The sequence below is a fragment of the Balaenoptera ricei genome, chromosome 18 (genome assembly GCF_028023285.1).
Source record: "Balaenoptera ricei isolate mBalRic1 chromosome 18, mBalRic1.hap2, whole genome shotgun sequence".
In the NCBI taxonomy this organism is placed as follows: domain Eukaryota; kingdom Metazoa; phylum Chordata; class Mammalia; order Artiodactyla; family Balaenopteridae; genus Balaenoptera; species Balaenoptera ricei.
The window spans coordinates 6,082,184-6,154,272 of NC_082656.1; the positions used below are offsets into that span (position 1 = coordinate 6,082,184).

At 40.0% G+C, this 72,089-nt stretch overlaps 2 protein-coding genes and 1 long non-coding RNA gene across 4 annotated transcripts in view; 1 reads left to right on the top strand and 2 right to left on the bottom strand.

Annotated features, from left to right (window-relative positions):
* Nucleotides 1-5,732: 5,732 nt before the first annotated feature.
* LOC132352491 (uncharacterized) lies at nt 5,733-37,922 on the bottom strand. The gene is made up of 3 exons (XR_009498742.1): nt 37,836-37,922; nt 37,245-37,387; nt 5,733-5,813 (listed from the first exon to the last, which is right to left on the bottom strand). It is a non-coding gene; the product is annotated as an uncharacterized LOC132352491 (long non-coding RNA).
* Nucleotides 37,923-37,939: 17 nt separating this feature from the next.
* POMP (proteasome maturation protein) lies at nt 37,940-50,621 on the top strand. Its single transcript, XM_059902980.1, has 6 exons — nt 37,940-38,048; nt 40,644-40,741; nt 42,468-42,528; nt 44,347-44,448; nt 46,153-46,246; nt 50,452-50,621. The coding sequence occupies exons 1-6, from the start codon at nt 38,046-38,048 to the stop codon at nt 50,517-50,519; spliced, it is 426 nt and encodes a 141-aa protein (XP_059758963.1). The 5' UTR covers nt 37,940-38,045; the 3' UTR covers nt 50,520-50,621.
* Nucleotides 50,622-68,135: 17,514 nt separating this feature from the next.
* Nucleotides 68,136-72,089, bottom strand: part of SLC46A3 (solute carrier family 46 member 3) — a 16,821-nt gene continuing 12,867 nt past the window's right edge. For both annotated transcript variants that reach the window (XM_059903045.1, XM_059903046.1), the window contains 2 exons: nt 71,402-71,558; nt 68,136-69,396 (listed from right to left, as the gene is read on the bottom strand). In XM_059903045.1, the coding sequence (XP_059759028.1) occupies nt 69,312-69,396; nt 71,402-71,558 (242 nt within the window). In that variant the 3' untranslated portion in view covers nt 68,136-69,311. The remainder of the gene's footprint in view (nt 69,397-71,401; nt 71,559-72,089) is intronic.

Below are 72,089 nucleotides of genomic sequence, written 5' to 3' on the forward strand. Positions count from 1 at the left end.
CATTGGGCACAACCCAAAATGAAGGGCCCGGTCAGCCTTCTTCTAAAGAGGGAGAAGGAACTGGTGAGGGGAGAGTGTGTGTAAAGAGAGGAGAGACGAACTTTTCGTGACTATTAGAGGCTGTTTATCAGGTAGTTGGAGTGCGTGGGGGGATGGGAGTGTCCAGGAATGAAAGTCTTCATCAGAGAAAGAGCTCAAGGCCTCAGGGCCAGTTCCGGGATTAGAAAGGATGAAGCAAGAATCAGAATCAGGGGAAATGAGAGGGCAACATGGGTGGGGGAAGAGGGGGGCAGCAGCCCTTACCCTTCAGCTACACCATCTCTCTTTTCTCCATCAACTTGAGGTAGCTTCTAGAAAATTCTACTCCATGGAGGAGGAATTCTGAGGCTCCAAAAAATTAAGTAATAGGATCAGCTCACACAGTCATTAAAGGAGGTAGAGATGGGATCTCACCTCACTGCGGCCTTGATGCCAAGGCCCCTTGCTCCATCCCCTCCACCATGCTGTCACTCAAGGCGGGGACAAGCCACGGAATATCTTAAAAAATAAAACAAAACGAAACAGCCTGAGAAAGTTGAGAGCAATAGGAAAGTATCGAATCAGTCTGACTGACCCTCTCAAGGGCTCTGACATCTTAAGATGCATGGCCTACGTGACATAGTGCCTGAGTAGGAGAGTTTACTATTTTGCCATATTGTTTTTCTGGGTGTGGTGCGCTATTGTTACAGGCTGCACACCCAGACAACATTGTGTGAGGGTTGCTGCTTACCTGGAAACTCCAGGCACCGGGATTTTAACTGCAAGAGTCAGAAGGGGTCCACCCTTTGCAGGTATCTTGCTGTAATAACAGCTGGCAGCTCTCTGTGACCCAGGACTTTATGAAGATGACAGAAGGAAGTATCGAGAATGCTTGAACCCGCACTACGAAATAAGATCAATGCAGGTATTTCTAGATAACTTACAATTTGATGCAACAAACTGTACATGATATAGAAAGGAGTTTTGGCATAAACTCCCAAATTCTTCTCCCTGAAGGGTAAGAAAAACTCTCTAGCCAGGGGTGGCTCAGAGAACGTTCTGGTCTGAAGTCCTCTACATCTTGGGTTTTCATGTTCTGGTGTTCTCCTAAGCTTATTCCACGTTGGTCTCATGTCTCTACATGGGACTTGCTCAAATTTCACTTTATGCAGTAAATACTCAGTAATAATATTCCTAAGGAGATTTGTTCTCTGCCATGGGCTCACCCAAATGCCTGCTACTCCTGACTGTTGCTTTGCAAAGGGTTTCTCTACCAGAAAGTCTGAAAACCCATGGTTCTGGCCAGTGGTATTTGGATTCTGCCCAGTTTGTGTCAGAAGAGATTGTATTCAGCTTCTTCTGATGGGAAGAGTGACCTCTTTATTTGGGACCCTCCTCTGACCAAGCACAGGGATGCTGGGACACTTGGTGTGTAGTGTATAACAAATCTTTAGGAATAACAGTTCAGGGGGCTTCCTATTAACTATTTCATCCTCAGTATTGTGGAGGCTGCACTACGATATGCTGCTAAAGGCCCCAGTAGGTCTAGGTCCTTAAAAGAGAACCATCCAGGTTTTGATAGTAGAGGAACTAATTTAATTTAAATGAAACGTGAACACCTTTGATGTGCTAGGTGCTATGTTCGGAGCTTCACATACATGCTTTTATTTAGTTCTAGAATGTCTTTATGAGGTGGGTGTTCTATGCCCATCTTACAGATGAGGAAACCAAGACTCTAAGAAATTAGCTGGCTTGTACAAGGTCAAGGTCACACAGCCACTAGGAGACCAGAAGATCTAGGATTTCAAAAATTTTATGGTGGTGGTGCTAAAAACACATAACATAAAATTTATCATCTTAACTATTTTTAAGGTATAGTCCAGTAGTGTTAACTCTGTTCATATACTGTGCAAAAGATTTCTGGAATTTTTTCACCTTGCAAAACTGAAACTCTAAATCCATTGAACAATAACTCCCCATCCCCCCCTCCCTGTAGCCCCTGGCAACCGTGAGTCTACTTTCTGTTTCTATGAGTTTGACTACTCTGGATACCTCTTATAAGTGGAATCATACCTAGTATTTTTCTTTCTGTGACTGGCTAGTTTCACTTAGCATAATGTCCTCAAGATCCATCCATGTTGTAGCATGAGTCAGAATTTCCTTTCTTCTTAAGGCTCCGCAATATTCCATTGTATGCATACACCACATTTTCTTTACAGAGCTAGGATTTTAATCCAAGTTGGGGAGGCTCCAGACGCTATGCTCCTCTCTTGTGCGTAAACCACGTTCCCTGGTCAGTGCTTTAAAGAGAATTGTAAATTTCACGTTATACATTAAATGCAAGAGAAGTGAGACAGCGGTGTCCCGGCTCCGCTCTCAGCATCGCAAGCCCAGAAGTGGAGTGGCAGAGGGTTGCCTGACTTACACGCTTCCAGGGGAAGCACCCCGGCCTTCTCCTCATGCAGAGCCCAGCTCGCCACTCCTCCCATCACTGCCTCCTGACACACGCCTGCTCCAGCACACGCCCGGGCCTCTCCTCTCCTGTATGTCACGTACCAAGGTCTCCAGGACGTCTCCGGCTGAATATAAATAGCCCCGAGACCTCAAACTCCCCACCCGTCCTCACCCAGCCTTCCCTGTTGCCCAACTTCCCCGTCCTGTGGGCTGTGCCAGTGTCCTGCTGCTTCTGCAAGTCTGCAGCCTGGTAATCTTTGCCGCCTCTCCGGTTTTCATCACTCACCAGCCACTGCCAAGGACACCAGCTTCCTCCTCAGCAGCCCGAATCTTTCCCTTCCCCAGAATCCCATCCAAATCCCCCGACCAGGCCCAGATGGCTTTGCACCTGCGACGTGGTTCTCCCTATTCGCCCCCAACACTCCCACCCTCCCCTCCCCCACCCCCGAAGGCTGGTCTTGAATTACCTGTAACCGTTTCTCCACAATCATCTAATCAAGTCAAACTCAGCACCGTCCTGCTCAGATCTTTCCCCCGGCTGCTCCTCGTCGTCTTCCATCTTCACCTGACCCTCCTCGGTCAGCTTTGTTCTGCTCACGGGTATTTTCTGGGCCCACCCCACCCCCAAGCCGTGCACCTGACCTTCACCTCCACCTCCAGCCTGTGGACAGGCACCTAAGCCACCTCGGTCCTGGGTCTCCTCTCCCGTGCACTGCCAAGCGTCCCCACCCTCCTCTTCTCCCTCCTTCTCCTTGGATTGCAGTTTGTGACCCAGATTCATTCCACCCCACTGTCTCGTCTGTCATTTCTGACCTTTCTCAGGTTTTGAGATAAGTAACCTGTGTCTTTATAAATATTTTAATCAACTGTATATGGCTTTATCTTTCTTTCCGCCTAAGTTCCCTTGAGCATGAACTTGGACGGCTCTTCATATTCCCAAGTGGCTCCCTCGTCCTCCCAGCATGTATTATACCATAAATAAATGACACCATAAATAAATCAGGGGCGAGGAGAGTCAGGATAACAACAGAACTGTTTTTCCAGCCAAGATGAGTTCAGTGGGGTCAGGGACGGGAAGGAGACTCAGAGGCAGTGGAGCTGGGGTCCAGATGCTGACGAGCTCCTGAGACGAGGGCAGCATCTTCTAGCAAAACAAGCCCTGATGGAGATCCCTGAGCAGTTTAGGGGGTGCCTCTGTTCAGGCCTGGCACCTAGGCATGAGGGAGGGCTCCCCGGGCCCTCAGCTAGAGCATGATCCCGAGGGAGACCGCCAGCTATGCCCGCCCCCCGGCACGGGATGCACAGAAGGGCCGAAGGAAAGGGGAGCCACATGCTGGACACCACAACCGGGGAGGGGGCTGGGGAGGAGGCTCGCCTTCGGCAGGGGCCGAGGGCACCGCTCTGGACCAGGGGGCGGGTCCCAGCTCATTGGAGGCCAAAGACAACCATGGACCAGACACACCTGCTCTTGTTCTCCACCCTGTCACGGACGTAACAAAACCTTAAATAAGCCTCCCTTAATCCCAATTTAATCCTGAGAGAAGGAAAGGGAAAGAGAGAAGTGGGAGGATCCTGACCTGACTGACGGTTTACCCCAAAGCAGCAGAGTTTAAACCAGAAGTGACCCAGTTACTCGAATTGGCAAGAGCCAGGCTCTGCCCCCAGGAGGAAACGGGGCTGCAGAGCTGAGCTGGCTTCATGACGGCCTGTGGAATTCCTCTCCCCTGTACAAATGATGTGCCCCGCACACAGCCTGCAGAAACGGACGACTTGTGAACTAGGCCCTCTGGGACGGCAGGGGCTTTGGAGGTGACCTAGGTGGAGCCTGTCACTTCAGTGACAAGGACCCAGGACTTGAGAAGGAGCAGGGATGTGGCCAGCAGGTGGGGACCCAGCACCGGCGCCTGCTCCCCCGGTTCCCCGGCCAGGCTTTCCATCACCTGCCGCTGCTGCCCGGCTCTGTCCTCCTCTGAAAGCAGGAGACGCCACACTGAGGGTTACAAGGACAGGCAAACTGAGTTAACATGACAGCACTGGTTTAAATGAAAGGACTCAGTAATGCCCAATATCCCATTGCCTGTATGTACATTAAGAATGTGAAATTGGGGCTTCCCTGGTGGCGCAGTGGTTGAGCGTCTGCCTGCCAATGCAGGGCTACACGGGTTCGAGCCCTGGTCTGGAAAGATCCCATATGCCGCGGGGCAACTGGGCCCGTGAGCCACAACTGCTGAGCCTGCGCGTCTGGAGCCTGTGCTCTGCAAAAAGAGAGGCCGTGATAGTAGGAGGCCCGCGCACCGCGATGAAGAGTGGCCCCCGCTTGCCGCAACTAGAGAAAAGCCCTCGCACAGAAACGAAGACCCAATACAGCCATAAATAAATTAATTAATTAATTAATTTTTTTTTAAATTTTTTTTTTAATTTTTTTATTTTTTTAATGCTATTCTTGTCTGCTTACATTCTTTTTATGTATGTATGTATGTATGTATGGCTGTGTTGGGTCTTCGTTTCTGTGCGAGGGCTTTCTCTAGTTGTGGCAAGCGGGGGCCACTCTTCATCGCGGTGCGGGGGCCACTCTTCATCGCGGTGCGCGGGCCTCTCACTGTCGCGGCCTCTCGTTGCCGAGCACAGGCTCCAGACGCGCAGGCTCAGGAATTGTGGCTCACGGGCCCAGTTGCTCCGCGGCATGTGGGATCTTCCCAGACCAGGGCTCGAACCCGCATCCCCTGCATTGGCAGGCAGATTCTCGACCACTGCGCCACCAGGGAAGCCCCTAAATAAATTAATTTTTTTAAAAAAAATCTTAAAAAAAAAAAAGAATGTGAAATTGATGTGGGAGCGGGGGCGTGCCGAGTGGGAAGAAGCTTTTTAACATCAAAATCTAGGTGGGGCAGAGGGGTTGGGGGAGTGGGCAGGTAGAGGTAGCTCCCTGCCAGGCCCCAGGCTGGGCGACTCGGGGTAAGAGATCGGGCACCTGGAGCCCCCATCCTGCCGGGTGTGAAGGGGGAGGGCCCTGGCTGGGTATCCCTGCAGCTAGAGGGTTAAACTTCAATCATTCCTCACTTGAAGAACATTTACTGTACCTTTTATAGGAAGGGTGCTTCCCCCCCGCCAAATTATACCCATTCTCACAATTATCTAACGCTTTTTCACAATTACGGAGAAGAAGCAAACCCAACTTATTCTTACCTTTTTCTGAGTACAGTCCTGTCCCAAATCCCCCTACACTTCTAAGCCAAGGGTAGAATCTCTTCGTGTTGAATGAGGGAGTCACAGATCATCATTCTGCTGTGATTAAGGATTCATCTTCCCCATGTGAATGCTTCATTTCCCCCACAGAAGAACTATGTGTAGCACAGAAGCAGAGAAACGTATTTAAAAGCTTATTATGAGTAATCTCATAAGCTTATTATGAGTACCTTTATTCCAAGTGATAAGTGAAAGCGAATACCTCTTTATACAGTGTCTAGATGAGCACGCCTGATGTTTAAGAAGCACTTGTTGAATGAAAAGTGTCTCAGCAATTATAGCTAAATGTCTCCTTCCATTTTGTTGGCTGGAATAAGCTGCAGCTAACTATGTTAATCACACCTGTCATTTATATCCAGAGTATTGCTGATCTTACATTAGAAGGCAACAATTTTCAAGTTTGTGAAGCAAGGTTACCCCGTCAAATTGTTTCTTGCTGGCTTTTAGGGGTGGGGAGAGAGAAGGGAAGGTGATAGAGAGACTCCTGGGGTCTTTGGCTCTGGGGTGATCATATGTTTGTGCTTATGTGCAAATAAACAGCCACAAATGAATCTTGAGTCACTGGGCCCAGGGAGCTAGGAAGGGGCGTGTGCTCAGTGTTGCTGTGGACTCAAGCATGAGGCTGAGGACTGGGAGCAAGTTGGAGGCCTGTAGTACTTTCTGCTTACAAACCCCCAGGTGATGTGACGTTTACACAGGTGAGGGTACCCGGCACCCCTTCCTTACACTGCATGTTAAAGGACAGCTAAGTTCTCTCAGGTTATTTTGTGCAAGGGAGTCAAAGGTGACAGTACTAATCATGACCATGTGACTAAGTACCATAGGAGGAAGGCATGGTGGACCCTGATGCTTGTGATCACCCCTGCAAATCCATATGTTGAAACCTAATCCCCAAGGTGATGGTATTAGGAGGTGGGGCCTTTGGGAGGTGATTAGGTCATGAGGGTGGAGCCCTTGTAAATGGGATTCGTGCCCTTATAAAAGAGACCCCAGAAAGCTCCCTTGCCTTCCACCATGTGAGGACACAGCAAGAAGGCACCAGCTATGAACCACAAAGTGGCCTCTCACCAGACACTGAATCTGCTGGTGACTTGATCTTGGACTTCTCAGCCTCCAGAACTGGGAGAAATAAATGTCTGTTGTTTATAAGCCACCCAGCCGATGGTAGTTGCTATAGCAGCCCAAATGGGTAAGACAACCCCATTTGTGTGTGGTGGGTAAAAATGGAAGTGGGCAGCTGAACCCATCAGTACATACCCTTGCTTTGTTTTATTTATAATACTAACATAATATTCACAGTGTGCTGGGCACTTTCCCTAAATGCCTGACTCAGGTTCACGTTCACTCATGACAACCCTGAGCCTGGTCGCTCTTCCAGGGAGGTGGAGCTGGGCTGGGGACACTTCGCGGCTGGTGCCAGTCTGTGCCCCCTGCACCGCGCTGTCCTGACCTTCCCTGAGGGTCAGCAGTGCCAGGTCACAGCGTGCGCCTCTCCCTCTGGCCCTAATCACCTCGGTAACCACCTAATTATTTGTTCACTCCTTCAGCCCCGTGTACTCTGCAATGGCAGAGACTAGACATGTGACACTCACCAGTGTCTCCAGGACCCAACTCAATACCTGGCACATCGTGTAGGCCCTCGAAAACGAATGGCTTGATTCAAGCATCGGTTCTATTCATCTGTAATATATGTAGAACTGAGCTGACGACAAGAACAGTCTTAGAATTAATCTTGTTTGGTTGAAATTGATACATTCCAAGTATATGAGACATTTCCAAAGTCTGAAATCGTCTAAAAACTATGGTTTTACAAAATAGCAATTTGAGATATCATCTATTAAAAATGTACTCTTTTCTAGGCAGTTATATTAAGCATGTGACATGCATTTTCTCATTTAATTTTTATCACAACTCTATAAAGTAGATACTACTTTGTCTACTTCTTTTCTTTCTTTCTTTCTTTCTTTTTGCAATTTCAGATGCACTAGCACAACATTGGTTAATTGTAACTGGTTAATTGGTTAAGGAACACTGTCGTTCCAGGCATGGCCCTCTCCTGCTTGTCTTTTATTCATTTATTCATATTTTAATTAACAAAATGAACTTGCCAATGAACTTGCCGCCCAACCCAAGAACCAGAGCATGAACAGTAACTTGCATCCATCTCTGTGCTCCTCCCAACCCATTCTCTTGCTCACCCCACACACAACCACTATCCAGAATTTTGCATTTCCTTGTTTTTTTCTATTGCATACCCAAATACTTGATTGCTTAGTTTTAGTTAGATTTGGACTTGATGAAACGGGTGGCAGGCCTTTGTTCACTGGGCATCACATTCCTTAGGTTCATCCATGCTTTTCACAAGGGGCTGGAGTTCATTCATTTTCTCAGCTGTGTAATTTTTCCATACATTCTTCTGTTGATGGGCATTTCTGTTGCTTTCTATTCTTTGTTATTATGAAGGGCTGTTTCTCTTGGGTATAATGTCGATTTTACAGAGGAAGAAATGGAGGCACAGAGAAGTTAAATAACTTACCCAAGATCTCCCAGCCAGTAAGTGGCTGAACTAGGATTTGAACCTAGGTCTCTCTAGCTCTGAAGCATGTCATCTTTCACCACTTTATTCTACAGCCTCTATCAGCCTTCCCATAAGAAAAAGATAACAGGAGGTAAAGAACACATTTTCCTTCCTCATTTTACTGGTAGAAAGTTACCCCACCCTCGCTTTGTCTATAGGAGAAGAAAAACTTGTGCGTTGAGTTAATTAGCCTTTCAAATAAAACCACTAACTCTTTTGAATGAAGCAGCTATCCACTCCTCCCCATTTCAAAAAGTGACATTGTTGGGTACAGTATTTATCTCAGAGACTACACGTCCAAATAGTTCGGCTTTACACCTACAATCTGTTTAGCTCCTGGTTTGGAGCCTAAATTCCCTTTACAATAGAGTCAATTGCAGGTGCCTGTGTATATTTCTTTTTTAATCAAAAGTTTTAAAGTAGAAAATGATGGGAAAATAAAGTAAAATGTTCATTTCTACAGCCTTCTATAATGTTCCTAGAAGCAAGATAACTAAATTCAACTCTTTGGGTTAAAAATAGGTTTTACATGGAAAACAGCTCAGTAAAATAAAAGAAGCTCTCATCTATAAACTGTAGATCACAATTTTAAAACAGAAATGATTTTACTTACTTGTGAGGAAACTTTCCAAAGAAAATGCTTAGTTATTTGGAATTTAGAAAAAATAGGAATGAATGCAATATGTGTTTGTGTTTATACAGTTTGCTCTTTGAAAAAATAGACATTGCTGTACTTTGGGCACTAAACAGTGTAAACCTTGAATTTGTGTAGATGTTTGATGTGGACCAGATTGAGGTCTGGTTTCTACAAGGTCACGTTCTGGCTCCAGAAACCTCAGTGACCCGGTGCTGTCCTAAAACAGACCATTCTGTGGGCAACCCATTTCTTTAACAGCTATTTCTCACTTCTATTTCCAACCTTTCTGTGTATGTGGATTTGAGGCACACAGATGTTTTTACTGTTGCTTAAAAATATAAAACAGAAAAAGTTTATACTCATATAACAACTTTACAGAAAGTTTAGAAAATAGAAGGAAAAAAAATCTAACATACTCTCACCATCCTCATTCAAACTCCTGCCATTGCTGTGTTTTTCCTTTTCATCCTGGCCTGTGTGTATACACATCCTCTATAGGGCCAAACAGGGATGTGTCTACATTTCCCTATGCTGCATGTCTTTGCTTGGATTTTCCCAGCATCAGACCCTGAGATGAGGTATTCACACAAAGGTAGTTTATTCGGGAAGTGCAGGCAACACCACGGGCGGCATGGGTATCAACACAGGGAAGGGAGAGCAGCTGATAAAGAGCACCCTTATCAAGTGATAGAAGCTTAACCCCATAGGAAATTTGGGGACACAGTGCAAAACACGCAGCTCAAAGGGGTACTGAAGCTGGGGAACTTATACATCGACTCCCCACAGCCATTGCTTAAGGACTGCCCCGGGGGTGGAGAAGGGGAGCCAATTCCTAATTAGCTAATTCCTAATTTCTGTGTGTGTGTCCATAATTGAGCGTGCTTGGGAAAGACCCCCCCCCCCCATTCAGAGATGCTCAATCTGGCTGCTGGAACTTGGTTAGAACAACTGAGAACACTTGGTGGCATGGCTGGACCCAGAGTGTCTGCTCTACTGCTTTGTTCACTTTACACTCATTACGATACCTACCTACATGTCCTTGTTGTTACACAGTCTTTACCCTTATGAGATTATTTTCTGCACAATATTTCATAATGGAATCATAATCTAACTATCCCTCTAATACTGGATATTTACATTGCTTCAAAATGGAACAAGTGAGTTGGCAACAAATAGCTAACTCATTTCTGTCCAAGCTCTAAAAGCTGGAGCTGTATACCGGGGGATGGAAACATGTGTTCTTAAAGATATTGGAAGTTCTCTAGTCAAACAAGCCAAGCAGAACCCCTCAGATGAAGACAACCAAGAGAAGCATGACCAAGTAGCCCAGCAACATGTGCTCTGAATCGGATGTACTGTTATTTAGAGTGACACTTGAATTGTTGGTGTGTGTTCACGTGATAGCTGTACTTTGTTCTTCAAAATGTCTAAAGGTCTACAAATTTTGTATATCAACACTTTGTACCCGGGCCATGATAGTTAGGAAGCACAAAGCTATCAAATCATTTGGTACCAGAAAGTAACATTGAAACAGAGACCTAGATTTGGCTGTGGTTGGCTGCCATCTTGGGGCGGCCACGTGCATCTCTGTGTTTCACCTGGAAATCAAGGTGTGCAGCAGACACAGTCTGCAGCTCCTCCTACAGCCATACCACCCTCCCCCTTCTTCCTTGCTAACACTACTCTGATTTTATGTAAATGCCAGGTGGAGAGTCCCTCTCCTCGGGGAAATCAGTCCTGACACAACCCCAGGGGAAAGTCATATTTGGTTTGAGTCACTTGCAGTAATTCCTTTCTCCTTAGCCACATACTCACTTTCCCAGCTTCCTCTGAGGTTAGGAAAGGCCAAGTTAAAATAATAATTCATACATGATACAACATTTTCCACGTGCCTTTAGGTACTTTGTGTATATTTAAACTCATTTACTTCTCAAAACAACCCTAGGGGCTAAGCATAGTATTACCATCCTATTTTACCAAGGAGGAAACTGTGCAACAGAGAAGCTAAGTAAATTTCCTAGGGTCACATGGCTAGCGAGTGTTGGAGCAAAGACTCTCACTCAGGCGTGTTTCCAAGATCAATGCTCCTTTGTCATATGGGGAATACCCAGGCTTGTCTTTATGTAACAAGGAGTCCATCCGAGTATATGCCTGAAGGAGCAAAGGTTGTCCTGTGGAGACATTGCCTTTCCTGTACCGCCTTCCTCATCACCAGTGATTCCCACAGGAGTTACCTCCTGGCTTTGAATGATCAAAATTCAGAGTTTCTCTTAAAGGCCTCACAATTAATCATAAACATTAGTCAGAATCACCTTACTGAAAGGTAGCAGGTAAGAACGCTTAATTCCCTCTTTTTCCCACCCTTTTGAGGTTAGGTTGTGTAGATTAGACTGCTTGCAGAATTGCTTTCCCTCCAGTTCCTCCCTGTGTCTCACACGAGTGAATGCGTGCGTGCACACACACACACACACACACACAGCACCCATATTGGTGGTACTTCAGGACAGGCTCTCCTTCTCTTCCTGCTCTTTCAACTTCCTGTTTAGAGAAACTTTTCCTCACACCTCATCCCAACCTGCTCTCAGCTTTTTAGGTCACTGACTTGTATTTTTTCTTTAGTTTTTCTGTTGACTCTCACTTGTTGGCCCAAGGCACACCATAATCTTTCAGGAGAGAAGGATGGGCTCTTTTCACAGAGTCCTTATGTTCTGTCTTAGCAATCAGCCAACACTGCTCCCAACTCCACAGGGCCTTTGGGTCCCACCTACCTTGACCCCAACCTCCAAAGTAGCAACTTGGGCTGGAGCATCAAAGACTCAGGCAGTAACTTTGTAATTGTCAGTTGTCAGTGACACTGGGCCCTCCAGCAAGCAACACGCATCCTTCCTCTAGGTCCAGGTTAATGGGAATACAGTCCTGGGAAAAAAATGACTTGAGGTTTTACTTGAAGAACCATTCTGAGTTCTCTTTGAGAAATCACATAGAATGATAGAGTGGCCAGAACATTGGTTATAGGAAAACATTGTCTCAGTGTTCAAATGGGAGAAGGCTGTATCACAGAAACTCTAACCCTATAGCTTAATCCATCCTGGACATGACCTAGAGCATTCTGAGAAGTCCAGGGAGAAGCCCCAAGAATCATCACGAATTCACGAAGAACAAACCAGGCCAGGTTGACCTTGCCTTCCCTTTCGAGAGGGCTGGTAAATGAGAAAAGCAAATCTTAACCTCAGCTCTCAAAACAACCAGTGCAAGGAGGGTGGAGTTATAACTTGCCCTCCAGGGATTAGACATATATTCAGTCTATATTACTCTGTTTCTGGCTCTTAAAATATAAAAGAGGAAGCTTTAAACCGGGCAGTTGTTACTCTTAAATACTCAGAGGGCTGTTGTGTGGTAAAGGATTAGACATCAGAGGGCAGAACCAGGATAAGTGTGCACAAAACACAGGGAGGTTGCTCTGCACTCCGTATAGGGAAAAAGTTTCTCACACTTAGAACGGGGTTTCTTAAACCTGACTCCTGTACAGACTCCCTCATAGAGCAAAAATATTCTTGCAAATCCCCAGGGTTTACAAATATTTTTCTATAATTTTTTTTTTAATTATAGTTGATTTACAATATTATATTAGTTTCAGGTGTACAACACAGTGATTCAATATTTTTATAGATTATACTCCATTTAAAGTTATTACAAAACAATGGCTATATTTCTCGGTGCTGTACTATGTATCCCTCGTTGCATATCTATCTTATACAGAGTAGTTTGTATCTCTCAATTCCCTACCCCTATCTTGCCTGCCGCACCCTCCCCACTGGTAACGACTAGTTCATTCTCTATATCTGTGAGTCTGTTTCTGTTTTGTTATATACATTCGTTCGTTTTATTTTTTAGATTCCACATATAAGTGATAACATAGAGCATTTTTCTTTCTCTGTTGGACTTACTTCACTAAACATAATACTCTCTAGGTCCATCCACATTGTTGCAAATGGCAGAATTTCATTCTTTTTTTTTTTTTTTTTTAAATTAATTTATTTATTTTTGGCTGTGTTGGGTCTTCGTTTCTGTGCAAGAGCTTTCTCCAGTTGCGGCCAGCGGGGGCCACTCCTCATCGCGGTGCGCGGGCCTCTCACTGTCGTGGCGTCTCCCGTTGCGGAGCACAGGCTCCAGACGCGCAGGCTCAGTAGTTGTGGCCCACGGGCCCAGCCGCTCCGCGGCATGTGGGATCTTCCCGGACCGGGGCACGAACCCATGTCCCCTGCATTGGCAGGCGGATTCCCAACCACTGCACCACCAGGGAAGCCCCATTCTTTTTTTTTTTTAAAGGCTGAGTAACATTCCATTATATATGCATACATACCACATCTTCATTCGTCTGTTGAGGGACACTTAGGTGGCTTCCATATCTTGGCTATTGTAAATAACGCTACTGTGAACAATGGGGTGCACATATCTTTTCAGATTAGTGTTTTTATCTTCTTTGAACATATATCCAGGAGTGAAATTGCTGGATCATATAGTAGTTCTGTTTTTAGTTTTTTGAGGACCCTCCATACTATTTTCCATAGTGGCTGCTGCAATTTACATTCCCACCACAATGTACAAGTGTTTCCTTTTCTCCGCATAGTTGCCAACGTTTTTTATTTGTGTTTTTTTGATGATAGCCATTCTGACAGGTGTGAGGTGGTACCTCGTGGTGGTTTTGATTTGCATTTCTTTGATGATTAGCGATATTGAGCACCTTTTCATGTGGTTGTTGGTCATCTGTATGTCTTCTTTGGAAAAATGTTTATACAGTTCTTCTGCCCACCTTTTAATTGGGTTGTTTGTTTTTTTTGGATATTGAGTTGTATGTATGAGCTGTATATATATTTTGGATATTAACCTTTTATTAGTCATATCATTTGCAAGTATTTTCTCTATAGCATTTCTTAATTATGGGGCATACAACTAGGTATAAGCCCTTATGCTTACAGTTATACAAATTTAGAAATTAAATTAACAAACTACATTTACAAATGTATAAATTAAATGCAAACAAACTACAATGTCAACAATATTGAAATAGCCTTATTTTAATGTGAGAGATTATATCGTTTGCCGAAACAAAATCACCCTTCAGGACACGAATATGGTACCAATGATGGCTTTTGTCTTGGGGAGGTGTAGACCACTGCATAATTTGTGGTAACTCAAACCAAATACATTTCTTTTTCTGAACCACAGACAAACCTTCATTTATGAGGCATACTATGATGTCACTTCCCTTCACTAAAATTAACATCATTTGTTGCCTGTTCAGTCCAACTCTGTTCTTTACTTATTCGTCCCAAACAATTAAAGTAGAACTAGTCCCATAACACATAAACAAAAGTAAGATTGAAAATATCTCTGGTGGTCCTCAGATAAAAAGTGGTCATTGCATTTGTCAAAACCCCTAGTGGTAAGGGAGGGATGGATTAGGAGTTTGGGATTAGCAGATGCAAACTATTATATGTAGAATGGATAAACAACAAGGTCTTACTGTATAGCACAGGGAACTATATTCAATATCCTATGATAAGCCATAATGGAAAAGAATATGAAAAAGAATGTATATATATAACTGAATCACTTTACTGTACAGCGGAAGTTAACACAACATTGTAAATCAACTATACTTCAATAAAATAAATTTAAAAAGTAAAATCCCTAGAATGTACAACACAAAAAATGAACCCTAGCAGTAAAGTATGGACTTTAATTAATAATAATGTATTGATACTGGCTCATCAACTGTAACAAACATGCTACACTAATGTAAGATATTAATCATAGGGAAATTGGAGGTGGAGGGGTTAGGGGGTATGAGGTATGTCTAAACTTTTCACTCAATTTCTCTGTAAACCTAAAGCAGCTCATAAACAGAAAGTTTACTAATGAGAAAAAAGTGGTCATGGTGGCATGTTTACATATTAATTCTCTTTCAATTGTTGTCCAAATAAAACAACAAAAATTTGCAGATCTTGTTTAGAACAGTTAGACCTCCAAAAATATGTCTGTGCGTTCTAGGTTCCTCACCATGGTTCAAGAAGTGCTGAAATCGGGGGTTCAGGAATGGAATGGGGTATTCTGAAAAGTTGCTAGAGCTCTTTCTTCAAAGTGTTCAAGAAAATGCCTAGAAGGTCACCTTTCAAAGACGTTCTTCTGGGGATATTTGCTTTGGGAGAGAGGTCAGAACACATGATCTCTAATTCCAAGATTATATAATTCCAGTTTTTATGAAGATTTAACCCTGAATTAATTTACTTTTAGCTCTGCTTTTCACAGACTGCAGTGACCCAATGCCAGAGCAATAATATGCTTGAACCTGCAGCTTTCTAAGTCTTTCTCTTAATTCCCACAACCCAGTCCAAATAGCAACAATTTCATTTAGGCCATCCAGTTGTCAATTTTTGGTCCTGGGAAAGAAAAACTAATAAACCCCACTTCATTCCAGCAAACGCAGATCACATTCCTTTCCGATGGCCTACCGCATTCCACTCCGAGCTAAGTACCATAGTTCTAGCTCTGCTTGACAACTTCGGGCAATTCATTTCCTAACTGTTCTCTTTGAGAAACCCTAGAAAACCTTTTTATTTCATGATTCCCTAAGGAAAATATTTCCTTCCATGAATCTGAGGCTAGGATAGATCTGTAAAGGACTTCTGTAATTCTAAACTTTAAAAAAAATCCACTTTTTATACTTTATTGAATTCACATGTGTACATCTTTGTTTAGTTTTAGCAAACGGCATTGACATATTAGAAGTTGTAACATCATGTGCACTGAGTAAGTAAAAACCCTTCTGCAAAGTGTTCATTGGGTCTGAATATTTAATTTCACTTGGGGTAGAGTAGTTTTCCATTTGAAAGTAAGGAAGCTGGATCCTAGTCATAAAAGTGGGTGTCTAAGGGAGGAGTAGACACCCAGGTTTTCTGGTTCCCATCTGTCTCTCTCTCCCCTGCCCCATGACATCAGACTTCTCACACTTCTGATTTGGGACTGCCAGAGAGGATGGCTGGCTGAGAGGCATGGCTTTTCATCGCCACCTACCGTCTACTCCAAGAACTGCATTAATATTTCAGACATCCCAGTCCCAAATCCATGAGTGGAGACAACTCTCCCAACCGCAGAAAGAAGAAATGTATTGGAATAGAAAGAAAGAATAAAATGGAAGAGCAAGTGAACAAAGATTCTGGGGAATAAGGCTGAAAAATGAGGCACCAAGGAAAACCTGCCTCTATCTCTACTTTGATATTTCCAAAAGGGAACCCTTATTTATCAAAGGTTACAATCAAACTCGAATAGGTTGGAATAAGGTGATGTTTCCAGTGCAATAAGATCTAGTAATTATTCTCAAATTGAATTAAAAGCAGTTATTTGATAACATACTTATTGAGTGATGTAAACACCCGTTTTTATAATTGCTATCCCTGTGTGTTCCTTGTCCGAAAGCTATTACAAGGTTAGCATCAAGATATTTTTGAACACAGTAACAATCTAAAAAAAGACAAAACATGCCTCCCTGATGTGTTGAGATTCTTCTTTTTTCACTTCAGTGGTAATTTTTTTTTCATACTTTCACCAGTTTCAGGAAAGGGTGGGTTAGAGTCAGGGGCTTCCTGAAACTTTTTAGAACAAGAATTCTAATTCAGTGTGTTTAGAGGGGCCCCCTGAGAATCGTGTTTTGGAACATACCAACCCCATGTGGTATTATCTTTGCCAATTTTGCAGTTTCGTGTGAGATTTATTTTTAATCTTTAACAAAGCATGCCCGTGTTTATCTTAAGTTATGAAAAAGTGTAATCGTTTAAAACAAAACTTTTAAAAATAATTAAATATACAATGAATGCTGAAACATAAAAGTCAGACAGAATGTTACCTTAACAAGAAAGAGCTTCCTAAAGATCAAAGGATTGTTGTTTGTTCTATTTGCTAAAGACAAGTAACAAGTACTTTCACTTTAAGGGATTCGGTGGCTATTTGAAAGAGGCTAGGAGAAGTCTCCATTGCCCGACCCCAACAAGATAAACGCTTCCCACCCCTCACATTCACAGAGCTGGAAAATTTACTTATTGACGCTAAAAATATGTACTTCGTGTTTAGAATGGAATGCTGAGATTTGATTGAAGGCAGTACATGAATCAAGCCAATGGCATTTCGGGGGCACGTCTTTCAATCTTATTTAAAATTATGGGGGAGAGACAATACTTTGGACTTTCCTTTATTTTGTGTATGGGCAATATGTAATCAGTGCAGCACTGAGTAGGAATTAATTGAATGGGCTTATGTACCCATCATGGAATGCAGCTGCTTCCAAGTTCAATGCACCTCTCATGTTGTGCTGATTTGATGCTACCTTTAATAAAGAAGGGAAGAAATGGGCTTTTAGAGCATGAAACCTACAGATCTGGGTTTTCTTTAAGTCAGTAATACTAGTTAAGTCACTTATGGACTGACATGTCAGAATAGGATAAGATGGAAATACACTCTCAGTTCAATTGGTGGTGGCCGGTAAGAGATGAGTTTGTATAATGGTGGTCCCTACTTTTATGAGGCCATTGTAATCAGCCGAAGCAACTTTAGATGGTGCAAATATCAGGCTGTTTCCAATCTGCAGCTATCAGGTGAGCCCTACCAAATGCTGCAAAAATACTACTCAAAGAGAAACGACAGTTCTTTTCATTTATCTCCTATGTGTCCTCTCCAAAGAGCTTCAAAATATGCTTGCTATTTTTTATGAAAGCTTTCAACTAATATTTATTTTGCATGTGGCTAGATTGTGATTTCTGTTTTTTTATGGCATTGTGGCTGGATTTTCTACCCAGGAAGTATAGCAAAATGCTAAGAGCTTGAGCTCTAGAGCCTGACAAACTGATTCTGTCACTGGCTTACGAGATATGGGCAATGAAGTTTTCTAAGCCATAATTTGCTCATTTGCAAAATGGCAAATGTTAATAGGAATTAACTTGAAAGGTTTGAACATAGGTCGGGGGCGCAGCACAGGGCCTGGCATTCTGTGGTAACTGTTGTTATAATACTGTTGTTATAATCACTTGTAAGTGATTTAGGGTCATGTCCAAGACCCTAAATCACTTACAAGAAGCCTAAAAGATGTGAGGCAGTAGTTGAGGGAAATCCCACACCACCTCTCTTTTCACCTCGGTTCCTCTCTGCTCTAGTCTCACTGAACGATCTGGAAGTTTTTAGTAGAGTGATCCTCAGGGGGCAGTCCACAGCCTCATGCTGCGAGGGGTGAAAGAAGGAAGAAGGTCCTGCAGCAAAGAGAGTGACCCCGACAAATGCAGATATGACAGAACATTCATACTGAAGAGGGTTTTGCTGGTCCAATCATTCTTCAGAACCCTACCTGGGACTGAACTTAACTGCAGTGTGTGATAAATATCCCATGACGTTGGGAAATCTTACAGAAAACAAACAAAAAAACCCTCTCGTGGTTGGGAGCGCAGTAATGCAAATACTCCAAACACCAGATACTCCCCAAATCATGGTTTAGGAATGCAATGAATCAGCAAATTACTTTGTTTTGCTTAGTTTACTTTAATGGGCAGCATTATGGCAGAATGATGAAGTCAGGAAGCTCGGTTGTTATTGTTGTTTTAAAAATTATTTCATGGTATTGTTATTAGTAATTGTTTGTGATTGCTGATTGACATTTTGTAATTACAAACCCATCAGAACAGCTGGAAAGGTAGTTCATATCTATGAGAGATAATAAAAGTAAGTTTTAAAAGTATTGAAGACAGGGCATGGGACTAGTTATTTTAAAAGAGAGGAAATAGGATAAATTATTTGGGGTACACTAATTCTGTTATATCAGGTTTCCAAGAGAGTTGTTTTTGGTTTGCAGAAAGACTTGAGTTTGGATCCTATCTATTAAATATGTTTCATACATAGGTTTCTATTTAGTTTCCAACTGACTGAATAAGTGATTTTTTAAAACCCTTCCTTTCATCCACAGCATGATTAACATTAATATTTGGACTAAGTCTACAATGCTTTTCCTAATATTGATTTCATAGTTCCTTTGCAATTCTGGATTTGGAGAAACTTTGGCCTGAGTATGGCTGACTCAATGAAGTTAGACTGTGCTATGAGATGGCCCTGCCGTATCTTTATTGGAATGTTTTTTATAGTCACATCCTGATCTGCAAAACTATTGGTGAGTAGACACCAATTGTAGCCCCAATTCCATAACTCTAACACAAAAATAGAATTTCAGACTCTGTCAATATGAACATTATCTAGATAAAACTATATCTAGGTCTTCCCTGACAAGTTTTATGATTCAGTGCTTTGTTTCTATATACTAAAGTTAGAAACTCAGAGTGACTCACTTTTCTTTTTTGCATGCATCTAAGTGAACAAGGAAGTTAGACTGCTTCTGGTGTTGCTTTCTTTAAAAGAAAAAAAAAAAAGACATGCTCCTTCTCAAGTGTCCTTTTTAGGTCAGCAATTTTGAAGTGCAAGACTTATTGGTATCCAAGCGGAAAGGGCTGATGCTCTGATTTATCACAACTCCCTCCGAGTGGAGTTCTTCCATGGCTGGAGAAAGGAAGACATTTGCTGTACTAATACTGAATCTGCTTCCTGTGTAAAATAACCTTTAACTCTGCGGAGATCCCCCATTTTAATGACCAGGACATAGTGGAAATAGAAGGAAATCCAAACACCCCACTGGCAGCCATTCTCTTCCCCAGCAGGTCAAGCTGCAACCCTCCTCAGGACAGAAATGGTTGCTTGGGGAGTGTTCGGCTGGGCTGCTGTTTTTCCTATTTTAAGATATGACCATTTGGATTGTTTAAAGATGTGTATGACACTCTGACCCATTAAGAAGCCTGGGCTATGTCAATCAGGGATCATGAGGTGGGTGGGCCTGGAGAATCCGGGAGGGAATCTTGTCAACTACAGAACCAGCTCTCAAACCCCAAGCCGGACTGCAGCTTCATATCTTCATTACAGAAACACGACTGAGTCTACAGTGACTGCCATGACCATCGGAACTTCTCTTTCTGTGTAGAACCTGAAGTGGGATTCCCTACACTGAATGAGGTGAAAACCGGGCAGTGTTCGACTAGAGAAACAAGCTTTTCAAGTATATTTGAATTTTTGCAGTAAAGTAGCCCAGCTCTTTAGATTCTGGGAGAGTATGTCTGCGTGATGGGGAGAGGAGGTTAACACATGCTTTCAGAGCTTCCCTGGAGCGCGGGCACTACGTGTCCTACTGCAGTACACAATCACGTTCTGTCTCAGGAAACCACACCTGAATAATGCAGTCGGTATTCCCAGAATGCAGTGAGCAGTGGATGAACAGGAGAGCTTTCCACAGGTCAATCAATGGCATCTCTGCTTCCAGCTCACTTGCAGATTGCTCCTTCTCAAAAGACACATCTACTTTCTAAAAGACAGCTGAGCTGATTGGGAGAGAGAAGAAGAGTAAAGGGGACCAGATGTTTTGATCTCTCTCTCATTCTCTATTCTCACTCTCTCCTTCCTCCTCATCCCCACTTATACCTGCAACTCCCTCAAGCCAGATATTCTGATTAATCTGGATTTTCATCTGTTTTGCCTCCTCCTCCCTAAGAATGAATGATTTGTCTCAATGAGCACAGACCAAACCTAATGACACAAGAGTCATGTATTTCACATGTCTTAGACTGCATTTCTGGTTCCTAAAACTCCAGCTAAGTCTGACAAGCTATGGTGTAGTAGAAGAAACACTGACTGGTACTTTAGCAGGTATTTGATATTAGTTTGTCTTTTTTTTAAATTGATCTGTAGGTCAGCTATAGGTTTTTGATGAAAAATTCTTAAATATAATCAAATTTATCAATATTTTCAGAAATTTTCAAAGACAAAACACAGATTTCTCCATGTACATGATCCAAAATGATCAGTAGTCATTTGAAAAATGTTACTGAGCACTTACTCTGTTACAATGTTTGTTGCACTTCACAGGAGAAATAAAGGATCATGTTTTAAGATTAAATTTGAATGTAACAGAATACCTGACTAAAGAGTATACATTAAGTAAAAAGGCAATTATTTTCCTACTATAGCATGAAGCCTAGAGGTAGGCAATTCAGTGCTCATTGAGGTTATCAAGGACATGGATTCTTTCTCTTCAATTTCTCCATTCTTGTGTTTGTAACCTCATGATTTGAAGATGATTCTCACAGCTCCAGATCTCATAACTGTGTTCAAAGGAGGTGGTGGCAGTGGGGGGAAGGATAGGCAAGGGTAAATGTGACTTTTTTTGAGTGTCTCCCCTGTTTTAGCATAGAAATATGCCTAACAAATTTCAGGCAGGATATATAAAAAGGCATTCACACCAAGACACATTGTGGTCAAATGCAGACAAAGGGAAAATCTTAAAAGCAGTTAGGGAGAGAAATACAGACTATTCACAGAGGAATAACAGACTTTGGGCATACTTATCAAAAGCAACATGGATTCCAGAAAGCAGTGGAATAATATCTTCAAAATGCAGAGTGAAAATAACTGACAACCTAAATTTCTATACCCAGCAAAACTATCTTTCAAGAATGAGGGCAAAATAAAAACATTTTTTTACAAACTATAAAATGAGAGTTTACTGTCACTCACCAGAGAAATTTCTATAGGATGTACGTCAGGATGAAGAAAACTCATCCCAGAAAGAAGGTCAGAGATCCAAAATAGCAAAGAAAATGATGAATACATGGGTAAATCTGAACAATCACTGGCTGTGTTAAATAACAATAATAATGTCTTAATTATGGGGTTAAGAAATAATATAGAATCAAAATGCTCATAAAAAATGGCATATAAGTAGGAAGGAGATAATAGAAATAAGGCATTCAAACGGCTGTACTTTGCTCAAGAGGGTAAAACACTGACTAACTTAAGACATTAAATTACACATTTGATTAGTTATACACTTTACTAAATTACACATACACATTTGTATATTAAAAAGTCTAGGACATCCCATAAAATATAAAAAAACCAAAGGTATAAGTGCTAAACAAATAAAGGGAAAAAACAGATTAAGAGAAAACAGATAAGAGAAAAATAAAACATGAAACTTAATCCAAAAAAAAAAAAAATTCAAGGAGATAAAAAAAGAATATAGAAAAAGTAGAACAGAATTCATAAAATATGCTAGAAATTGAATCCAAAAATATTAAAATAAGAATAAGGGTAAGTGGACCAAATTTTTTATCAGATTGGATAAAAAGCAAAATCTTGCTACATGTTGTTTATGAGAGAGACATAAAATAAATAAGTTCATAAATGAGTTGAAAGTAAAAAGATAGAAAGACATTTAATAAATACCAAAAGAAAAATTGTGTGAATATATTATCAGATAAGTAAAAAATACCTTAAGGTAAAAAGCAATACTAGAGATAGAGGTTCATTACCTATTGAGGAAGGTCCAATTCATTAGGGAGATGGAAACAATTCTACACTTGCATACTTCTAATAGCATAGCTTCAAAAAATATCTAGCAAAAAATGACAAAACAAGAAAAAGAAACAGACAAATACACCATTACTGAGGTAGAATTTAACAAGTCTTTGTCAGACGTTGACAAGATAAAAATATCAGTAAGAATATGAATGATTTGACTATCACAATAAACAAACCAGGTCTAATGAACATATGCAGATGCCTGTACCCAGTAACTAGAGAATACACTTCTGTTCACAGGAACAATTATAAAAACTGACAATGTACTAGCCCACAGAGAAAATTTCAACAAATGTCAAAGAATCACTATCTCATAGACCACAGTCTCTGACCATTACACAATTAATAACAAAAACAAAAAGACTTGGAAATTTAAAAGCATAAATCTAAATTGTTCATGGGACAAAAGAGAAAGCAAAGGGAAATTAGAAAATACTTAGAACCAACAATAATGATTATATAGGAAAGCTTGTGAGATACAGCTCAAGTGGTAGATGGAGGAGGTGAATAGCTTTATAATACTTACATTAATAAAAAAGTTGAAATTATGAAAAGAACCCCCCCAAATCTAAATAGAATTGAATACAGGAAATAATTAAAAATAAGAGCAAAAATTAACAAAACAGAAAACACATTCAATAGAAAGGATCAACAAAGCAAAATGTCGGCTCATTGAAAAAATTTTAATAAAACTGACAAACCTTTAGCAAATTAATGAAGAAAGAGAAAAAGCAGGTAAAAATTTAAGAACGGAAAAGGAAGTAAAAAATACAACAAAGTATACAGATAAAACATTACAAGCAATTTAGCAATAAATCTTAAAACTTGGGCTTCCCTGGTGGTGCAGTGGTTGAGAATCTGCCTGCCAATGCAGGGGACACGGGTTCGAGCCCTGGTCTGGGAAGATCCCACATGCCGCGGAGCAGCTGGGCCGGTGAGCCACAATTACTGAGCCTGCGCGTCTGGAGCGTGTGCTCCGCAACAAGAGAGGCCGCGATAGTGAGAGGCCCGCGCACCGCGATGAAGGGTGGCCCCCACTTGCCGCAACTAGAGAAAGCCCTCGCACAGAAACGAAGACCCAACACAGCCATAAATAAAAAAAACCAAAAAACAAAAAAAAACTTAAGTAAAATGGAGAAATTCCTGGCAACATAAATTTACAAAACTGACTTAAGAAGAAATTGTAAATCTGAAATTTAAAATATAAGGGCTGTTACTTAGCTTATATGCAACTGTATCATCATACAGTTTGCTTAGGGCCAGGGTCATTTCTGATTGATTAGTGCGACCATCCTAATTGGTTAAGTAATTTGATTACCACCTAACCTATAATAATTCACAAAATTTTATCAGTAGTTAAAATTTTTCCCACAGAGAAAATTTTTCCCACACCAGGGCCAGGCAGTTTTATAGGCAGACTTACCAAGATTCGAGGAATGGATAATTCCAATCTTAAACTCTTGCAGAGAATATAAAAGGAGGAACGTCTCCTAACTAATTTCATGAGGCTAGTATAACTTTATACAAAAACCAGAGAAGAAAAAAGTTACAGTCCAACTTCATTCTTAATCATGGATGCAAAAATCTTAAACAAAACATTAGCAACTATATATATAAGAAAATAATGATCAGTTGGGTTTATTCCGAGGATGGAAAATTGTTGCACCATTAGAGAATTTATTAATGTAATTTACCATATTAACAGATTAAAAGAGAACAACAAGGTCATTTCAAAAGAGGTTAAAAAAGCATTCAAAAAAATTTTACAAGGCATTTATAATAGAAACAAATGGAATACTCATAGCCAAAAAGGAATAGAACATCCTTAGCCTACCTAACAAAGGATATCTGCAAGAACATCTCCAGCAAATATAATACTCCACAGTAAAAAACGTTAAAAGCATTTCCTTTAAAAATAAGGACTAAGACAAGGAGATAAGCTATTACCATTCTTGACAACTTTGTGCTGGAGTTCTAGTCATTGCAGAGCATCAAGAAAAATAACAAAGGGGTATAAGGATTGGAGAGGAAGAAACCAAATTATCATTATTTACAAGTTAAATGATAGCCTATGTAGAAAACTCAAAGAATCTTATTTCTTATAAGAAATAAGAAAATTTATCAAGGTTGCTAGATATAGGGTCAAAGGCAAAAGTTAATTGCATTTCTTTGCATTTCTATATACCAGCAAAATAGCTGCAAATTTTAACTTTAAAAGGATACCATTTATAATAGCACAAAAAATAATATATCTAGGAATAAATCTAACACAAATATTTAAGAAACTTCATGTTGAATGCTATAAAAACTTATGGAAATATATGTAAAAACACCTAAGTAAATGAAGAATATACTGTATGAATGGAGAAGTTCCATCTTTTCCATTAAAGTTGTCAATCTTCCCCAAACTCTAAAGATTCAATAAAAATACAAATAACCTCTTTAACTAACTCAACTTTAAATGAAAGAGCAAAGTGCCAAAGATAGACAAGTTACTTCTAAAGAAGGAAGGAGAAATCTTGTCCTATCATAGATCAAGAGATATCATAAAGCTATAGTTATTAAGACAATACAGAACTTTCACAGAGATAGACAAACTAACAAATAGAACAGAAAAGAGAACACAGAAACAGATATTTGGCAAAGGTAGCATTGCAGATAAGTGGAGAAAATGATGGATTTCTTAATATGAAAAGAGCTGGGATAATCCATAAGGGGAAAATAAAAGAAATTAGATCCCTATCTCACCCAATATGTGCATGTATATTTCTGTATGTGTATACAATTACAGTTACATTAGGGACATGTAAAAAAATGTGAAAGGTAACTCTGAAAATTTCTGAAGGAAAATATTGATAAGTTTAATTATATTTAAGAATGTTTATCAAAAACCTATAGCTGACCTACAGATCAATAAAAAAAAGACAAACTAATAGACAAATGAGCAGAAGATGTGAACAGGCATTTCATAGGAAAGAAAACATGAACTGGCCAATAATGTGAAAATACACTCAATTTCAAAAGTAGATATGAAAATGAAAATTATAACCACAATGAGATATAATTTTGTACCCAACAGACTGAGAAAAATGCAAAAGTTGATTAAGACCAAATACTGGCAAGAATGTGGAGAAATGGGAAGTTTATTAGCTGGAATGTAAATTACTTCAACCAGTTTGGTTAACATTTTGGTATTATCTAGTAGCTGTGAGTTTACAATGTAGCAATTCACCTCCTGGTAGAGAAACTCTTGCATAAGCAGACTTGTACAAAAAAATTATATTACCACTATTTACATTAGCAAAAAATGGAAACAATCCAATGAACCAGTAGAATAGATTTTTTAAAATGGTGTGTTTATACAATGAAATATTATACAATAATAAAAATGAACCAACTGTATATCAACATGGATATATTCCAAAAACACTGCTGAGTAAAAACTGGAAGTCTCGGATGAATGATGAATATACCTTATGATTTTGTTATTACAAGGGTTAAAAACAGGCAAAACAAAATAATACATTTAAGTTACAGAGAAATTGAGTACAACTATAAATATAAGGGGATAATTTAAAACTTCTTTTCATACATCAGGACCAGACAGTTCAAAGTTTTAAAAATTATTCTAAACCATAGAAAAAGACCTGAAAGCTACATATTTGATTGTATAAAGCCAGCAAAATCTTAATCTGATTTTTTTTAAAATAGTACAATGAAATAAAATATAGAATGACCTCACTTAAGATTATTAGTGCAAAAATTCTGAATAAAATCTTAGGAAATAGAGTATTTTGGAATAATAAAAGAAAAATGTATTACAATCAGGTAGGGTTATTCCAGGGATACAGGGCTGGTTCAATATTAAGAAATCTGTCAACATAATTCATTGTACCAGCAAATTAATGGAGAAAATGTTTATATAAATAGATGATTAAAAGCCATCTGAAAAAGGTGAGCAGTCATTCCAAATATAAACTCTACCTAAAATCTTATTAGAAGATGTACTACTAGCATAGGCTAGCTTATCTTACAAATAGCCCGACCTCAGTGGCTTCACATAATAAATTATTTCTCATCACATCATAATCCAATGTGGGTCAGCAATACAGCTCTCCTACAGACAGTTAATCAGAGACCCAGGATATTTCCATCAGTAGCTCTACCATCTACAAGGACCTCAGAATTCTCCACCAAGTCCTTTGCATCTGAATGGCAGAGAAGGGAAGACAGAGTGGAGAACCACATGGCAGGCTGAGGTAGGACTGGAAGTGTGGTAAATCTTTTCCACCCACATTCTTTTGACCAATATTCAGTTAGACGGACCTGAATCATAATACTCACTATCACCATTATTTACTCAACATCATTTTGGAGGTTGTAACAAGTGCAGTAAGAAAAGGAAACAACATAAATTTGAAAAAGAGATTAAATTATCTTTTGCTGATAACCTATTTAGAGACTGCAAGATAATGCTTTTAAATAGAGCATACTACATTATAATGGGCATCATCAGAAAATCTACAAACAACAAATGCTGGAGAGGGTGTGGAGAAAAGGGAACCCTCTTGCACTGTTGGTGGGAATGTAAATTGATACAGCCACTATGGAGAACAGTATGGAGGGTCCTTAAAAAACTAAAAATAGAATTACCATATGACCCAGCAATCCCACTACTGGGCATATACCCAGAGAAAACCATAATTCAAAAAGACACATGCACCCCAATGTTCATTGCAGCACTATTTACAGCAGCCAGGTCATGGAAACAACCTAAATGCCCATTGACAGACAAATGGATAAAGAAGATGTGGTAGTTATATACAGTGGAATATTACTCAGCCATAAAAATGAACGAAATTGGGTCATTTGCAGAGACGTGGATGGACCTAGAGACTGTCATACAGAGTGAAGTCAGAAAGAGAAAAACAAATATCATATATTAACGCATATATGTGGAATCTAGAAAAATGGTACAGATGAACCAGTTTGCAAGGCAGAAATAGAGACACAGATGTAGAGAACAAACGTATGGACACCACGGGGGGAAAGCAGCGGGTGGGGGGGTGGTGGTGGGATGAATTGGGAGACTGGGATTGACATATATACACTAATATGTATAAAATAGTTAACTAATAAGAACCTGCTGTATAAAAAAATAAAATTATTTAAAAAAAGTTTTTTAAAAGAGCATACTACAAAAAATTTTAAAAAAAGAAAAAAAAAAAGGGACTTCCCTGTTGGTCCAGTGGTTAAGACTCCTCCCCACCTCCAATGCAGGGGTCGTGGGTTCAATTTCTGATTGGGGAACTAAGATCTCACATGCCACGGGGTGCAGCCAAACAAAGCATACTAGAATTAATAAGATAATTGAGTAATGTGGCTGGACACAAGATTTATAAATAAAACAGGCAGAGACACATACATATACAAATCAGTACCTGCATGCATATAAATACAGTACAAAGAGTACAGAAGCTCTCTTAATTCACTTCTCTTTAAATGACCCTTGGGACTTATGAGGCTCTCAATTTCATCTGTAAAACCTACAGATTATTAGCTACAGAAAGATAAATGTTCTCACCTTGTGAAATATCCATTTATTCCACTTTCACCAGTTGACTGTACACTTACTAATATCCAGTTGTGCTTGCTCCTAAACATTTTTACGACAGTTGTACTATTATTATAAATAAGTAATTTAAAGAAATATTACTGAATCCAATAAACAATAATGTGAAAAGAATGAATTGTTTTTATGAAAACTAAGTTGTCTGCTTTAGAAAGATTAAACAAAGTTACAAAACATGCTGTTGGTTTGGGTGTGACAATTATAAAAGTTTAAGGGGAAGTTGTAAGATTCTGTATTTCTATTTTTCTACAAGTATTTTAAAGTTCTTGATCCATGGTAGAGAAATCCAAACTGGAAACTGTATAGGATGCACTATGAATGTGGTTTACGCCATATTATGGCATCCAAATCACTGGACCGATCCTTAAAGAACTTTGTCCTACCTAACAATACGGGTCAATGAATACACACACACACACACACACACACACACAAACGTTTTTTGTTAAAATATGTAAAATAGGTATGTTGTATTAGTCAGGATAGGCTAGGCTATGTTGCAGTAAAACAAACAAACAAACAAACAAACAAATAAAATCCCTTAAATCTCAGAACTTAAAATCATAAACTCTTCACCTGGGTGGCATGCAAGGCAACTGTCTTCTATACGATGGCCCAGCATTCTAGCTACATTGGTCTTTTGGTACTTCCGCATCAACACATACTTCCACAACCAATATGGCAGGGAAGATAACTTGGGGAATCATGCTCCAACTCCTCAGTGCTTCCATGCAAAGTGCAACACATCAGTTCCACTCATATTTTCACTGGCCAGGATTAGTCAGATGGCTGTGTATAATTTTAAGAGACAAGAAAGTATAATCATGCAAACTTGGAAGGAGACAGGGACTGGATATTGTTGAACAGTGATATCTATTACATAAGCATCATTTTCTAGGATTTCTCAATCTTGCCAATGTAAAAACAAAACACTGTGATAGACTGTATTACCGATCAAAACCTTTGCTGCCCTTCATGTTGGAATATTACTTATCTCCATCCCACTGACGCCAGACTTGGTATTGTGACTTGAAGGGTCCTTCCCTGTGGGAGGATTATGCGTCCTTGACACTTCAATGTCAGATATGGGCTTGTGCTTTGCTTTGGCTTATAAAACGTAAGGCGGGGAGGGGTATGACATGGGGCACTTCTTTGTAGAAGCTTTATGAGCCAGAAGATGCTGTACCTTGATTCCTTTCTCTCTACCCCAAGGCTGCAATGTGCCTGACAGCAGTTACTCCATTAGCCTGGGTCCCAGGGTGAAGATGATGTGAAGGAGCTGCTGCCAGCTTGTGGTGGACACACAGCGTGAGCAGAAAATTATTTGCTGTTCTGTACTACCGAGAATTCAGTTTGCCACTGTGGCATAATTTACCCTAAGCTGAATAAGAGACACACTATCCTTACTGCATCAGTAAGAACGCTTATAGGAATAGCCAGAGAGAAGCGAAAATGAAAAAAACATATATTCCATTTCTAATAGTGATAAAAGTACAGAATACTTAAGGCTAAATTTGACAAGACAGGTTTAAGACGTGATAAAATTTACAAAATATTATTGAAGGATACAAAAATGTTAATTTTCCCAAGATTACTGTATAAATCTAATGTAATTCTAATCATAATCCAGATGGTTTCTTTTTATTTGATAAAAGCATTTTAAAGTTCATGTGGAATAATAAAATTGACCTACAATGTTACTGCCAGGATTAAATGAGCTGAAATATGTAAAGTGCTTAGGACAGTATTTGGCACATATATGCCCAATGAATGTTACCTAATTTTGTTATTTGAAAAAATAATTAGATCATTAGAATGGAGAATCTCAAAATGTATCTTAGTACAAGCAAGATTTTAACATAGCCTCTAAAGGAAAATAAAATCAGACTCCTACCTTAATCCATATTGAAAAATAAATTCCATATGAATTTAAAACAAAATGTGAAAAACTATTTTAGAATAAAATTTGATAATAACTTTATACACTAGGAGTCAGGGAAACATTTTCAACTGAAACAGTAAGCCAGAGAGTTGTAAAGGAAAAGAGACATTTATTTAAAATGTTTAGATCAAAGATACAATAAACAAAAGAAAAATATTACAACAGATTGTGGGAAATATTTGTAATGCATAAAACAAAGGTTAATATCTATAGTATACAACAAGCACCTACAAATTTATAGGAATAAGAAAAACTCGGTAGAAAATTGAGCAAAGACTGTGTGAACAAGCATTTCCAGAAAAGCAAATCTAAATGATAAATAAACATGAAAAGTTGCTTAATCTTACTAGCAATCAGGAAGACACAAACTAAAGCGACAATGAGCCATCACTTCTAACCCATCAGATCAACAAAAATTTTAATTGTTGGCAGAAATATGAATTTATACATTCTGAATCACTGTTTTCTTTTAGAAAATGTCTCAAAACAATCCTTTAATAAATACAGGGGCTTCCCTGGTGGCGCAGTGGTTGAGAATCTGCCTGCCAATGCAGGGGACACGGGTTCGAGCTCTGGTCTGGGAAGATCCCACATGCCGCGGAGCAACTGGGCCCGTGAGCCACAACTACTGAGCCCGCGTGTCTGGAGCCTGTGCTCCGCAACAAGAGAGGCCGTGATAATGAGAGGCCCGCGCACCGCGATGAAGAGTGGCCCCCGCTTGCCGCAACTAGAGAGAGCCCTCGCACAGAAACGAAGACCCAACACAGCCAAAAATAAATAAATAAATAAATAAAAAATAAAAAATAAATACAGTGGCAAAGGAATTACTTTGTATTCCAAGTAATCACACACAAACTACAGTATTTTGAAATTTCAGATTCTCAGGGAATATATTTTGAAAAGACTGATTCCTGTTACTCTTTGTATTTCCCACACTGCACGTCTCTCTCAGCTCCAAACAAAGAATTCTGCTACTACTTGTGGTCACTGGACAGTGTCTTTTGACTCCATTACCACTCTGAGCCAGGACCCAAAGGAAGCCCCAGTAACACACCCCTGAACGCCCAACCCATGCAAGTTCTGGCTGTCTGCACCTGACTCCTCGCCTAGTTTCTCGCAGCCCCTGGCGCTAGGGTCAAGGCAATCTTGATATAGGAAATAAATTAGACCCATGTTAATTGTGCCCTGAAGCCAATTCCACGCAGTCCGCATCAGACCTTTGAAACACCAGCCATCATTTACTGAGCTTGTAGTACTCTGGAGATGGCATGGAGAGTGAAATCAGGGAGCAGGTGAGCACGGAGGGGGGCAGGCAAGCTGAAAGGCTATTACAATGTTCCTAAAGAAAGATGAAAACTTCAAAAGGATATATATAAGCTCCCAAAAGATGGTGAATGGGGTTTGCAGACTAAAAAGCTTTGAAAAAGATGAGAGGTACATGTGCAAACAAGTGCAACAATGTGTTACAGATGCAGTGAAACAAGTATGTATATGTGATGGGGCACAAAGGGTCCACTCTCCCAGGAAGGGGGAGAGCACCGGGGCAGAGCAAGTCAGGCAAGATATCACAGAGGAAGTGATGCTGAGCTGAGACGGTGCAATAGAGCATTCCAGAAAGAGGGGAAAACAGGAATAAAAGTGCAGGGGCATGAAAGCAGTGACATTTTCAGAGAATTCCAAGTAATTTAACATGACTAGCATAAAGGATTTAAGAATAAGGTTGGCAGTCAGATCACTGAAGGCCTGTTTGCCATTGGACAGTCTGGAATTAATCCTGGAGGGCAGGAACCAGGAGCAAGTGAAGGGCTTTAAGGAGGGAAGTCACAGATTTGAATTTTAGGGGACAAAACATCTTTGGCAGCAGTAGAGAAGATGTTTTGGAATAAGGCAAGGAGTTCTTGTGGCTCAGGCGTAGGGTAATTACTTCCGTTAACTATGATACCCTATTTCTCAGGATATTTCACTGAGGTATTTTAGAAATAATACTTTCCTTTCTCGCTGATGTAAAGACACCTAAGTAGAATGATAAACAAGGTCTTTTTTTCCCCATCTAAACTCCATTGTGTAAACTTAGTTGTACACTCTAATTTAATAAATGGAGTGAGGCTGAATAGCCTTTGGCATCAATCCCAGACACTAAAACAGTGAGAAAACAACAAAACATGGAACATAATATCTATCCATAAATCCAATTGTATGGTTAGGGCTATGGAGCATTTTAAGAGTTATGATTTCCCTAGCCAAGTACCAAAAAAACATACCTTCAAAAATCATAACAGCCATTTGGCATCCAACCAGGCTGACAGAATGAAAAATGTTGAGTAAATAGCCTACGTGTAATTCACCACTCTTGAAGAAGTAAAGGAAGGGTGTTTTCTAAGGCTTCAGAATGACATATTTTATTAAGTAATAACATGGTCATGAAAAAAGCCAAGAGAAAACTTCCCAACTCACTTAGAAAATGGAGTCACTCTATTTTCTTAAAAATGATAAATAGATATATTCTGTCATATAAAAGAATGTCTCAGACCTGGTGCATTCACAGTGGTTATCTCTGCTCTCCATTCCCTTCTTTTTGCCTTTTGTTGTTTTCTAATTTTCTGCAGTGAGCATGCATTGCTTCTAGAAAGAAAAACAGTGAAATAAACCAATCATACAATCAGAGTGACTTAGGCTGTCTTTTTCAGCTTTCTGATTCCAAATAAGATTAATGTAAATTGCTTTTGAGATAACCTTTTAGTGTGCTTTGAATATAGGCAAATTTTCTCTCAAGTCTTTGTCTTCAAGAAATAAATTTTTGAATTTTCAAAAATACAAAAACTTTCCCTCTCAATTATTCATGCCAGTGGAGGGGAACACTGACACTAGTATTCGAAAACAGCATCCAAATAGAAAACATCAGACATATGGGTATAATATATTAGGCTTTGTAAGGCACTGTACAATGTTTTTGGCAGATACGCCTTCTGAATTAAATTTTTTAGTTAATATTAAAATGATTCTATGCTCCTACATGTGGGCTGGCAAATGAAGGGTAAAAGAAACAGGTCTAGAATTTAAAATTCATTGCATATAACCTACAAGATGCATGCTCCACAGGCAAATGAATAAAGACTCTCTATGCTGGAAATATAAACCGCTTCCTAAAAACACAGACCTGAAACAGGGCTATGAAAGTATGGAAAAATGGAACGCTAACTTCAGCTGTGTCTGATGCAATGCAGATGTAAAACAGTAAAACAAAACTCCTGGATTCATAAGAGTCAACTTTAGTAAGTACTATCAAAACCCAGCTTTTCATAATCAGAGGACACTCTTTTAAAAGCAGCTCCAACTGAAATCATAGTCAGCAAAGTACTTCAGAAGAAATATGAAACATCTCTTAGGGTTAAAGAGAAGCGTCTGTCAAATAAACTTGATGTAATGCATTGCTCCATCTCTTAACACTTATAAAGGGACTTGCAAAGAAAAATGTGTAAATAGGATTTATCTTAAATTAAGCACATTGAACCTTTCCCAACACTGTAAGAATTCAGATAGTTTAAAGAGGATCTGGGCGCACTCTTTATAATTTGTAGATTCTTTTCAGGTCCTCTGAAACACAGTAACTTTCTTACTAGTTGAGATTTGTAGCCCTTGCCAAACTTTGTAGGGGAGCAATTTCTGAAATTTACACTTAATACAACATTCTAAGTTTTAGGTACCTTGAAGAGACTATGTCTTACAAACTTTTCACCCCAATTGAATTATTTTCCCTCCCATATCTCTCAGACAATGGGGCCCTCATTCTTCTCCTACCCTAAACGCCAGGGGAAAACCATCACCACCAACCCTTGCCGCCAGCCCCTCTCCAAATCCCCCCATTCTGATTTCAAAGCTCTACAGAATCCATCTGGCTGAGAAGAAGTGTCCACAGAGGCTGGGAGGGAGAGAGGCCAAGTAGGCCTGGCCAGCATTTGTAGCTGGCGGGGGAGAGGAAGGCTGGGCACATCACACACACACACACTCCTGATGTTATTGGATGTCAGAATTGTAGACTTTGTGGTGGGATGCCCGTTTTTGTTGAGTCTAGCCCTGGGGGAAAGGGCATAACTGTAACCAGACAAGGATTTAGGGCCTTGGCTTATGGTCCTGAGCTCTCAGGTTGGGTTCCAGGCCCAGGAGGGTGCTTCTGGAAACTTCTCCAAATAAGTTATCTTGGATCGTCCATATCTACCTCCAGCCTATTTCCCAACCATATTAGTCAGTCTTACCTATTAGGCCCAAGTATCCATTCATCCATTTTTTTCCCCACTTTTCATTTAATAAACATTTATTGGGTGCTTTCTATGTGCAAGGTGCAGATACAGTAAAGTGTAAGACATCGCCCCTGTCTGAAGGAGCCTGTGGGAGAGAAACAGATAGATGTGGCCACAGATCAACACAACTGGGTGCTAGAGGTTATGCTAAAGGGTGTATAGGTTGCATGGGGGCAAAAAGGAGAGAATTAACTTCTCTGCCCCACGTACTCCTCTGCTACTGTTACCTGCTCAGGCCCCGAGCCCCCTGAACTCACTCGTCTTCCCTTCACAAACCCCTGCCACTGTGTCCCTTGGAACATGCAACCAAACTTTCCGGTATTTTTTACTCTGCTACAAGATCTTTGCACATCTCAGCCCTGGCTAAAACCTAGCTTTCTCAGAAATGATGCCACTTTCCTCAAACGCTTGTCCAGTGTTATCTGCTCTTTCTCCCACTTTCCCTGACTCACGGGGCAAGAAAATGTCGACGCTACCTCTTGCTGATGACAGTTACTGCTGATTGTTAACATTATCACTCAACTACCTCTTCTCGGAAGTGCATGCATCTGCTCAACTCCACCCTTTCTCTTCTTTTGGAGGGAAGAGGATTCAACCAAAGTCACGGGGATTTTTCAACTCGGCACGCTTTTACATTTCCTAATAACCAGCTCAGCTCTTGTTCGGCTGTACTCATTCACACGCTTCTCAACCATGTTTCATCACCGGCCCGCAGTCTAGATGGGAGTTTTTTCTACATTCAACAACACACTTTCAACAAATATTTCTGCCAGAGAGGCCTAAGAGTAAAGTCAAGAAAGATAACAAAAAGTAAAGTAAAATGGGGTACTTGTTCTCATACAAGGCACATAACAAGGCTTATTATTTAAAATGTGGGTATAGTAGGACCTACATCACAGAGTAATTGAGGATTAACTGAAATGACATACGTAAAGAACTAGGAACAGGGCCTGACACACAACAGATGTTAACTATTATTACTGTATCCTCCAAACTATATAACATACACAAAGCTTAAGCAACGATATCAAACCATTCTAGAATCAAATCTAATTTAATTCTTCAAATTACTTTAGCATACTCAACACTGTCTTGCATTAATTGATGCTGTAACAATGTGTGAGCTGCTCACAATGAGGTGAATTTTCTCCTTGCTTGCCTTCACACTGGTCACCAAAGGCCTATTTTTAAGACTCCATGATTTTTTTAAGCTATTTTAAAACCACTTTCTAACCTCTCTTTTGAACTGCTTTCAACCCCTCAGCACTTTCTTCCCCTTTGGATTCTAAGACAGCAGTTTGCTTCTCCTTCTGCCTCTCTGACCATTTCTTTTTCGTCTCCATGGCAGGCTCCCCTCCCTCTGGCTGCCTCTTGCAGTCTACTGTTTCTCAGGTTCATCCCTCCTTTTCGCTGCTTCTCAAAGTCTTTCCAATATGCTGTGCCACCTTCATTTATACCTTTACCGTCTCTGCCTTGAACTACTGCAATGCTCTAGGTGGTATTCTGGTGTCTGGTTTCTCCTGATTCCATATATCTCTCATGCTGCCACCAGAATAATTTTTTTTTTAATGTAAAGTGTTTATGACAAGGCCTCCATCATCTCCTGTTCCCTGTAAGAAGAAGCCCCAAACCTCAGCACACCATACAAGGGCCCTTCATGTCAGCTCCAACCAATCCCTCCAGTCTCATCTTTCTCCCCCTACTCACCCAGAACTCCAGCCACATGGAAACAGTCTGCAAACATGCCCTTTTGCAGATCCTCACCTTTCCACGTTTCCTCTTCCTCAAGTGCCGTTCTTTCCCTGTTCCCAACCTGATCCAGCTCCTTTCTCTATTAAGCATTGACCACACTGCATTTTAAATATCTGTTCATGCGTCTATTGCCCCAGGAAAACAAAAGCATCTCAAGTACAGGGAAATGGTTTTTTCTTCTCCTTAGCTCCAGAATCTAGTATCAAGCCAATGCTCAACAAATATTTAATGACTGAACTGTGAGCGATCAACAAACATTAAAAAAAACTTTTTTAAAGAGATGCAGTTTTAGAATGGATATATGTGTCTGTATAACTGAACCACTTTGCTGTACACCTGATACTAACACAACACTGTAAATCAACTATACCTCAACATAAAATAAAAATTAAATTAAAAAAATAAGAGATGCAGTTTTAAAATTTCTCCTTAGGTAGAACTGAGTGAAAGGAAAAGGATGCAAATGAAACACTCGATCTCAAATCTCAAGGTAAACATGGATATTCTGAAGAGTGAGAAGGAAACACATAAGAACAGCAGTGCACAATACTCAAAATGTGGATTATTGCAGAAGTTCAAGGTTGTGGAATCCATGACAGTATCCACTGTTCTGTGCTGCATAACGCATACAACCTTATGACCTCCCTCCTTAAAATCCTTCAATGTCTTTTTAAAGATAAAGCCTCACCCTTAATCTGGCACACAAGGGCCTCCGTGATAAATCCACCTCCATCTCCTAAGCCGCATCTCACACTCCTCTCTAACTTACTCACTGAAATTCAGCCACACAGGCCTTCTTTCTCACTTGAGCTTTTGCACAAGCAAATCTACCAGCAATGTCTTTCATATTCTCTCCTCCCTAATTTACTCTTATACCTTGACTGTCAGCCCAAGGATTCCTTAAATTAGCTCCATTACATGGTGACAACGCATGAGTCCGTTTTACCACATCACATTTGGAAGGCAACAGAGTATAGTGTATGACTGTAACTATAATAGATTATGTGTCCTTGGGCATATCTATTTAAACTCTTTTATGTCTTGCTTTCAGCGCCTGTAAAACTGAGGTAAGTGCAGAACTCACTTCATAAGATTATTCAAAGGGTTAAAGGAGATAGTTCACGTACAGCACTTGGAACTGTGTTACTACATAGTAAAAGCACTCAAAGGTCACTGATTATCATACTTACTTCGTTGTCACCCTGCCCACCACAAGAGTTCCTCTACTGCTGGAGCCCAGGAACCACACGAGCCTGTTCATTTCTGCATTCTTAGTCTCAGCCCAGGGTCCTGAACGGCACTTGAGGAAGAGGAAACGTGGAACGGTGAGGATCTGCAAAAGGGCATGTTTGCAGACTGTTTCCATGTGGCTGGAGTTCTGGGTGAGTAGGGGGAGAAAGATGAGACTGGAGGGATTGGTTGGAGCTGACATGAAGGGCCCTTGTATGGTGTGCTGAGGTTTGGGGCTTCTTCTTACAGGGAACATAGCTGGCCTTCGATACGTAATTTAAAAAAATAAAAGCAAACCGGCAAAAGCTTTGGCTTCCACGTTTGCCTTACTAACTGGATGACTGCACGCGAATCACTCATTACACCTGGGCCTCGTTTGCCCTTATGAAAAACATAATCTCGACCTGAAAGAGATTTTCGATGAACAGGGCGATGCATCAGCAAAGTACACTGCCCATCTCCCAACGCCGCACAAGCGGTCGGGGCTGATCACGAACAGAGTGGACACCCGCGTCTCCCCTCCCCCGCCCTCCTCCAGTCCACACCCTTACTGCGCCCTCGGTCCCCGATCCCTCGGGACTTCAGGCGTGGGAGCTCGGGCCCCGCGCTGCTCCCTCCAGGTGCCCCGCACCCTCCTTCCTTCCTCGCCCGGACGGACGCACTTCCGGCGGATGTGGGGGGGGCAACCCCGGAAACGGAAGTGAGCCGCGGGGTCGTCTGACGGTAACGGGCTGAGGAGCTGTTCGCGGAGCGAGTTGAAGATGGTGAGTGAGACCCTGGGTGACACGAGTGGCCTGCGGGCTCGGGTCCGTGGGCGCAGGGGCAGGCCGCCGCTCCCCAGCCCGTTCCCCGGTGGCGGCGGCGGGAGGAGGAGGCCGGCCTCGGGCGCCATGATTTGTCGAGTCACGGGGTCCGGGGGTTCGTGGCCGCCGCCTGGGTAGGGCTCCGGCGCTGGTCCCGCGAGCGGCGCCTCGGCTTCATCCTTTCCCACCGCCTCCTCTCTCCCACCCCCAAGTCCCCCAGTCGGCCCCGACCCCGGTCCCTTCCCGTAGTTGGCGCCGAGCCGGAAAGGACATCCCCAAAAGTGCAACGGTCTGGGGTGCGGCGCGGCCGACTACCCCTCCCCCGAGGGGAGGACCTTTGGGAGCCGAGTGCCCGACATCCTCACCCACCCCTGACCCTTGGAACTGCCTTGATAACAAACCCACAGCTGTAGGTCGCATTTCCATCACTCAGCTTTACTCCACAAACATTTTTGGGAGCTCGTAGTATGGCACGTGTTGGAGGGGGGAAAATTGGATAGTTGCTACTCCCCGTTTGTCAGTATTAGTGGATCTCCTCCTGCCCCGCCCCTTCTCTCTTTTTAACTTAGAAGTTTGATATTTGGGAGAGATTTTTGAACCGTCATTGCTCGCGACTCTGATACCACCAGTACTGCTGCTGGGCCATCCAAATCTAGAAAGTTTCTGTTGGTAAACACTGCTGAGCATAGTAAAGAGGTTTTAGAAACACCCTCAAGTAACTTTTAACTCAGTTAACTCAAGTGTTAACTCAGGTGTTAACATTTTTAACTCAATTAACTCAAGTGTTAACCTCAATTAACTCAAGTGTTAATTAACTTCATAGATTTGTTTTCCTCTGCTACTTTATTAGAAATATCATGTACTGATTCTGATGTTTTACAGGAGGGAATTGGGAAAGTGATAACAGTAGATCCCAGAGATCAGAATCACCCTTTTCTTTGTGTGTAGAAGAAACTTTTCTTCCTTTCCTCTACAATAAAGCAGTCTGGGAGGAGGAGAACCTTTATGTAGGAAAGTAACAGAAGGTAGTTTTGGAAAGGTACAATCATACAACGCTGGTCCTGGAAGGAGTTCAGGCAGCTGGAAGGATGAGTAAACAGGGCCAGGGAGGTTCTGTGCTTTCATCAGGTTAGCGGCATGCACACTAGATTTCAGCTTCTTTTCCTAATTAACCATGACTTCTACGTGGGAGAGTTGAAACCTGTTGTACAGCTTCTTGAGTTCCAGGCTTCGGAGGCAAGACATTGACAGACCAGTGAGAGAGGTTTTTGTTTTTCGTTTTGTTTTGTTTTTTTAACAGCTTTGGTGAGGAAAATTGCTTATCAGGCAAATCTTGCTGTGCAGAATTGGAAAATAGAACAGGCTAGAGGCAGCGCTGTTAACATTATCCAGGTGTGAGAGCCTGGACTGGGGTGGTAGATTGAAGGAACCTGGGACAGGGTGCGGTACCTGACCTAGTAAAATATACAGATAAAGTAAAACATAAATTTAAAAAGCTGGCTTCTCAGAATAGTTTCTCCTAGAAGAGTGTAACACTCCAAACTACCTGCAGCTGTTTTACATTTTCCTGCAGAATAGCAGGGATGATGTATTTCAGCAACTAGTAACTTAAACTCAGCATCTTGTGTTTTATCTATGGTAACATGTATTACATTTTAATTGCATGTTTACTGTATCTTCATTAGATTAAGCCCTGGAAGACAGATATGTATCTTCAGTATCTAGTAGAGAACCTGCCACATAGTAGATATTTAATAAATATTTGGTGATTAAATTATAGTATAAATGAGTAGGGTGACAATGCAGCGGTACCAAATATACCGTGAGTCTTTGTTTTTATTTCTTTTTATTTATACCATCCTGATTAGATACATTCGTTTTTCATAGGTAGTACCCTCTTATGGGAACCAAATACTTTCGAAATTCCCTTTTTTTCTTAGCTTCTGTGACTACTCTCTTCTAGTTGTTCTCTCTGTTCTTAATCCCATTTTCCTTGTTCTTCCTTGTCCATAAGGAATGGTATTCCCCAAGATTCTGCCCGCAACATTTTTCATTCTGTGCCAATCATTCTAACCTAAGGGAGGGATCTTTCCAATGAAAGTAAATCTGATCATGCCATAACCCTTCAGAGGCTCTCTATTTCAGAATAAAACAGAAGTTTCTTTGCATATTTAAGCCTTTTCATTTTTTCTTTTTGCCAGCCTTTACTGCTCTACTCAGACATGTAGTTAGCTGGTCATCTCAAACTACTTGTAGCTTGTTCATTTATATTTTTATACTTTTACCCATGTTCTTTTTTTACTTGAATGCCTTTCAGTCTGACAACACTCAGAGATCAACTCAGGAATCCTTCCTACCCCAAATTCGATTTTATTCACTGAACCATGTATATTCCTCTACTATAATGCTAAGGTTCATGGTACTTGTCTAGACTGGGCCCTTTGAGGGCAAAGACCTTATCTTTTCTTTCCAGTGCTTAAACAGTGTTTTTTACATAGATGTTCAGTGTTTTTTTGAACTGTTTATATTTAATAGTGTTTTCCCTTTGTGTTGTAGAATGCCAGAGGACTTGGATCTCAGCTAAAGGACAGTATTCCAGTTACTGAACTTTCAGCAAGTGCACCTTTTGAAAGTCATGATCTTCTTCGAAAAGGGTATATGGGGGAATTGTGACTTTGACTTTGTTATGATAAAATGTGAATTATTTCTCACAGTATTCTTTAAATATTTTGATAGGCCATAAATGTATATTTAATTTAGGAGGTAGCAAGTAATACACTTTAGACTAGGGGAGGAGGGGGAGGGTAGGATTGGATGTGTTCTATAGTGGAAGAAGCATCTTATCAGAGTAGTAGGTTCCCAGGAGAGGGCGTCTTCCTAGGAGATGTTACCCAGTAGCATGATTTGGTAGGATTCTTCTTTGTGCTGCTGATAACTTGGAGAGCCATTTGTCTCTTTATCTTATTAACTACTGGAGTAATTGACTTTTCTTTGGGAGACACTAGAACATAGCAGTAAAGAGCGTGGACTCTGGGTTTTGGTCCTGGCTCCGCCATTTACTAGATGTGTGCCTGTGGGCAGGTTAGTTAATTGTTCTACGTCTCAGTGTCCACACCTGTGAAATAAGGCTAGTAATAGCATATATGTTATTTTGAATGAGCTAGCACATGGAAAATACTTAGACCAGTACATGGCATTAGTAAGCACTGGGTAAGTCTTAGCTGCTCTTATTTTTCTTTTCTAGCTTCAGTACAGTTATACCCCTTCCCTCGATTTTCTTTATTTTTCTATATGTTTGGGTCTGAATTTCTAGTACTGGTCCTTTTCCTTGGCAGATTGTTTTTCTGCTTAATCAAATAAGGATAATGCTTTCCTCCCCCCTGTGTATGTACTGTGTTTTGAATTTTTGAATTTTATATCTAATTTTAAGGTGTTTAGTCTTACTGTCTTAGACTATCATTTTAATATTGGTCTCTGGGAGCAGACATAATACCTTATTATTGTCTTTTCATTCTGTAGTAAAAGATGCACTATATTGCCTTTGGAATTGGCAATAGTATAGTATAATCAGATTTATAAGCTAGCCAGTAACCAATGTGGGTGATTTGTTTTTTTTTGTTGTTGTTTTCACATGAAATGCTTCTTTTTCTTCCCAGTTAGACTGTAAGATTGCCATGAGCAGAGCCATTATCAAATTCCACTTTGCGGATAATGTTCTGTACAAAGATAGTATTCAGTAAACGATTGTTGCAGGATTTCTAAGGTTTCCTTCAGCTCTCAGATCCTGGTTTGGACAATGAGATAGTCATCTTTATATATCTAGGGTGATAAAGACCAGCGGCCTGGTTTTAGCTGTATATCACCTAATATGGTACTTTATACATAGTAGGTGTTTGGTAAATGTCAAACAGATTGTTCAACATGTGTTTACCAAAAATATATTAACTATTGAATATGCATTAGATCTGAACAAAAGAGGCTTAGATATTTTATATAATACAAGAATCATGTCATCAGAGTAATAGTATTAAACATACTTTATTAAATTTCTTCTAGATACAGGGCATCATTTAGCACCATTTTTGGGGGAGTTCTCCCCAGTGAATTGAAGTCTTGACCACCAGTGTCTATAATAGATGCATTTAAAACAATATTCAGTAAATTTGACTTCTTGTCTTCCTTTTGGTGTATAGTTCTATGAATTTTAAAACATGTGTTAATTCCCAGAACCACCACCACCACACTCAGGGTACAGAACAGGTTACTCATTCCCCCAAAACTCCCTTGTGCCATTTATTTATACTACAACAGTGATAGATGTGATTTTGAGCTCTAGGTATTCAGTAATATATAATCTCCATCTTAAATGTTTATTTTCAGTTTTTCTTATGTGAAAAATGAACTTCTGCCCAGTCATCCTCTTGAATTATCAGAAAAAAATGTAAGTATGTTACCTGTGTTTTTATTTTTATCGTCTAGCAGAAAAATATTTTTAATAATACCTGATTAAGACACTTCTGGTGTTGAGCATTTAACCATGAAGAACTTGAGGCCTTGTTTTCAATATCCTAATCTTTGAGTTATCATTGTATTGCTTCACTAAAGCTCCCTTTCTACACATTCTTCTTTGTCTTTTTTATAGACATTTCTAGAGGTTAGTCCACCTTTCCATTCCTTTCATATGTTCTCCTTTGATGATCCCATTTTCTTTTATATTTTTCCCCTGCCATTTTTGCTGTTGATCTTCCCAAGCCCGTATCTCTAGCCTTGATCTCTTTTTCAGACCCTGCATTTCCAGGTTACTGCTGGGCACAGTAGGTGCACAGGTGAATATGACGTAGTCCCCATCCTTAAGGGGCTGCAAATTTCATGGGAGGATAAGCAGTGGATAGGGGCTTCATAAAGTGTTGTAGAGGACCAGGGATGGAGCAACCACCTGTGGAAAGCTGTCTAGAAGAGGGCATTTGAACAGTTTTAGAACAGTATTAACCAGATAAATAGGTGGGGAAAGGTTATTCCACAGAGGGTATAGCTTGTACAGATGTCCTAAAGACCACCTAAAGGGTTTCTAAATAACGCATTCAGAGCAAGGAGCAGGAGGTGTCTTACTACTTGGGGATGATGGTGCAGTGTTACCCAGTTAACAGGAAGCCGACCTATTCCGTTTTTCTTGTTTTGTTTTGTTTCCCCCCTCTTCAGCAAGGGGAAAGATTTTTCGTTAAGAAAGAGTAGAACAAATAATTTGATGATGAAATTGAAGTTCAAATTAGACGAGAAAATAAAGGGGCCCCTGGCTGCTTTTGCTGCATTCTGGTTTCATGCTCAGAAGATGACTTGAGAAGGTTGTTTTTCAGAGACTTCAGATTAGCCATAGGAAACATATAAATCAGGTTTATGGGAGAAAAAGCTGATAAGGATAGCTCGTTTTGATGAATAAGTGAACTACATCATAGATGACCCAGTAGACCAAAAGACTAGGCCAGAACTTCAAGAAAAACAAAGAGGTGAATGTGAAGTTCTGCATTTGGGTTCAAAAGATAAATTATACATATTTAGATGGGGTAAACCTGACTTGTTTTTTAGAAGTAGTATCAGTGCTTAGTAAAAGTATGATTCCAGAATAAAATTGCTTATTAGTACCCAAGACAAATTGGACAGACTTCAGAGTTTGGGTTTCTTTTTTCCCCCAGACCCAATTACTCAAAAAGGTGGAGTTTAAGCATTGTAGTTTAATTAACAGGACCATATAATGGGTCTGATTATTTCTTTGATGAAATCCTTTGAAGTAGATACTTTCATACTTAGAAATTTCTTATTAATTATTGTCCTGTATCAAACTGTTTCTGGATCTGAGGTTATTTATACGTTTTCTTTGCTCTACCAGTTTTGCAGTAATTCTAATCAAAAGCTAGAGGTGATCAGGGTTTTGTTTGCTTGCATAATCATAATCAAAATATGATTATGCTTTGTAAATACACTTTTGAAATATGAAAAACATTCCCTTAATGTATTAGTTCTGTAAATCTAAATTTTAGGTGGTAATTTTACACCAGTGAAGGACACCTGCATGCCAGGTAAAATATAGACATACATATTCTAAAATTTTTCAAAGAAATCAGTGAAAATACTTCGTTTTTATTTCAGTTAATGGATATTGAAATCCTTCCTCTGAGTATTGTGTCACATGCGTATCAGTGCTAACTGTTTTGAAAGCAGAATGTTGAGTGTAACATTTAAAATTACATTGTTGTCTTTGTAGTTCCAGCTCAACCAAGATAAAATGAACTTTTCCACACTGAGAAACATCCAGGGTCTATTTGCTCCATTAAAACTACAAATGGAATTCAAGGCAGTGCAGCAGGTGGGTTTATGAATGTCAGTTTGTATGCATCCCACCTGTGTGTTGATATCAGCTGTACAAACAGCTGTACAAACCTTACCTTCTCTTCTCCCCTACAACCTATCCTACTTTCCCCCTTTTAGGATATGACCTTGATTTCTGCTTCATAGAGAAAAGAAGCTCTGAAATGGAAAACTCCTTTAAATTATAGGCTCAGTGTCTGACGACTTACCTGTGTTCACTTTCATGTTTTTCTGCTTTGGGAGGTTACATTGAATCTGAGATGCCTCTAGGAATATCCAGGTGGAGGTATCTAGTAGGCAGGTTGTATATTGCTGAATATACCTGTTGCTTAGGAAGAAGATCTTCAGAAATGTCCTTCCAGGTGTGTAAGAACTGTCCCCCCATCTGTGCTCTGGATTCTGTCACATCACACTACATTGATTCCAGTGATTGCTGTACAACTAACAAAGAACAGAAAAACTGAAAATTTGGTTTGGCTACATTAAAGTTTGTTGGGTACAAGCTATGTGCCAGTGACTATATATGTATACTTTACACTGCATCATGCTACAGGTTTGAGAGGAAGGTGCTACTATCCTAGTTCACAGATACGGAAACAGGGTGAGACAAGTCAGGTAACTTAGGCAAAGCCTAAGTAAGTAATAAAAGCAGAATTTGAATCCAGATCTCTCTGACTCTACAGCCCATGCATTCTCCACTGTACTTAGATACTAGTCTGCAGTATATGTATTTAATAATTGAAAAAAGTACATAATATTAGTTCACAATGGCATTGTGGTTTTTAAAGTCCCACAGGTGACTTTGATCTTCATTTTTCGTTACCACTACTGTTTTTTGGTTTTTTTAAATTAATTAATTAGTTTATTTTTGGCTGCGTTAGGTCTTCGTTGCTGCATGGGCTTTCTCTAGTTGTGGCGAGTGGGGGCTACTCTTCGTTGCGGTGCGTGGGCTTCTCATTGCGGTGGCTTCTCTTGTTGCAGAGCACGGGCTCTAGGCATGCTGGCTTCAGCAGTTATGGCACGCAGGCTCAGTAGTTGTGGCTTGTGGGCTCTAGAGCGCGGGCTCAGTAGTTGTGGCGCACGGGCTTAGTTGCTCCGCGGCATGTGGGATCTTCCCAGACCAGGGATCAAACCCGTGCCCCTTGCATTGGCAGGCGGATTCTTAACCACTGTGCCACCAGGGAAGTCTCTATCAGTACTGTTTTAAAGGGTCATAACTTAAACATTTGTGTGAGCAATACAGAACAACATAAAAAATGAATAATTGGTTTACTAAATAGAATAATGCTCTCACTGAGTTGGAATTTCTTCAGGAATTTGATCATCCCACGTTTATTAGGAACAAAGAATGGTGTTAGGCTCTAGGATTTTGCATTTCATCACATGGTATGTGCTTTGGTTTTCCTGGACAGAAGCAAAGCCCTCAAATATGAGCAAACCTGATGGGATTATTAAGTGTTAGTAAAAAGCATTCAGTTTCAGTGTATATATTTTGCGTAAAGTGTTGAGGAATTTTTAAAATTTTGGTTTGGGTCTTAAATGTGAACTTGCGTGTTAAATTGATTAACCCACATTGGTTAAATTGATATGTTACTTAGTTTTGTGAATTTTACAAATAAAGAATGAAGAATGTGAAATTTGGTCATGTATATTTTTTCCCCTTGGTTTTTTCTAATTTTGCCTTTTTATACTTTTCCTGAAGGTTCAGCGTCTTCCATTTCTTCCAAGCTCAAACCTTGCATTGGATATTTTGAGGGGTAATGATGAGACTATTGGATTTGAAGATATTCTTAATGGTAAGTGTCATTCCATACCTTTTTATAGAGCCCCAGTAATGTACAAGACAACAGCAGCAGATGAAACATACAGCGTCTTTTTCCTCGTGGAGTTTATAGCTGATTGAATTCATTTGTGTTTATTCAATGAAATAAGATAAAATTTAATGGTAATAACTGTTCTTTAACTGGTTTTAAAAGTGAAAATTATTTATGGAGTTCTGAGATTATAGTCATTTCGGTCAACTAATGACAGTCATTCCTTTCATATCCTGAGGATAAAGTCTGATGTGTGAGTCCAATACAATATTCATAGGGTAGCTTAACCAAGGATTGTTGTTGCACTCTTCAGAACGTTTGTGGGATGTGGCTAGTTTTAAAAACAACTGGAAAAAATAAGATCAGAGTTTTCTTTAAAAAATACCCACCCTGTCCTGCTAAGTAATTGTTGTGTTTCTATAGATGGTGAATAGTAAAGAAGAGTCTGTCATTTTTAACAGAATTATCTGGATGATTATATTATGTATGACATAAATGACTTTTAAGTAAGAGCAATACATGCAGCATCCGTTATTTTTTTCTGGTTCTGAGGAAGGCAAACAAATACAATTCTGTCCAGTATTACCTCTGTTCATTATGCCTCAGCAGTTTAGGAGAAATGGAAAAACCCAACAGGATTAAATTGTATTACTTATGCTTGGCTGCTAATGTCCAGTAACGAGATGCTGTGGACGCAGCGGAAGTCTCATGAGCCTCCTCTTTGAGAATCTTCCTCAAGGGGACTTTCTGAATGCAGGAAAACCTGGAGTTCCTAAGCTTTTACATTGAATTTAGACCTCATTTAAAATTAGTAAGGTGATAGCCCGGGTTTATAATTATCTTTTAGTTATAAAAATGCACTCATTTAAAAATCAGCCTCTGTAAAGTCATGTGATAAAAAAGGGAGAGGGACTTACTGAGCATTTATTCAGTCAGTAAAATAATTGTTATATGTCAGGCACTGGGCTAGGCTTTGAATATATGATGGTGAAAAAAACAAAACATCTGTGCTTTCTAATGGGGGAGGTAAACATTAACAGATAAAACACAAACATGTAGTTACAAACAGTGATTAAATTCTAGGAATAAAAAGGGTAGGTGTATAGTTTGTTGTTGGGTAGGAGGGTCAGGCACCTCTGGGAATATGACATATAAATTGATTCCTGAAAGATACATGAATTAGTTGAGCTAAAAGTAGAGGGAAGAGTATTTCAGACAGAAGAAGCTGTATGTCCAGGGTCTCTTACCTGAGAACAGCCGAAGCGCTCTGAAGGGTTTATTTCACTTAAAAGCTCACAAGTTAGCCCTCTGTGGTTTCATGGATGCTGGCAGAGACCGACTCCTCGAGACAAAGAGCAGTTTGTTATTCACAGCAGTGGCAGAAGCCAGAGCAGCAGCTTTTCTGTTGGGTCCCTGAGCCCCAGTTCCCACAGGGCAGCAAGAAGAGGGTTAGATGAAACCTGCATATAGAGTGTATTTTGTTACAGTAAGGGGAACCCCCTGTTCAGGGCACCTGAATCTTATAAATGGGCAGTCAGCCTGCCTGTTCTGTGCCCCAAGGGCAACACGATATCTCTTTAGAAACAGCCTTGGAAAGAGAGTCCAGAACAAAGGCAGACAGTGCCTCTGCTTCCAAGACTTGCGGAATCAAGAAAGGCTTCTAGAGAACTGTCTCTCAACACACATAAGAACATGTTAAGAAGGCCTATGCAGCTGGAGTGTTTTGAGGGAAGTGGAAAGTAGAATAAGGTGAGGTTGAAAAGCCAGGCAGGTACAGAGGAGCCGGAGCCTTGCAGACCATAAAAAGTTTATTCAGAATGCAACAGAAAGCCATTGAGTGATTTTTTTTTTCTTTTGACATCTGAAGACTGTAACTTTATTTTATTTTTTTCTTCAGCTCTTTTTTTTTTTTTTTCAGTTTATAATCTTTATTTTTGAATTTTATTTTTTTAAACAGCAGGTTCTTATTAGTTATCTATTTTATGCATATTACTGTATATGTGTCAATCCCAGTCTCCCAATTCATCCCACCACCACCACCCCGCCCCCCTTCCGACATTCCCCCCTTGGTGTCCATACCCATTGAGTGATTTTAAGCTGTGACGTGTGATAGAATTTCAGAGTTAGAAAGCTGACTAGCTGTCTTGTGGACATCTTTATATATTCACTCCTTGCATCTGTAAGGCAGCTAAGAACTGGAACGATCCTCTGTTTAGGCGGGTGGTTTCGTCAGGACGAGGTCACTGTGCTGCACTTCGGGTAGCGTCCCCTTGTGGGGACTGTGACTTTGTGATTCGTGGACAGTTTGTGGCTTCACCTTCGGGCCTTGCCGTAGCTGTTCCTTCTGCTTAGAACACTTCTGCCCTCGCTCTTCAGATCCCAGTTGAAATGTCACTCCTTCAGAGACCGCCCAGTCTAGAGCAGTCCCCGCCACCCTGCCACCTCATTTGCATTCTTCGCTTCTCACTGTTTCAGTATCTTTCTTGTTTCTTATTTGTTTTCCTCAACATAAATACAGGCCTCATGAGAGCTGGGGACTTTGTCTTGTTAACTCTTGTGTCTCCAGTGCCTCATAAGGTGCTTAATCCATGGTGAGTGTTGAAAGCTGTTGCTCACCACACTCTCCTCATCACATTTGACCCAGAAGGAATTTTAAAGTCTGTAATGAGGGAGTAGTGTGTTAATCTAAGCGTGATATGAAGACTAGTCAACTGTGATGAAAATCTGCATAATTCTCCAATTTACATTTTTTAAAGTGTTGGAGGTGATCAGGGTTTTGTTTGCTTGCTCATCAGAGAAGTGCTTGGCCAAGAAAAATCTGCACATTATATTTTAAGGAAGGGAAGAGAATGTGAGGAAGGCAGTAAGAAAGTCACAACTGGACTATTTCTTAATGCTGAAAGCGGCCTTCCGTTTTCTCTAGTTCTGTCACTTTAAGATGAGGGAACTGAGACTGACCAAGAGGCCCGGTCCTCCCTGGGAGTCTCACGGGCCAGGGCCTTGCTTACATGGTGTGCTGTCTTCTGGTGCAAGTGATTTATTTAATAAGCACGTATTTTACTGAAGTCAAAAGCTTTAAAAAGGAGAGTTTAAAAGGAAAGTTGTTATTATATAAATAAGGATATTCTTTGTTTTAAAATGGAAAACATTACAGCTCAGACTCAAGTCCTCCATGTTTACCCCAAACCCATTTCTCTCCCTCCTTCCCTATTTGCCTGCTGCTTGCTGCTTTTAGTTAGTGTATGTCCTTCCAGACTTTTTTCTGTGTGTCTTCGTACAAATATATATAATCAGAAAATATCTGACGTTGCTTTGTGTATATTTTTTTATCACAATTGGTATCATACTGTGTCTATCTTATGGTAGTAGGTGTGCTGCATCAATACATGTATTGAGTCTTCTCTCTTATTAACACAAAACAGTGCTGCAGCAAACATCTTTGTTCTTTGTACTCATGTGCTGACATACTTTTTTTAATTTGGGTTTTGGATGCCTGTTGTATACATAGCCATTTACTCTATTAATAATTGTAACAGTATCAGTTGTTGCTAAGGTTACTTTGTTGTGTGACAAATGTCAAGAGTAGAGATTGCTGAACTAATGTGACGCAGTAATCTCCAGTCTCTTAGGAGATCCAATGAGGAAACATCCAAATTGATCTGTTACTCTTGGTAATCATTATTTTAATGATTATTTATTTTTACAAACTGATTTTACAGTTTATTTCGTTGGGTATTTATTCTGTTTCTTGTCCTGTGTGGAGGAGAAGAGGCTTTGTTTGTTTGTAGGAAGCTTAATGTTGTTATTTATTTTAAAAACTCTTAGGTGCATTATTGCAGTTAAAGTAAGACTTTTGTCTGACTCATCAGTACAGACAAGAGAGTGAAGATTTTTAAGGTTTTCTTGCTCTAGAATTCTGGTTTGTGTATATATGTATTTGCAACAGAGCACAGAGTGATAGAAATAAAATGGGTTTTGCAAATTAGATTATGGATTGTTTAATCTCTTAGAGATCGTTCCTAGAGTCAACTGGAAAGCACTGGAAAACTTAAGAACTTTGAAAAAGAATTTATTCAATCTGTATTTTCTTTTACAATCACCTGAATTGAGGTATACTTGACATACGGTAGAATGCACCCATTTTAAGTGTCCAGTTCTTTAATATGTTTGTTTTTGTTTGTTTTCAGACCCGTCACAAAGTGAACTAATGGGAGAACCACATTTGATGGTTGAATATAAGCTCGGTTTACTGTAATGCACTGTGCTGTTCATGGAAATAGAGGGGCTGCATCTTGTTTATAGTCGTTTTTTACTATAATTTGACGTGCACAACATTAAAAGTACTGACACATGAGAATTTTTGCCTAAGTAGTATCTGTGATCATTTGAAATTATTTGGGTCTTTGGTTTATGTGATAATTGAAGGCACTAAAGGGAGATGGTTTTAAAACTTCTAATTTATATTAAAACAATAGCCTTCTATGTCTTTAAAAAAATGTTGCTAATTAATGTCATAAAACTATGCACAGGTTCCAATTCAGCCTATTTTCTAGTTATTTCATAAATTTAATTTTGAATAACCATTATTGGTATTTGAGTGTGCAAACTTCATAGTAGCATCTTTCAGAATAAACATCTGTTCAGTGGCAGCATTTCAAAGTAAGTACAAAATAAGAGTATTATATTTTACCTTGTTTCAGTATAGTCCATTAATACCCATAAGAATAACACTTGCTTTATTGTTGCTACTTTAGAATTATAACTACATTCTTTGATTCTTTCAGGTTGAAAAGTGCAAGTTCAGAGGTTTTGGTTTTGGTCTTGTCTTTAAAGTGAAAAATTAAGTAAAACAATCAGCAGATGTCAATTAAACTGTAGTACTGCATAGATTAATATATCATAAGATGCTTAAATTAAAAAAAGAAAAAACATTCATGTACACACACAACTATTCATGAACAAATTCCATAATAGTTTATTTAAAAATAAATCTTCCCTATGGTGGTTCTTTCTTTTTTATTTTTTTATTTTTTTATTTTTTGGCTGTGTTGGGTCTTCGTTTCTATGCGAGGGCTTTCTCTAGTTGTGGCAAGCGGGGGCAACTCTTCATCACGGTGCGCGGGCCTCTCACTGTCGCGGCCTCTCTTGTTGCGGAGCACAGGCTCCAGACACGCAGGCTCAGTAGTTGTGGCTCACGGGCCTAGTTGCTCCGCGGCATGTGGGATCTTCCCAGACAAGGGCTCGAACCCGTGTCCCCTGCATTGGCAGGCAGATTCTCGACCACTGCCACCACCAGGGAAGCCCCAGTGGTTCTTTCTTAATAAGGTATTTTTTTATGGACCTAGTATACAAAAATTAAACATTATCAATTTCTCAGGAGTATTTTTATTGTCTAAGTCACTGATTTATGACTGAAGGCAGTGTTTACCCTCCCCACTGGGAGTGGGGGGGGGGTCATTTAACAATGTCTAGAGAAATTTCTGGTTGTCACAACTTTGGGGAGGGTTTCCAACTGGCATCTAGTGCAAGGACGCCAGGGATGCTGCTAAACATCCTACGGTAAAAAGTGCTCCTGACCGTTTAGGTTGAGTTTAAAACTGTCTTTGCCAACACAGTATTTGCCAACCCACTTTACACTTAAATTATGAGAAAATATAGAAATAACGAAGGTTCACTAATTGATTGTTTCTAAATGTGTTCTCTTTCAACTAATTAACAAAGTTGGAGATTTCTGTACCTTAGTTTTACGAATAGTAGATACTCTTCCTGACCAGTAGAAGGTACTATGAAATTAATGAACATAGTTTAAGTGGAAAAGCTGATACTTTAAACACAGAAATTGGTAATCATGATTAGTGCTTATTCTCTGAAGGTCTTCATGCTTCCCCCCTCTCCTTTTCTTCTTTTACCTTCTTTGTGTTTACACCCATGATCCTTATCCCTGGGTGTGTGTAAAATCACCTGGAAATCTTGTGAAAAGATTTTGGTGTCAGGGTCTGAATCTTAGAAATTCCAGAATGACGAGTCAGGAAGTCCACTTTTGAAAAGCTCTCCAGGGATGAGAACCTTTGATTCATATGCTTGCTTTCACCTTTATAGTAATAACATTCATTAGCATCAGTTAATTCTTCCCGTGTACCTCAGTGCTGGAAAGTTTGCTAATAGTCTCTGCAAACTACAGTGTGTGCCTGGAGTTGGGATGATTTGGGTTCCTTCATAAGAGTAAATTGCAGGTTCCTCTGAGATACTTTGCCTAGGTGCCAGACTCTTCAGTTAGGCATTTTTTCTTTCAGATGCTGTGGGGTTTTTTTTAAGGAATTAGTTTAGTATTTTGGGGGTTTAAGAGATACTTAACAGGTTGGTGCCTGATTAAAATTAATTTTATTAGCACTAAAATGATAAAATTCACAATAAAAGATATAAACATACTTAATGGACTATAATGTAGTTCTGTGTTACTTTTTAAAATATATATGTGAATAAAGGAATTTGTGGGTTTTATTGTCTCAAAGCATTGGGTGGGTTGGCAAATAACTGAGCACTGTTTGGCACATCATGGGATGGCTCTTTCACTAGACACGTCTCTTCAATCCTACCCTCTGTACAAAATATAAATGATAGGCTTATCATTTTTTATTAATTTTTCTTTTTGCAGTGGGTTTTATCCCTCTTTCAGGAGTACACATAAATATAACCCAGTGCTTTCCTGCATTTTGTTACTCCTTTGAATGCAGACATTTCAAGAATGTAGAAAATTGTCTGAACAAGTAGATTACTTTTGAAAAGCTGAAAGACTGTATAGTTTATAATCTTCCACTGGAGTCTACAATTGCTGAATCTAAGTTTAACCAAATTTTGACTTGATATTTCAATAAAGCTAAACCTAAAATGTGATACTTCATTGAACTTATTTAGCTCATGATTTCAAAGTTGAAATTCAGGTTCCTTCAAGTACAGCAAATCCTTAATTAAGAACCCATACCTTGCTGGGGGCAGTGGCCAAGATGGCAGAGGAGAAAGTCCCTGAACTCACCTCCTCCCATGGGCATGCCCAAATGACAACTGTTTACAGAGCAGCTGTCTATGGAAACAACCTGAAGACGTAACAGAAAAGATTTTCCACAATTAAAAACATAAAGAAGGAAGCACGAGTCGGGTAGGAAGGACAGAGATACAGTACATCAGGACCTACACCCCCAGGTTGGTGAGAAAGTGGGAGGAATATCACAATTATAGAGATCCTCCCCAAGGAGCAAGGGGCTTGAGCCCATTGGACTCCCCAGCCTGGGGGTCCTCCACCAGGAAAATGAGCCCCCGGAACATCTGGCTTCGAAAACCAATGGGGCTTATGTTCAGAAGAGCCAGAGGGCTACAGGAGACAGACTTCACTCTGAAAAGGTAAATGCAATCTGACTCCCAGTGTAGACGTTAATTTGAAAGGACAAAGGGTCAGACCTGCTTGCTGATCTTGGATCCAAGAAGGCAGGAGGCAACTGGGACTCCCCCTGCGGAGAGATGCTGGCAGCATCCATTTTGGGGAACTTGTTTTACCACAATAACACCAGCATCGTGAAGCTCCATTTTGGAATTCTCACGTCCTGTTAGTGCCAGGGACCTGGTCCCACCTATCAGTGGGCCAGCAGCAACCGTGTGCCCCCCTGGGTCAAATACCCAACCACATGGGAAGCCTACCTTGCCCTCTGGCAGGTAGAAGCCACTGCACAAGGCACAACCTCGCAACCACATGGGTCAGGGTCCAGCCCCACTGCCAGCGCACCCACGGTAGTCAGTCTTGCCACAAGAGAGGGGCACACACAGCCTCCCTAGAGCATAAAGCTCTGGTGACCAGAGGGGAGCATGCTGCTGAACCCCATAGAACATCTCCAACATAGGAACACTTCTCCAAGATTAGGAAAGTGGCTGACCTATGTAACATAGAAATAAACACCGAGAATTGGGCAAAATGAGGAGACAGAGGAATATGTTCCAAGAGAGGGAATGAGAACCTCAGAAAAAACTAAATGAAGTGGAGATAAACAACCTCCCTGATACAGAGTTCAAGGTAATGATCTTAAAGATACTCAACAAACTGGAGAAAAGAATTATTAACATAGTGAGATTTTCAACAAAGAGTTAGAAAATGTAAAAAAGAACCAAACAGAGCTGAAGAATACAATAACAAAAAATACACTAGGAGGAATCAACAGTAACTTAGATGATACAGAGGAATGGATCAGTGATCTGGAAGGCAGAGTAGTGGAAGTCACCTAAGTTGAACAGAAAAAAGTTTTTAAAAATGATGACAGTTTTAAAGAGACCTCTGAGACAATATCAAGCATACTAACATTTGCATTACAAGGGTACCAGAAGGAGAAGAGAGAGAAACAGGCAGAGAACTTATTTGAAGAAATAATAGATGAAAACCTTCCTAATCTGGGGAAGGAAACAGACATCCAGGTCCAGGAAGCACAGAGTCCTAAACAAGATGAACCCATAGAGGTTCACACCAAGACACATTATAATTAAAGTGGCAAAAAAATAAAGATAGAGAATCTTAAAAGCAGCAAGAGAAAAGCAACTAGTTACGTGCAAGGAAACTCCCATAAGACTGTCAGCTGACTCTGTAACAGAAACTGTGCAGGCCAGAAGGGAGTGACACAATATATTCAAAGTGATGAAAAGAAAAAACTTAACAACCAAGAATATTCCACCTGGCAAGGTTATCATTCAGAATTGAAAGAGAGATAAAAGAGTTTTACAGACAAGCAAAAGCTAAAGAGTTTGGTGTCACTAAACTGGCTTTACAAGAAAATGTTAAAGGGACTTCTCTAAGCAGAAAAGAAAAATCCACAACTAGAAAATGAAAATTATGAAAGGAAAATCTCACTGGTAAATGCAAACATACAGTAAAGGTAGTAGACCAGCCACTTACATAGCTAATAGGAAGGTTAAAAGACAAAGGTAGTAAAATCACCTATATCCACAATAAGTGAAGGATACAGAAAAAGATGTAAAATATGACACCAAAAACATTAAACATGGGGTGGGGAGTAAAAATGTAGGGTAGTAATGCATTTGAACTTAAGAGAAAAAATAATCACATACATGTTATTGTATATAAGTCTCATGATAACCAAAACCCCAAAATCTATAATACACACACACACCCACACACACCAAAAAAAAAAAAAAGTAACACTAAAGATAGTCATCAAATTACAAGGGAAGAAAGCAAAAGAAGAAGAACAAAAAGAACTATGAAAACGACCAGAAAACAATTAAAATGGCAATAGGTACATATCTATCAATAATTACTTTAAATGTAAACATAGGAAATTCTCCAATCAGAAGACAGAGTGGCCAAATAAAAAAAACAAGACCCATATATATCCTGCCTACAAGAGATACACGCAGACTAAAAGTGGGGGATGGGAAAAGGTGCAAATGAAATCTGTGGTGGGATGCTTATATCAGACAAAATAGACTTTCAAACAGACTGTAACATGAGACAAAGGGCTTTACCTAGTGATAAAGGGACCAATCCAACAAGAAGATATAACAATTGTAAATATATATGCACCCAAAATGGGAGCACCTAAATACATAAATATTAACAAACATAAAGGGAGAAATTGATAGTAACACAATAGTAGGGGACTGCATTTACATCACTGGACAGATCATCCAGAAAATAAGGAAACATTAGCCTTAAACGATACATTAGACCAGATGAACTTAACATCTATACATATATAAAACATCCCATCCAAAAACTATAGAATACAAATTCTTTTGAAGTACACATGGAACATTCTCTAGAATGGGTCATATGCTAGACCACAAAACAATACATTTAAGGAGATTAAAATCATATCAAGCAACTTTTCTAACCACAACAGGATGAGACTAGAAATCAACTACAAGAAAAAAAAAAAAAAGAAACAAAAAACACAAACATGTGGAGGCTAAACAGTATGCTACTAAACAACCAGTGGGTCACTAAAGAAGTCAAAGACGGAATAAAAAAAAGATATTTGGAGACAAATGAAAATGGAAACAAGTAGCCAAAATCTATTGGATGCAGCAAAAGCAGTTCTAAGAAGGAAGTTTATAGCAATACAAGTCTACCTCAACAAAGAAGAAAAAGCTCAAACAATGTAACCAAACCCAGTTAGTGGAAGGAAAGAAATCATAAAGAGCAGAGTGAAATAAATGAAATGGAGACAAAAAACAAACAGTAGAAAAGATCAATGAAACTAAGAGTTAGTTCTCTGAAGGGATAAACAAAATTGATAAACTTTTAACCAGGCTTATCAAGGAAAAAGAGAGGGGGCCCAAATAGAAAAAAAGAAGAAAAAAAATAAAGCTTTTGCACAGCAAACTATCGACAAAATGAAAAGGCCGCCTACTGAATGGGAGAGGATATTTGCAAGTGATATATCCGTTAAGGGGTTAACATCCAAAATATACAAAGAACTCATACAACTCAACATCAAACAAACAAACAACCCAATTGAAAATGGGCAGAGGGACTTACCTGGTGGCACAGTGGTTAAGAATCTGCCTGCCAATGCAGGGGACACGGGTTCCATCTCTGGTCCAGGAAGATCCCACATGCTGCGGAGCAACTAAGCCTGTGCGCCACAACTACTGAGCCTGCGCTCTAGGGCCTGCGTGCTGCAACTACTGAGCCTGTGTGCTGCAACTACTGAAGCCCGAGCTCCTACAGCCCATGCTCCGCAACAAGAGAAGCCATTGCATTGAGAAGCCTGAGCACCACAATGAAGAGTAGCCCCTGCTTGCTGCAACTAGAGAAAGCCCGCGCACAGCAGAGACCCAAACGCAGCCAAAAATAAATAAATATATTTAAAAAAGAAAAAAAAGGGCAGAGGATCTGAATAGACATTTTTCTAAGGAAGACATACAGATGGCCAACAGACACAAGAAAAGATGCTTGACGTCACGGATTATCAGGGAAATGCCAATCAGAACCACAATGAGATAACACCTCACATCTGTCAGAATGGCTGTTATCAAAAAGACCACAAATGACAAGTGTTGGCAATGATGTGGAGAAAAGGGAACCCTCCTACACTGTTGGTGGGAATGTAAATTGGTGCAGCCACTGTGGAAAAGAGAGTGGTTCCTCAAAAAATTAACAATGGGACTACCATACAATCCAGCAATTTACTTCTGGGTATTTTTCTGAAGAAAACAAAAACACTAATTTGAAAAGATACATGCACTCCTATGTTCATTACAGCATTATTGACAATAGCCAAGATATGGAAGCAGTGTAAGTGCCCATCAACAGATGAATGGCTAAAGAGGATGTGGTATATATATACCATGGAATAATACTCAGCCATAAAAAAGAATGAAATCTTGCCATTTGTCACAACATGGATGGACCTAGAGGGTATTATGCTAAGTAAAATAAGTCAGAGAAAGACAAATACCGTATGGTTTCACTTACTGTGGAATGTAAGAAACAAAGGAACAAACACAACAAAATAGAAACAAACTCACAGATACAGAAAGCAAACTGGTGGTTGCCAAAGGGAGGAGGATTGGGGTTTGGGCAAAATCAGTAAAGGGGATTAAGAGGTAGAAAACTCTAGTTATAAAATAAATAAGCCACAGGGATGTAATATACAGCATAAGGAATATGTCAATAAAATTGTAATAACTTTGTATGGGGTCAGATGGTTAGTAGAGTTATCGTGACAATCATTTCATAACGTATGCAAATGTCAAATCATTATGTAGTACACCTGACACTAAAATAACATTGTAGTCAACTATATTTCAATTTTTAAAAAACCTATACTTTTGTTGTATTATACATCGTTAAATATTTAAGTATGAGAACATACGGTTAGGTTTGTTAATAGAATTTCAGCAGTTGTTTTTTTTGTTTTCAGATTGAAAAAGTATAAGGGACTTTAAAATGTTTTTTCTTTTAAAGATGGAAAATCAAGTTTTGAAAATTGAGAGTTTGCTCCGAGATCTTGAGTTTATTCCTAGAGCCAGTAGACATGCTTTGTCAGTTGTACTTTGTCTTCTTGCTTCTTTTCGGTGTCTCAACCTGGTGGAGACAAAAGCTATACTGTTCATCTCTGTGATGAAATAGAGGTCACATAGAGGATACAGCTTTGGATCAGCGAGGGACCAGAAGGAATTCAGCTTTCACTTTGGCTAGGCTTATTTACTTTTGGAGAGATGGATTGATTTTAACTCAAGACTTCAGCCACTCTTTTTATTTGTTTGTTTTCTGTATTGTATAGAAACCTTGCAAAACATAAACCAAATTATTTTTTTCACCAACTCTTATTGATTTGGAAACTTGGAGAAAAATAGAAAGAATAATACATAGAGGGGAATTGCCTGGCGGTCCAGTGATGAGGACTCTGGGCTTTCACTGCCATGGTTCCGGGTTCAGTCCCTGGTCGAAGAAGTAAGATCACGTAAGCCACGTGGTGCGGCCAAAAAGAAAAAAAAATACATAGAACACCCAGTATAACCTTCCTGAGATTCACCAGTTGTCAGCATACGGCCTTATTTCCTCACCAGTTGTCAGCATACTGCCTTATTTCCTCACGAGTAGGTTCAGGATGAACGTTTTTGGCAAGAAGTCTACAAAGGTGATGTATGTACTTACTGTGTCACATCAAGAGCCATATGAGGTCAGGTTGTCCCACTTATTGATGTTGCTAAGTACGATCACTTGGTGGACAAGTGGTGGCCGTCAGAGCTCTCCATTGTAATAGTACAGTTTTCCTTTTGTAATTAATAATAATCTGTGAAGTAATAACTTGAGACCTTGTATATATCCTGTTCCCGAAGAACCTTTCACCCAGAGGTTTTAGCATCCATGAAAAATCTGTACCTCAGTCATTTACAACATGGTCGTTGGGGACAGGAAAGTGCCAAAAAATTGTGATATTTTATTATTCCTTCTGCATTTATTGGTTGACAGATTTTTGTAAAGCCAGGTTTCCCCCCCATTTCTCTTCCTCTTTAAGGTATCCTTTGGACTCATGGATTCCTATTTAATGTTTTATAATCCATTTCTATCATTACTCTTCTTAATGCCCTAAATCTAATCATTTTAATGAATACATAGACATTCCATTTGAACAGAAAATTACATTGGTGTTAAAGTGCTACATTTAATTTTTAGCATTACTAATTAATGTTTTTCACGGAATATCGAATATATTCGAGATACTTTAGTTATCATAATCGTAGTTATAATGGAAGTTATGACCAAAGAAATCCTATGTTAGCCATAGGGGAACGCTGCTGCCCTTAATACTACTGATGTCTTGCCCGATCACATGAGAAAGTCACAAGACCAGGACAAGCAAGGGCAGCCAGAGCCTTCTCCATCTGGCACTGTGGCTTAAAAGTAGGCACTGTATTATGAACATTTAAGAAAAGACAAAGGGAACTGATAAGGCCCAAGAAGCATTGCATTTTTCTTGTTTTTAAACTTTTTCTCATGGAAAATTTCAAACACCTAAAAGTAGATGGAAAAATACAGTATAAGCTCATGTTTCCATCATCTAACTTCCATAATTTATCCATGGCCAATCTTATTTCATCTATATTTTTTACCCACTTTCCCCCTCAATGTCATTTTGAAAGAAATTCCAGATATTATTTATAGGTGTAAATATTTCAGTTTATAAAGCTAACCTAACCACAATACTGTTATTATCATACCTAAGTTAACAATAATTCCTTATAATTAAATGTCCAGTCAGTATTCAGATTTCTGAAGGTCCAGTAATAGTTTTTAAGCTATTTTGTTTGAATCAGATCCAAGTAATTTACACGCATTGTGATTGGTTTTGTGCCAGCTGTTTCATAATTTATGGCTTCTACCTGCATTTCCTTCTCTTTTTCTTGCTAGTTGTTGAACAAACCAAGTTGTTTGTTCCATAGAGTTTCCCACAGTCTAGTTTTTACTGTTTGCATCTTTGTGATACAATTTAACATGTGCTTCTCACCCCTGGCTTCAGCAGCTCTCTCTTTCCTTAATAAAATGAAAACTGAATACCTCCAGGGTTTGGCTTTGGGTGAAAGATAGGCAAGGTCAGCACCCAGATTCTATTTCTCTTTATTTCACCTTGCACTTTGTAGGACTCGTTTGTCTTATTTTGGCTGTCCGGCATCTACTCTGATAGACTCTGAATTCTTTAGGGGAACCACCTTTCCTCTGAGTTGTGTTGTCTTGGGGGAGGTCGTGCTGTTCCCTCTCTAGAATGCTAAGAGGGCCCACCTCTCTGCTCCTAATGCCTCCTGGGGAAGGCATGTGACCCAGGTCAGCTGATCAAACTTCAGTCCTGGACTTGGATTCTAGAGCAAGGACAGGAGGGGAGCAGTGAGGTGACCTATCACTGCCAGAGGCAGTGCCCTTCGCCCTTCGTGCTGCATGATCACTGCTGTGTCGCTGCCGCTTTATGTCTAGAGCTCCCCTGGCTCTTGATTGTTTTCTTAGGCTGTTCCTAAGCTTTTTATTGGAGCTGTGAGCTCCTGCTATTATTCCAGTAAATCCCTGTGGGCTTAAATAAACAGAAATAAACAGTACAAGTTGTTGCCTGCAATCGGGATCTCTGAATGATGCAGTAATTGGCATTAAACAGTTGGTGTTATAGGAAACACGTCCCCAGAGAAATTTGGGAAGTGGGGCTGAGTTATCTCACTGAGTCAGGTTAGGCAGTGAATCCAGGTAGGAAATCTAGCTGTCCCTGGCAGGCACTTGTAAAACAGCTACCCCATCTGGTCACATGAAGTCACACGTGCAATTTACAGCAAGGTTCTGAGCAACCAGAATGGGAAGAAGTCAGGATGGTGGGGTGGCTGCTTCTGACAGCAGTGAAAGTTTAAAGCAAGTAAATAACATATTCAACTCTCCAAACCAACCTACAGAAACCTAAAGAGTGTCATTTCTTACACGTAGAGCACTTGGCAAAAGACAGATGTGAGTCTCCTGACTTAGTACAGCTGGTGCAGTTACTGCCCTACCAGGTTTAAAGTGTGAAAACTGGAGCACTGTGTAGGACCCTGAGAACTAAGGGGGAATATGATTGAGGAAGGAAGCAGATTCTTCACTTAGAAGGAAGAATTCACTTCACTTAGAAGTCATCCTTTTTTTCCTTAAGACTTTCTTCACCTGAGGGGTCAGTGTATCAGGGAAGCCAGTAAGCCTCTTGCCCCAGTGCTCTTTATTTCTAAACCCAGAGCTAGTGGTTATAGCCTAGCATGCCCCCTGGAGGCCAAACCCAAAGAAATTTAACATGTAGAAAGAATGTGGGGACCTTGCCAGTTTATGTCTACAGGAATTTCAGGGACATGTGAAGGAAGAGATCTTGAATGTGCTTTTAGATTAACAATATGATGCCCTTACACAAGATAATTCCAGATAAATTTAAATCAAGAAGGTGGATGTGTTTTTAATAATTTCCCAAACTGGATTCAACACAGGCCTATACTGAATGAAGATGAGATGCCAGAAGTCCTTAGTGTAGTGCAGAGCGGTGGTTCTCAGACTTTTCTGTGCATTAGAATCATGGGGCAGCTTTTAAAATCACAGATGGCTGGGTCCCACCCCTCGAGTTTGTGATTCAGGAGGTTTGAGGTGAAGCCTGAGAATCTGTGTTTCCAGCAAGTTCTCAGGGGATGGTGACGCTGCTAATCCAGGGACCGTGCTCTGAGAACTGCTGGTACAGAGGGAGGAGATCACATACTTGGAGAGGAGGGAAGGTTGGAGTAGTTCGCCGATGTAAATCCCCTGTTCACTGGCCACCTAACTGTCTTTCGCAAGACAAGCTGGATAACATACCTTTACCAAGGCTTTCAAACATATATTAGTGCTGGCTTCAAAGCCCTGATATAGTCTTTCTTATTGAACATTATTGAGGTGTAATTTACATAAAACAGATGTACCCACTTAAAGTATACAGTTATATACATTTTGACAAATACACGTATACAACTGTATAACCACCACCAAACCACCCCTAAAAGTTCTGTCCTGTCCCTTTTTATCCCTATCTTTCCTGATGCGAGCCCCAGGCAAACACTGATCTGCTTTCTGACATTGTAGATTAGTTTTTTTTTTTTTCAAGAATTTCATATAGAGTCATACAGTATGTAATTTTTTGTGTCTGGCTTCTTCTGTTTTGTATAATGTTTAAAAACTTATCAATGTTGTTGAGTAGTTTTGTTCTCTTTTATTGTTGATTAATATTTCATTATATGGATATAGCAATATTTTGTCTACTCTTTCATGTATTGAAGGATATTTGGGTCATTTCCAGTTTGGGGCTATAATGGATGAAGCTTCTATGAACATTTATATACAAGCCTTTGTACGGACATCTGTTTTCATTTGTCTTGGTAAATAACCTAGGTGGCATTGCTGAATCACGTGGTAAGTGCATGAACATTCCAGGTGCTGGCACCCTCATTAGTACTTGGTCTTGTCACACTTTTTAAACTTAGCCATTCTAGAGAGTAGGTGGTAGTATCTCATTGGGGTTTTAATTTGCATTTCTCTGATGACTAATGGTGTTGAGCATTACTATATCTTTGTTTTGTGAAGTGGTTTCTCAAATCTTTTGCCCTTTTCTCCACCTTTTAAAAAGTATAGCCAGTCCCCACCTTACGATGGTTTGACTTATGATTTTTCGACTTTTCCATCGTGCAGAAACAATTGGCATTCAGTAAAAACCGTACTTTGAATGTTGACTGTGGCTCTTTTTCTGGGCTAGCGAAACGCATAGATCCTCTCTCGTGATGCTGGGCAGCGGCAGCGAGCAAAGCTCCCCGTCAGCCGCGCCGTCACAAGAGCGAACAACCGGCGAACTTACAACCATTCTGGACCCAGACAACTCTTCTGTTTTTCACTTTCAGTCCAGTATTTGATGAATTATGTGAGATATTCAACACTTTATTTTGAAATAGGTTTTGTGTTAGATGATTTTGCCCAGCTGTAGGCTAATGTTAAGTGTTCTGAGCACATTCAAGGTAGGCTGGGCTAAGCAATGATGTTCGGTAGGTTCGGGATATTAAATGCATTTTTGACTTATGATATTTTCAGTTTATGATGGGTTTATCTGGACATAACCCCATCATAAGTTGAGGCAGATCTGTAGTTTGCTTACTTCATTGAGTTGCAAGAGGTTTTTTGTTTTTTTTTTTAATGTATACTGGATATAAAGCATCTGTCAGATATATGTATTGCAAATACCTTCTGGAATCTTGGCTTGCCTTTTCGTTTTCTTATTGGTGTGTTTCAAACAGCAGAAAATTTTAATTTACATGAAATCCAATTAATCTGAGTGTTGGTGTTTTGTGTCTTTGGCATCCTATCTAAGGAATTTTGCCTAACCCATGATTATAAAGATTTTCTTGAATGTTTTCTTCTGGAACTTTTATATCTTAACAGTGTTGTCTTCTAATACATAATAAGCACATACCTTTCCATTTATTTAGGTTTTCCTTAATTTCTCTCAGCAGTGTTTTATAGTTTTCAGTGTACAGGTCTTAAACATATTTTGTTAAATTTCTCCCTAGATATTTTGGGTTTTTTTTCAATGCTATTTTTAAGTGGTATTGGTTTTGATTTTGATTTTATCAGTTGCTTGTTGCTAGTATATAGACATAGAATTGATTCTTGTACATTGACTTTGTATTCTGTGACATTGCTAAGTTCATTTATTAATTCTAGTAGTTTTTTTTTTTTTAAATGAAGCTTTAGAATTTTCTATGTCATGTCATATGCAGATAAACAGCTTTACTTTGTCCTTCCCCATCTGTATGCCTTCTTGCCTTACAGCTAGGACTTCCAGTATAGTGTTGAATAGGAATTGTAAGATGGGCTATCCTTGTCTCATTCCCAATCTTAGGGGGAAAGTATCCAGTCTTTTTACTATTAAATATCGTGTTAGCTGTATGGATTTTTTTGTTTGTTTTTGTTTTGTAGATGCCCTTTATTAGCTTGATCCTAGGTTCTTGAGAATTTTTATCATGAATAGATGTTGAATTTTGTTAAATGTTTTTTCTGCATCTATTGATATGACCATGTGGTTTTTTCTCCTTAGTCTGTTAATATGATGCATTATTACATTAAGTGATTTTCAAATATTGAGTCAGCCTTGCAGTTTCTGGATACCCTCACTTCGTCAGGATGTAGTATCTTTCTTATATATTACCTGATTTGTTAATATTTTGTGGTGAATTTTTTGTTTATGTTCATAAGACATATTAGTGTGCAGTGTTGAAATAACTTTCTAGGCCCAAGATGGAGCTGCTCCTGCCTGGGTGCCACGTCAGCAAACCAAAACTTAGGTAACTTTCGTGCCCATAAATTCTCCCCTTGACCAGAAAGGCAGTATATCCAGTCAGCCCATCCCCAAATGCCAAACCAGCTCTGGGCTTTATATAGTTGGTCCTTTGTATCCACAGATTCCACATCCTCAGATTCAACCAACCTCAGATCAAAAATACTTGAAAAAAAAATTCCATAAGTAATCTAGAGATGATTTAAAGTGCACAGGAGGATGTGCATAGGTTATATGCCAAGTACTGTGCCGTTTTATGTGAGGAACTTGAGCATCCATGGATTTGGGTATCCTCAGGGGGAGGGGGAGGGAAGGGTCCTGGAACTGATCCTGAGCGATGACTTTCTTGACCCGTGTTCTTTATCCTATAAAAGCTTCCTGCCTTCCACTCCGTTTTGCCGTTCTCCAAACGTAGATTGTCCCCTTCATGAAGTGTTAAAGTTTGTATCACCTAACTTGTCTTTTTAAATTATTTCTTTTTTTTAGGAGTAGTTTGCTTTTCTTATAGTTTCTTTGTCTGGTTTTGTATCAGGATAATGCTGACCTCATAAAACAAGTTGGGAAATGTTCCTTGCTTCTATTTTATGGAAACACTTGTGTAGAATTGATCTGTTCCTTAAATGTTTGGCAGTGAAACCATCTGGGCTATGTCCCATCTTGATCACATTCTAGCTGCATATCATTCCCAAGAAAGCTGTCTCTAAGTAATGATCTGTAGCCATGTAAGTCCAGAAACTTCTGTCAAGTGCAACTAGAATCAATTTGACTCAAGGGACTACCTCACGCTAATCAAATGAGACTGATTTTTCAAGCCTGAACTGAGCCAGGCGCTATAGCAAGGGTTTTGTATTTACACTATTTTATGTATTCTGTAACCTAGAATCCCAGTAATTACAATGAGGGACGTATCTCTCCAGTAACCAAAATATGTGTGTCCTCCATTGAGAGCAGGGGTTCAGCACACTACTGCCCTGGGCCAAATTCAGCTTGCTGCTTGTTTTGTTTATTGGAGCACAGCTATGCATGTTCGCTTATGCACAGTCTAGGATGCTTTGTGCTACGACAGCAGGTAAGTGAGTAGCCGTGACAGACTGTGTAGCCCACAAAGCCTAAAATATTTACTTTCTGGCTCTCTGGCCACTTACAGAAAAGTTTGCCAACCCCTGATCTAGAGCAGTGATTCTCAATCCTGGCCACATACTGGAATCACCTGGAGAACATTTGAAAAACTACTGTTGTCCGCCTCCCACTCCCAGCAGTTCTGACTTGGTTGGCCTGGCCTGGGACCTGGGCATTGGCAGTGTTTAAAGCTCCCTGGCAGTTCTGCCCAGCAGCCAAGGCTGAGAACCACTGGCCTAAAGTAAGGCTTGGTATTTGTATTTTTTTTAACTGCCCGCCCATGCTGATTGTCTGAATGTGCATTTAGGGATGAGAAGCACTTATCTAGGGCAGTAGTTTCCAGATCTGAATGTGTATCTCTCACCTGGGGAGATTCTTTTTAATAGATTCTAAGACCCCACTCCAGGACTTCCCTGGTGATGCAGTGGTTAATAATCCGCCTGCCAGTGCAGAGGACATGGGTTCGAGCCCTGGTCCGGGAAGATCCCACATGCCGCGGAGCAAATAAGCCCGTGTGCCACAACTACTGAGCCTGCACTCTAGAGCCTGTGAGCCACAACTACTGAGCCCGAGTGCCACAACTACTGAAGCCCGCACGCCTAGAGCCCATGCTCCGCAACAAGAGAAGCCACCACAATGAGAAGCCCGCGCACTGCAACAAAGAGCAGCCCCCACTCCCCGAATCTAGAGAAAGCCAGTGCGCAGCAACAGAGACCCAACGCAGCCAAAAATAAGTAAATAAATAAGTTTGAAAATAAATAAATAAATAAAATTGCAAAAAAATTAAAAAAAAAAAAAAGACCCCACTCCAGACCAGCTGAATTAGAATCTCCAGAGAGTTTTAAAAAATTCCTCAGGTGGTCCTGATAGACAGACATTTCTTTAAGAAAGACTGAACTCAGGGCACCGTATTGTTATTAGCGAGATTTTTGGATACTGAGTGAGTGACCAGAGGATTATTCAGTGAGCATAGGGGTGGGGAAAAGGGGTTCCTGAGTTGTGCGGTGAGGCTATGGAGGGTCCTGCTGAATGGTCCGGCCTCATAGAAACGGAAATACACCCTCCCGAGTGATGAAAATATTTAGTTCTGTTGGATACGGTATATCTAACCACCCTTGTACAGTCCTAGATGAAAGGAACATGTTTTTCCTTTTGGTTCCTCTTTATATAGACGCCATAAAAACAAGTCATCCATTAATATTCTTTGTTCAGATAATTAGATAATTAGGTCACATTACAGGAGGTTAGATAATAGCTTCCCCTCCACCCCTGCCACCCCATGTCTTGGCTAAATACCCCCATCAGCTTGCATGCTTCTCTAGGCTCCCGGCATCCCATTTACTATCTCTTAGGACAGACTCTTTGGAGATGGCTAAACCCATCCATGCTGTGCTCTTACCCTGGGCTACCCCAGTCCAGTCCTCTGATACACTTACTGCATCGCAAATGGTCTTTGCTCGACTGACAGATTATCTGTTAATCCTCCCACTGTATTAAACATTCCCATGTGTGTTCTCTTCAGTTCAGGTGGAATGTGTAAAATCAGGGAAGGTTGAGCTGGAAGGGACTTTGTTATAGACCTTATCTAACCTCAAAAAAGTCAATCTTACGGGCAGTTAGTTGAGTACTGGTAGTGCTAATGTGTTTGGGGGGGCACTTTATACTCTCCTTGATACAATTCTGAATATTGGATTTATAATCTGTCACACCCTTCTGTGAAGAACCTCAGCAGTGCCAAATCCATCTGTGTATAATACTGTTGCTTAGTGGTAGCTGAATAACCATGGTCAGGTGAAGCCTGAGACTTGCCTTCCTTGTCCATAAAATGGGAAAAAGGAAGGTCTACTTTGCAGGGTTATTAAGAGGATAAAATAACTTGACATAGTATTTTGTAAACCATAAAGTACTTTTTCTTTTGTTCTGGGAAGAGCATTGAACAGGAAGTAAAACAAAAATCAATCAATCAATCAATCTGAGAATAGCCCAGAAGACATTAGCTAAACCTAAAAGGAATGGTCTTGGAGAAAAGAATTTCTAGTATTTTAAATTATGAGTGCTATTTGCTGGTCAAGCAATCATTGATTACCTTACAGAAAAAAGCTGTAAACAATGCTATGAAACAGAAGACTCTACCTACTTTCAAGAGATTACAAAGGAGTTAATCAGCTAGGTGTACTTCAAGACATTTGTGTTATTATATATGGAAACTTAGAAAATGGGAGATATTGAAGGACCTGTGAAAATACCATAAACCATAAATGCATATGGGCTACATATTTTTCAATTTATTTGCAAGGCTGGCTTAATGACTATGGCATGGTATCAGTGGTTACTCTCATAATGCATTAAATATATAGCTTTAAATGATTTTTACAAGTGAAAACAGAACTCTGTGTTCATTTAGTTCAAATTTTATTGTGGATATAATGAGGAATCAAAGATTGTCCCTGTCCTCAAGGTGCTCATTGTCAAGTAGGGGAACAAACATTACAAGACAAGGGAAAATGCTTGGATGGCAGTACCCAGAGAGCTGTGGGAGCCCTGCAGGGACAGGGGTGGGGGGTGGAGGTGGGCGGGAGGTGAGGGTAGAAATGTCCGGAAGGGACACGGAGGAAGCGGAAGCTATGCCTTGGCTGAAACTTAAAAGCTTCAACGTAGGGAGGGAAGAAGGCCCAATGGAACCCTGTGTGCAGACAGGAGGCAGGAGAGGGTGCGGTGTTTTCAGGGACCATGGTGGTCCCAGGATGAGTATAAGGCAGTAAGAGATGGATACCCTTTGACAGAAAGAAGGAATGAATATTGACTCTATAAATACTAGTTACTTTACATCATGATTGCCTGTTTACTCAGTTTTTACATTTCTTTAGGAACTATTTGTAATCTTTTTTTCAGTCACCCCTGTGTTACTTACGGAAATATTATCATGCCTGTCACTGATGAGACATATTAGGAAAAGTGAAAACGTATTCATTAAAGTGCTTCCCTTTGAAGGATACTGCAGCTACTGAGAGCTTTGACTATCACTAACACCTTGATGGGCTCTATAAAACAAAGCATTACCCAAGTAGAAGAAAATTATATTATGAATACTTGAAACTTCTATCATTTTCCTATAAGCGACTGACTCATAATTTTCAACAGTTATGCCTTCAAAATCTTTGAGAGGGGTCAAAAACTCATTTTGCAGATGAAGAAACTGAGGCAAACAAAGAGTTCTTCCTGGTCTTAATGTGAGAGACTGGAGTATATCAGGGAGATGGTTGCTTTGGATTGTATCAGAGTTCTTAGTCCCATTTTATACCGATAAGTTTCAGTTTCTTTTGTAAATCCCAAAGTGGGAGGTGTCTTGAGATTTGTTCTTTTACCTACTGGAAATATGTCACATGATCTTCATAAAGTGCTCGAAGTGCATGATGCTGTAAGAAGCTAGAGCAGCAACTGTTTCTCTGACTGTTTAGAAGAAAGGACTTGCAGCATTGATTATTCATGAAGTACTGATTGTGGAGCTAGTTACATCCTTCAGAAGTCAAGAGTATATGATATGAGCATTTGGATTTTTTTTTAATCACAATTAATCATCTGTCTGAAGTGTCTTCGCTGGATTCTTCTTGTATAAGAAGGACATAGCTTCCCGCATTCCTGCTGATGCACTTGACAGCACTGCCAAAGCAAATAAGACATCGATTAAGGCAATACATAAATAATCTGTATTCCATCTTTTCCCTGGTTACATGGCTTTTAATAAATTATACAAAGAAGGAGGATACTGGTATTTTGAATGTAACAGGCTTGTTATGCATAGCTTTCTGAAAATAAAAAAATCTACACGAGTTCTTCCCTTTCCAGATCCCTAAAATGTCCATCTGTCCCACTGTCTTCTCTGCACAGTCCACATAAAATAGTTGTAACTAAAGCTATTACTGAAGTTCATGTTTAATACCTATAACTGAAGCTAGGATAGAAGACATCAGGAAATAATGAAAACAGCATGTAATTTTAATTTTAAAAATATTGAACAGATTTAAAAAAAAAATCTCAGAAGACCAACTACATTTACACTAGATGCATTATTAAAAGAATAATGACCTTTAATCTCGCTGCACTGATTTTTCCAGTTATAAAAGTTATATGTGTTCATAACAGAATATTTATAAATATATGAAGAATAAAATTAAAATGACCCATTATTCCACTTTCCATGTAATGCAGTTCTTATTAAAGTCATTTTTCTTGATACGGATGCACCATCATTTACTTAACCATTTCCTGTTGGCCATTTTGGTCATTAAAATATTTTTTGCCATAATGAACTTCTTTATATATAAATTTTTGACATTTCTGATCATTTCCTCAGGATAGAATTCTAAATGGGATCACTGGTTCAAATACCATGAATTTTTTGGGGAAACTTTTGATACATGTTCATGAATTGCTTTCCAAAAATGATAATGCCGAATAACACTACTCCCAGCAAAGTATAAGGTTGATGGTCTCATCATGTGCTCACTAGCAAAGCATGGAGTTTTAATTTTGCCAATTCAATAGGTGATAGTCTCCTTTTAAAAAGATACCTGGTAAAAATAGCTTTTCATCACAGTTACAGAGGAACTGTAAATACTATTGTAGTCCATCTAACACAGATCTAGGTATCAGCAACCCACTGAGACAGTATGTACCGAGGTCCTACTCTGAATAAGACGCAGGCCAGCCCTTTAAGGAGTTCACAGCCATGGCAGAGTTTAAAGCCTGTGTGGATAGACTCTGTTCTCCCTCCCTCGCAGCCACAGCCCACAGTGCTTAGGGGAAGGCAGATTCCAGACCCTGTGCCCCACCTTCTACCCATCCCCATCACCCTGCTCTGGGGCAGCCGTGTGAAATGGGCAAGCCCAGCAGAGGCAGGTTAATGAGCTCTTAGCTCAATGCTTGGGCCCCAGAGAATGTGTCAAATATATTTGCTTGTGCGTTTTCACAACCACTTATCTAGTTGGCTTACACTTTTTGTCCATTGAAAGGGAGAGGGAGAATACATATTTCTTGTAAGTTTATGCCTCTGGTCTTTTTATTCTATGTCCTATTCACAAATAGAATTTTGTAGTTTGTATTTAGTTGGATATTTACATTTGAAAAGGAAATCATCAGATAAGCCAACTCTCTGTAAAGGAAAGAGAATTCTTAATATCCAGTGTATGCTATCTGCTCTTGTCATTTACCCAAGAATCTGTATTAAAGTATATCTTCTTAGAGTAATCTTTGACCTTCAGGGGATATTATACTGTAGGAAATCATTGTTTGTATATGTATGTATATACATATTCATAGAATATATGTGTATTGAATATACATATGAATATGTATGTACTGAATATACATATATATTCTTAGGCACTAAATTCATCAGTTGTTCATAGTTAAAGATAAGAGGGTAACTTCTCAGAGTCTCTGTCTAACCCAGTGTTTCTTTCTCCTAGTCCTGGTTGGCCACGCCACTGTCTCTTTCTTTCTAAGTCTCCAAAATTATTGACAGATGTCTTCATGTCTAAAAGTTCTTGAGAAAAGTACATTCCGAGGCAAAACTTCAACAGATCTATGTAATTGTACTGGTGAGGTCAGGGAATTCACTCAATCCATCTATCCTTTGATAAAAGGATAAAAAGTAATGACATACCATAGACTGATGGCTGGAATTAGTAATAAAACAGCGGAGAGCAGAAAGACGAAGCCTTTGTACCAAGCAACGGTGGCTGAATAAATTCCGTTGAAAGTAGAAACTGCAGTGATTCCGCCAAGTGTTTCTAAGAAAGCGAGACAAGCGAACATGGTGCCTGTTTGGGGTCAGGGTGTGGAGGGAGAGAGAGAAAAGGCTGAGTTACAAAACAACAAACAAAAATAATGCAGAAAACGGCTACTCAGTGAAAAGTGCAAGCTTGGGGGCACTGCTTGGTGAAGGAAAGCTACTCCCTCAAAATCCCTGAGAAGGCAGTCACCCGTTTTGTGGGTGAAGAAACTGAGCTCAGGAGTTCTCCCTGGACCTGATGTGAGAGGCGCTGGAATCAGTCCTCCCAGGGTCCGTGCGGCAAAGCTAAAAGGCACTGCAAGCTGAGGCGTGTGCAATCTGCCACGTCTCCCGTCCCTGCTACAGCCTAAGACACAGCCCCACCTGCCCCTGAGGTCCACGGTGCCACCTCCCACTCTCAGTCCCTGCTGCTAATCTGGGACACACCTGCAGGGGCAGGATGGCTTCCAGCGAGCAACGTCCCACCCACCGGCCCTCGGAAAGGTCAGATCTGGCAAGAGTGACGGGCAAGGTGGGAGAGAGAATCTTCTTACCATACATTCTGCAATTTGAATTTGAT

Coding starts and splice junctions, on each gene's coding strand:
- POMP (XM_059902980.1), top strand. Junction 40,742..42,467: donor CATGATCTTCTTCGAAAAGG/GTATATGGGGGA, acceptor GTTTATTTTCAG/TTTTTCTTATGTGAAAAATG. Junction 44,449..46,152: donor AATTCAAGGCAGTGCAGCAG/GTGGGTTTATGA, acceptor CTTTTCCTGAAG/GTTCAGCGTCTTCCATTTCT.